General features: G+C 34.7%; 5 protein-coding genes and 1 long non-coding RNA gene across 7 annotated transcripts in view; all 6 read right to left on the bottom strand.

Moving 5' to 3' along the window:
• Window positions 1–4,456: 4,456 nt before the first annotated feature.
• On the bottom strand, window positions 4,457–9,966 carry LOC128203522 (uncharacterized). 2 transcript variants are annotated; one of them, XM_052904968.1, is made up of 5 exons: window positions 9,535–9,966; window positions 8,466–8,710; window positions 6,520–6,659; window positions 5,964–6,127; window positions 4,457–4,705 (listed from the first exon to the last, which is right to left on the bottom strand). In XM_052904968.1, the coding sequence occupies exons 2-5, from the start codon at window positions 8,702–8,704 to the stop codon at window positions 4,565–4,567; spliced, it is 684 nt and encodes a 227-aa protein (XP_052760928.1). In that variant the 5' UTR covers window positions 8,705–8,710; window positions 9,535–9,966; the 3' UTR covers window positions 4,457–4,564. The 2 variants fall into 2 exon arrangements, with proteins under 2 accessions (XP_052760928.1, XP_052760929.1); XM_052904969.1 differs by having other exon boundaries at window positions 9,765–9,966.
• A 9,837-nt stretch (window positions 9,967–19,803) lies between these two features.
• LOC128202755 (uncharacterized) lies at window positions 19,804–24,199 on the bottom strand. The gene is made up of 5 exons (XM_052903879.1): window positions 24,050–24,199; window positions 23,279–23,524; window positions 21,343–21,503; window positions 20,478–20,644; window positions 19,804–20,042 (listed from the first exon to the last, which is right to left on the bottom strand). Exons 1-5 carry the CDS (start codon window positions 24,157–24,159, stop codon window positions 19,902–19,904), a joined length of 825 nt encoding a protein of 274 aa, XP_052759839.1. The 5' UTR covers window positions 24,160–24,199; the 3' UTR covers window positions 19,804–19,901.
• A 12,782-nt stretch (window positions 24,200–36,981) lies between these two features.
• Window positions 36,982–39,414, bottom strand: LOC128245443 (uncharacterized). The gene is made up of 2 exons (XM_052963591.1): window positions 39,255–39,414; window positions 36,982–37,699 (listed from the first exon to the last, which is right to left on the bottom strand). The coding sequence occupies exons 1-2, from the start codon at window positions 39,336–39,338 to the stop codon at window positions 37,412–37,414; spliced, it is 372 nt and encodes a 123-aa protein (XP_052819551.1). The 5' UTR covers window positions 39,339–39,414; the 3' UTR covers window positions 36,982–37,411.
• Window positions 39,415–48,979: 9,565 nt separating this feature from the next.
• On the bottom strand, window positions 48,980–53,872 carry LOC128203113 (uncharacterized). Its single transcript, XM_052904393.1, has 5 exons — window positions 53,323–53,872; window positions 52,689–52,930; window positions 51,198–51,340; window positions 50,231–50,391; window positions 48,980–49,224 (listed from the first exon to the last, which is right to left on the bottom strand). Exons 2-5 carry the CDS (start codon window positions 52,922–52,924, stop codon window positions 49,084–49,086), a joined length of 681 nt encoding a protein of 226 aa, XP_052760353.1. The 5' UTR covers window positions 52,925–52,930; window positions 53,323–53,872; the 3' UTR covers window positions 48,980–49,083.
• Window positions 53,873–67,097: 13,225 nt separating this feature from the next.
• Window positions 67,098–69,133, bottom strand: LOC128245948 (neuroblast differentiation-associated protein AHNAK-like). Its single transcript, XM_052964166.1, has 2 exons — window positions 69,123–69,133; window positions 67,098–68,628 (listed from the first exon to the last, which is right to left on the bottom strand). Exons 1-2 carry the CDS (start codon window positions 69,131–69,133, stop codon window positions 67,098–67,100), a joined length of 1,542 nt encoding a protein of 513 aa, XP_052820126.1.
• A 2,069-nt stretch (window positions 69,134–71,202) lies between these two features.
• Window positions 71,203–72,089, bottom strand: part of LOC128203185 (uncharacterized) — a 4,312-nt gene continuing 3,425 nt past the window's right edge. Inside the window, exon 4 of the long non-coding RNA XR_008255887.1 lies at window positions 71,203–71,288. This is a non-coding gene — a long non-coding RNA (uncharacterized LOC128203185). The remainder of the gene's footprint in view (window positions 71,289–72,089) is intronic.

The raw sequence follows: 72,089 nt of genomic DNA, 5'->3' as shown, positions 1-72,089 counted from the left end.
AATGCCTGTCGGAATCTAAGAATAGGTTATGAAAATTGATGCAATTTTTTAATATAATAAGCTAGCTTCATAACAGTAGCCGGTAAGTTTCTATATATGTGTGTATACTAGAATAAATGACCATTTTTGTCATCACACAATTTTATTCCTTGTGTAAAGTCAATTGAATAAAATGAAATGTAAACCGACATTATATTGACAGAGGTCTTTTCAAGTTTTAGTAGCAGAAAAGTAAGTTTAATCATTTTAATCAACAGATTTTCATTTGAAATCATAATTTATATGCCTCAGTTCATCAGCAAGATTTATTTCAGGTTCTTCGGCTTGCTTTCAAATTCATATTTACGTTGCAATCTTATGAACGTATCTAAAAAATGTGGTATGTAATTCGCACTGTTTTGAGCTACATAACAGCATATGTCCCATCTCGTAACCCCGATGCATTGTTTTTACCATTTTATGTTAAACATAGAGGTGACGATACCTTATCTCGATTTTCGGTTCTACAGCCTAAAATGTTTTGCAATCTTACATGTTCCGGGAAAGGCATCGAAGACAACATTCCCTAAATCCCATTCTATAACCTCCTATACAAAATTACAAAATTAAAACCATTTCAAAAGTTATAAAATAGTTAATATGCACACAACTACAAATACTAAGAATTTGCTTCAATCATTTAATTTTCAAGGAATATTTATGAATAAGCGCATCATATTTTAGAATTTGTGTGAGCACTTCACCTTGCTTTATTGACACGAAATCATTCACAGGTTGCTATTTCCTGATTCTTTCACCGTACTAGTCAGCTGTCAGATAGTTATTTGTGCTCCTCTTGGCTGTGGGCAGAGGCAATCTTCAGTCCAAGTGGCCCAAGCTCAGCCAGTGATTATCGTCGACGTTCCGTTGAGCTGTTGTGTTGACAGAGGCAAATAATTCGATATATTACAGAGGTTGTGAAACAATACTTGAACGTGTATATGAACGTGTGTACTTCTTGTGTGTGTATAACGTAATCCTGTGAGGTGAACTTTGTACAAGATTGAAGAGAAAATGAGCAAAGACCTTTAAATTCAACTGCGACTTTCACCTGTACGTGTATTTACACGTACAAAATCACTTAAACTTCGTGATTAAAAACATCTTCTTTCTCTCAAAACACAGACAAACCTTTAAAGGCTTGATTAAGCAAGCACATTATTCTTGGAATGTTTAATGAATATCATTCAAGATTTATACGGGTATTATTCTTATTGTTTGCAAATTAACTTTGAGTTTCTATATACTGAAGCGTTTGCCTCGACTTCCTCAAAAACGAACGCGTAAAAATAACAAATTCGTAAAGCATTTATATTGATATCACATATCAACGTAGCAGACAGAAGCCATAAGCGATTTGCGCATACCTCACATTTAACGTGGAATAATTAAGTATCAGAGAACTGGGCTCATAAACTTAATAACGTGCACAAAAAACGGCGCAGACGTGACAATAAAAGTAACAACAGTATCTAACTGTTATTGTAAAACATGATGTGTTCAATGGCTTCTTCTGATTGATATATTGACCTGTTTCTCGCCTATATCAATGACGTGCCTGTGGAGCACAGTGTTGTTCCGTTCTTTCCATCCAGCAAGGTGCTGAACAAAAGGAATTTCGCAACGTCTGGGAATCTGATACAGGCTTGGCATATGTAATTCCACCAAAATTAGGCTTCCCTTTAACACCAATAATAACGTCGCATTTTATATAACCAACACAATCATCGTGGCCTCACCTACAGACCATGCCAATCGATTCACATTGAATACAGATATGAGGTCGAAAAATCATTCTAATAAAACGATAGAACCTAGGGTTCTTTCGCGGTAAAATTTCAAGTGGAATTTTAAGTCAAATCAAAACGTCCCTAATAAATCAAATCATTTTACCAATCCATTTTTATATAGGATAGGTTCCACATTGGCAAAAGTCAAATAGCCCTCTTTCGTTATTGCAATAAATAGGGTTACACATATATTGAATATTTATATGTTTCGGTGAAGGAGACACATATCTAGGCAGAATGTCGACGCATCTATACAATAACTTGCGTTTTTCATAAACTCATTTTTTATTAAAACAAAAGCAGGGGAACGACTTTTATAAACTTGTGTAATTGAGCTCTTACGTGTTATCAAAATCTTTTTGCTACAAAATAATTGTTTAAATGTTCTATTTTTCATTCTGAACAAATTATCGATAATATATCATATCATGCTGGACTGTGCCCTTAATGGTGTTCTTGTTATTATTTTTTTTTTTTGTTAAGGTTCAATAAAGCAATTTCAGAACAAAGCTATCGTTTTTTCGCGAGTTTTTTTATCAGGTATTAGCGAAGGAAATATTTCATCAATGCTATGAATGGAGGCGGAAACATACTGTTATAGCGCATAAGAATAACCACACGTCTGTCTTTCTGCCTGTCTGTCAGTTCGTCCGTCCCTCCCACCGTCCGTCAGTCTGTCTCCTGTATGTCACAATTGTATGTCTGTTCCCTAGCTCCTAGTCCCCTTGAAGAGGTGAAGTGGTTCTCGGGTCAAATGTTCAGCGCATCGAGATGACAAGCATTTGAGCACCGGCTCAAGGTCAAAGTCACAGATCAATGCCAAAGGTTCGAGTCATAGATTTTGTGTCAGTTCCGCATCTTCTAAACCCACTGAACGTTTTTCAAGGCACTCGAGCCAAATGGTCATTTTTCAATACGACTTACAAAACCCAAATGCCAAGCGCAATGGCTCATGATCAAGGTCATAACTTAAGACCAAAGGCTCAAACCAGATATTACGTGTTTGCTCCATGTCTTCTCGGGTAAAAAATATACTACATGTTAATAGCGTCCTGAGTCCGTAATATGATTGTGTCGCTTCAAGGTCAAAATAACAATTTAAGTTCCAAGGTTCGAGTCATAAATTTCATGTCGCTACATATTTCCTTAACCCCTTTATTTAAGTTCATAAAACTTGCCAATGGTTTAAAATGTTAACAACATTTACACGATAGGCGTAATAATTAATCCAGGCACGCCGTGTCAAGATCATTCAGCTCCATATTTCCTAAATCACTATAATGATTTTCATGGACGTAGGATTAATTGTTAATTTCATTGGCACAGCGCTCATATCCCATCTCTTTTTATCTGGCCTTTTCAAAAGTATAATTCAACCTCCTTTATATTTCGGTAATCGTTAGTTTATACAAATTTGCTTTCCATAACAGAGTTTGCTGTTTTAAACTACCAAATGGAATTCGTTTACCTGAACGCGTACGTCCTGACCTGAATTCGTCCCCACTTGGTGAAAACGTTGAACGGGACACACATTTGGTTGAAGTTCAAGTCTTAGGGTACGTATGCATCTATTACGTTTTTCAATATGATGTGTCTACTAACAGTATTTATAATTATTTCAAATTATTAATACTAAATTACTTGACTTGGGAATTTCTGACGACATGTAACTACCACTCCACGATACCACTTTAAAATACTACAAGTAATAATGTTATCCATTATCTTACATTTTAAAGATATGACTTTCGTAATTGATGTTATCATGTGTCAGTATGGCTTGATCTAGGTAACGTATTTGATAAGCAATACCAAATAGTATTTTGGTATCATCTGGAAGGGTTTTATAAGAGAAATAGCTTAACTACTTAATTTATACAAATCTATTATGACAAGTGTTTTTGGTCTCGTAAGATTAGAAATTTTTCCTATCCGATTTCAATTAAAGCGCAAATTTACAAATTGTATCTCTATGTGTAATGTTGGGTCATTTATTTTATGTTAAAGTCAACACAAAGCCATTACCTTATTCATTGATACATGAGTCATCAAATGGTATCATTGTTTTAAGGAGTTGGTAAAAAACTTATTGTACGTCATGATGACACCTAAACACTACAGGCAAAGTTCCCATCCAGCAGTATCTGTACATTAAGATATATCCTGATGTTTAAAAAGAATATCGACAAGCATACAAAACATGAGTCTCTGTGTAAGCTGTCTAGTCAATCATTTTACATACTCATACCAAGTTGAGGAACTGGTTTAAACTTCCATTAAACCCGTGTTGTAGTAAACTCAATAAACTCGTGCTCAATTTACTTTAGTAAACTCGTGTTCCAGGAAATTCAGTAAACTTATGTTTCAGTAAACTCGTGTTCAACTAAATTCAGTAAACACGTGGTTCGACCATCATCATTTATTATTTTATGTAATTTAAGTTAATTAAAATCATATTTGGTCTGTTTTTGGTTTTTGTGTCTCTACTTCTATGTATTTTAGGCTCTTACCTTGTGCTTCAAAACGAGGCAAACTATATTAGAGTTTCTATCCAAAAGACTTGTCCCGGGAGTTCTCATTTTAATCTTAGTAAATACCAGCAAAGGCTCAATATATGACAACATATCAACAGCTTCGTGTTTTATATTGCTTTATGAGAATGTAATCATTTATCTACAAAAAGTGCATGTATTCGATAGACAATCCAGTTTTCTGATCTCTTTTCCTCTATCGTTTCAATTGTGAAACGCAGCCTTGAGAAGTTGGCGTAGCCTGTCTGTTCCCGCTTGCGCATCGACTTTCCGTTGCAGGCCTAATTGGGCTTTTCTAGCCTGTTCTTGCAAAGTGGACAATTCTCCACGGTCTTCTTCCAGTGCCTGGAATATTTACAATCGTTATCTATCTTTTATTAAATTTTGTCCGGAGTAGAATATAAGTATATTTTGTATGTCGGCGTTGCGGGTGGACAAATTTGACTCAAGGGAAGTCGTTCGACACGTTCGGAAGCCACATGAGATTTGCTGAGTTATCGGCAACGAAGCGTGCCCGAAGGTCGGATTTTATTCATCCGCCCCGCATATATGTGAAATGTGAACGATACTTTTTTCTTGCATACCGAAAATTTAAATTCAAGGTAATGTTGACGTGTTAGTGTTGTTTGTGAATAATCCACCAAATTACGCGTGCAAAGTTGCTTATTGACGACAACGTCATGATGTTCGGTGATTTAAAGTGAACGTCAAATCTTTCCCGACTGACGTAGCCGTTTTGAAGAATTCACTTAATTTTGTATTTATTTTTAAGTGATTTACACTTGCTCTAACTCTGCTCTTCTGGGTCGTTCTATCTTATATTGTATCTAATTTCTCCTAAAACAATATTCTAAAATGAAGGGTAGATGTACGTAAGACAAAAAAATTCAGACCCATTAAAAACTTAGAAACGCCTATCTGTAATGCAAAAAAATCATACAATGTTTAAAGTTTTGAACATAGACGGATGATAATTTGAAGTTTATTATAGCGCATGGGTAATTTGTTACAATATCATTTTAATAGAAAACTGGATCATTTCTCCAAAACTATTCAAAGCAATTGGGTGCAGCTATCGCTGTTAACTTTCTTAAATGAAATTTTGGTCTAAAGGGATCATACATTTTATTCAAAAAACAACATATTACCGGTGTATTCTTAAAACTTTCCAAGTAGTATGATATGAATGTTCACAACGATTCGTTAACAACGTTGTTAACTTAAATACTGTTTTGAACAATCGGCCTATTGTATTTTAATGTGCCTCATGGAAAATAAAATGAAATAAGGGTTTGGGTTTGCTCGTTGCTAAATTGTCTTTAAATTACCGCATTATTTACGGTAAGCAAAGTTGGTAGTGCGTCACTATTCACCAATGCCAAACTAGTTCAATTCCGGGTCAGGGCTTACGTGAATTTGGTTTGCCGGATAAATTCTTTGGGCATTTTGGTTTTCCCATAACCACACTCTCGAACAACATCGTACAGAAGAGATTTACTAAACATTAGTTAATATGATAACAAGCATTGGTTAATATGATGTTATCCACCTTTGTTAAAAAACATAATAACGTTTAAACTGAATACTGCAAAAAAGGCCTTACTGAATTGAACTTCTTTGCGAACGACTCCTTCAGCGTACGCTTCTTACTGACATTTTCGCACGAGAAATCATCAGTTAGAAAGGACATGTATGACGCAACTTCGGCCGCGGCCATCTCTGGGTTTGAGGAATCAATGTAACGGTTGAAAGCGCACGACCATGAAGCTGATGGAAAAACAACAACATACATGTAGTATTTGAACTAAACAAATTATATATAACCTTTACATCACACTTCAAGTTGCAACAGTAAATTATATCCAAATATGTACATGCTATTTTGAAACGGATTGAAACGAAAAAAAGAGGTTTTAATGTACCTCTTCGAATAATTTTACCAACGCTAATAAGCGGTAGAAAGAACACTTTAGATTAACAAATATATAAGAATAAGAACTGCATATGTTACCAACTCAGAGGCGTTCGCCCAGGCGTGCTTGCGGATGACCTACAAATCCCTGGCAGCCGCCTGATACCGTCACCTATATTTATAGCACTTATGACGGGAAAATACCTGCGTTAGACCGTCGTCAAAAGAACATGCATACAATACGTACTGAGAACTTTTCCGTGTCCACCAGGCCTCACGTTTGGTGCAAAGTCTGCCATAATGAGGTAGGTTCCATTACCAAAACTGACACCGCACAATCCATCGTTACTGCTGGCTTGAAGCAATGGGTTCGAGAAGATATTTCCCCTGAGATACACAAAGAAAACACAATAATGTTTATATCATAACATTTACAATGAATACTAATTAATAAAATAATTAGACATTGTTGTAAATAGTGATACCATTATATTATATTATAACCTCTTATTTAATAGTAAATGAATACCGCGTATCAAAAATGGAGGTTTTAGATTCTACTAATTCGGGAAGTGAGGCGCAATCCGAACAAAGTTTTCTATTGCCTGTAGAAGTGCTTCAAGAACGTAAACAAAAGCTATATTCATAGCTTTGATCCTTTCGGTATTTACTGATATAACGTCATTATATATTTTTGATAAATTATATCTCTGTAAAACAGTTTGACGTAATGTTATAAATGTATAAAAAGTATGTGCGTAATATGGAGACGTTTTATATATCTAGCACTTATAAAGCATCTAATGAATAGAATATCACATTTTTGGTCATTCAAAACAGTATTATTTACAGGAGTTCCTTAAATTGATAAAAAACATTTTTAAACATATTGTTGACAAAAGTCTTACACACCAATCAGTCCCAAATTTCTTGAAAATACTTAAGTAATTGTTCAATAATTTACTCAACTCTTTTCATCACCTTACAGCTAAATTTACTGTGTTTTCACCATATTCTATCAGTATCATGTTTATCGGGATTTAAGAGAATGTTATTTAGAACAGAACAGATTGGCTTATAACAAAAAGAAATCATTGTTCCCAAGCGGTTGTTTTGCATATTGATTATTTAATAAACCTTAAAGATAAAGTTGATGCACAACATATAGTGAACATATAAAGAAATAAATACATATTCTACATTTGAAATAATCAGAATATGTTTCTGTTTAAAGTTGCAATATACAAAGGCTTCAAATAGATTATTCAGTTGAGTAAGTACATTAAAATTTTCCAAGAAAACGGGAGTAGAGGTTCTTTGCAATATCAACCAAGTGCAGTTATAATTTTGTAAATGTCCAAATATTTGATCTTAAATTTGTAAGAGGGTTGGAGAAAATTATACTTAATATGTTGTAAAATCTACAATACATGCTATATTTTTAATACTCAGAATAACATGTTGGTCGACACACGCCCTGAGTCTACAGTAAGTTAACAACAAAATACTTATGTTTCTACTCTTTCTACTGATTGTCTGTTATTTGAACAGTAACGGTCCACTATTTAAATATTAGCCAGTCCATTCTTCAAGATATGGACCGTATCATAATCTGCAAGCGAGACACAAAAGTACTGTTTTACGCAGAATAAAACTATCTGCTTCTACTGTCAAAGTATGAAACATGCCTGTAAACACTCATTCTAGGCATTACACAACCTTTTATGTAGTCATAAATGTGATAAATATGCAGAAAAGTTTATGAATTCAAAGATTTTCAGGACAAAATTTATGAAATATATAGTCTTTTGGACATTTTGATATCAGTTTTAAACAACTCAAACTAAGGTAAATCTCAACTAGATGGAAGTACGAAACGCAGTCCAATAACCTATATTGAGTGGAAAGAGAACAACAATGAATGACGTCACCAACATGTTTTAAGAACTATGCTTTAATGTTGTTTACTCCAATATTGATGTTATAAAGGTACGTTTAGACAAATTGATAGTGGTCCCTCACCTAACCCACATTAAAATCCGCTAGAGACATAAATGTTTATTTTTACGGCATTTTATTTGAAAGAAGTAAAGCACCCCTTTACATTTTATTCGTTTATTGCATTAACCATACCAACGTTGGACACAGTTAATTGTTTTTAATCCAAGTGTAAAATGCAAAAAGTTCACTTACTTGAAATCCGTCAGAACTTCTATATCATAATCAAACAAGGGCATATTCCAAGGCCCTGGCTGCATGCTATCATCATAGAAAGGCTCAGAAACATCCACTACTTTAAGAAGGGCCGCGTAGTCCGACCTGCAATAGATTTCCGCGGGCGTTCGTGGAAGGCAAGAACATCCTTCAGCCCGGGGAGTCATTAGCAGCAGCGCCAGGGTCAACGCTATGGCGACAATCATCAGCCGAATCATTGTTTCCTAAAGGAAAGTTTTCTGAACTATTTCGTAACATTTTTATGTATTTAATACGAGACTTGTTAGTAGCTTTACGATGCAGCTTCATACTATGTGTCGATCGAAATATAAACAATGATTTACGGGCCCCAATTTCTCGAAACTTCTTAAGCTTTACAGGCTTAAGTCGCTTATTTCAATTAGCCAAAATACATACTAATAATAAATTTTGCTAAATGAAAAATGGTTTCTTCTAATCAGCATACAGATTTTTCTTATATAATTTCAAAAAACTCTTAAAGAAGTAAATATAACGCATATTATAGAACAACAAAAATAGTGAGTTTAGCTTAATCCTGTTATAAAGGACTTAAGAAGTTTCGAGAAATTGTGGCCGGATGTCATCGCAAAATAAATTTTGTGCCACGTTTGAAAGTGTTTTCGTTCTTTCTGTCTGTACATTACCTCGCATATTAGAGCAGTAGCACGCAGACTGGGCTTAACCTTGCAATTACTTTCGTGTGCACAATTATAACACTATTCACTTTAATATACGCATTTTAACTATCCACTCCTACCCATAGGTCTCTGTATGGTTATCAAGAATTGCTCTCCCGGAGCGATTGTTATGAAGATGATATAAATGCTACCGCACCTTCAACCCGAGTTATTGAATTAAAAAGTTATATTCAGCAGCAATATTAAACAAGTTTTTATATGGTTATATGCTTAATACAAAATACTATATTAAGAATACATGTTTACAACTTCATAAATAGCATTGAAAACGATGTGCATGTCGTATTATTAATAAAATAAATGTCTTAAAAATAAATTAAACGACTTACCTTATAAAGTTTGTAACGGCCGTATGACACAAAAACTCAAGTTAATACAATATAAAGGTCCTTCCCGTGAAATATTTTAAATTGACATCGTTTAAAGCATAAATTATCTTCCAACTTAATAAAATGATGGCAAATTGCTGCTATTTTTCCAGCCATTATGATTTACTCATATTTTCCCACCAACTCCCCGTTGCTCATTGGCGATACCATTTTTTATTTGCATAACTTACTTGAAAATTTGGTTTTAAGGACTGGCCATATTTATCTTCTAGTACGTCGTCAAATTATTACCATATGCTAGATGAACATAAACCTAGTGACCTTTACAACCACCTATTATACAGTGTGTGGCGCCCGCGTACGAGAGAAATGCAAGCACTTCATATTAGCTTAAAATATCATAACTTGAAAGGTTTATATATTAAAGGGACTAGACACAAGATGATACAATTGCAAGAAAAAGAAATTGTCAAAAACTTTCATGAAATTTATATTTTTGTGTAATTTGCATTGAATCTCACTTACTGGTTATCGTATCGCCTACGACACATGTATCTTTTGCAGCGTTTGCCCATTTTTCCAATTCGAAATTTACTTGGGTTGTCTACCACGTAAAAACCAGAAAACTTAAAAATAGTGTCAATTTTTTTATCTGTAATGATCACGTGACTTTCACATGCTAAATATAGAAACTTCATGTCTTCCCGGAAGAAGAAACATGATGCGGAAAACGGCTGGAATTAACTTAGACACAGATCTGTCATCAACTTCGGTGATGAAATTTATCAAAGGAAAGTTTTGAAACTTGTTTATTCTGCTGAAAATGACAGAGAGTTGCTAAAACGCATATTGGCAGTTTAGTGTGTGAAACGATCACATGACTTGCATGCTTTCGGAAAAAAAGTTTTACGCGTTTTTAAACTGGAAAACCATTTTGTGCTATTTTTAAACAGGGCGAATCACCTTATACAGGGACATGATTATTGCTTTTATTCTTTTAAGCATGTGAAATAATGTATACCGCCCTCATACAAGGTGGCATTGATAATGCTTGGCTTGTTTTGAGGAAATACTGTATTTGCCGATTTTGGGAGCATCTGATGTCTAGTCCCCTTAAGTAGTAATCAATCTTATAGATTTTTACAACTTGATTGTCCCTTTTGCATTTTCATTTGTTCTATAAGAACAATGAACCACATCGTGTATGTTGCTAGAATATAGATACACGAGTGTTTTCCGTTAACCAAACAAAAACCGTCAATGATATAGCATCTATATAATGATTGGAATGCTATGGACTTTGTGAACATCTGAATGAAAAAAAACGACAAAATACTTTTTTTATTTTATTACTGTACTGTTTATTTGCAAATTTAACATAAAAGAATTAAATAATCATACAATGAATGTATGCAGGAATATTGAAAAACATTTACAATCAAACAGAGTGGAAACTGAAGCATTAAACTGAATGTATTGATAAAACGTGATAACTACGTGTAATACTAGCGACAACATAATGTTTTACTTTTACAAGATAAAAGATACAAGCATTTTTATTAAAATCCGGGTGTATGTTAACAAGAAACAGTACCTCAATGAGCCATTTTCCGACATGAATATCAAACATACATAACATATTAAAACATAACAAAGAGCTGGCGACCTGAAAATAAAAGCATATAGTTTTTAACAGGTACAACATTCCTGCGTACATTCATTGTATAATTATTTAACACTATTATGTCAAAATTGCAAAAAAGTACAGTAATAAAATATTTTGTATTTTGTCGTTTTTGTTGGGCGAACCCACGCCAGTAAAGTCAACTAAAAAATAACAAAATCGACGTTTAAACCACAAGGCTACTTGGACTAAAACATAACATGAAATCACATTACATTTATTCAGCATTAAACGTTTAAGGCAATTATAGTCAACATTGTATCACATTGTCGTAAAAAGCATTGAGAGATTTGGCATAATTGCATGCATAATTTTAAAAATGGTTTTAATTAACATTATCTTGTTACGTCCGTGATCGTTATACAGTTGCATAATAAATACATTTTCAAATTATGACGAAACAGAAACTTTGAAAATGGCGTTATTATCTCAAGGACGACCTTATGGCAGTCTCATGTTTTAGAATAAATAAATAAACAGATGTTAATGAGTATGGCCATTCGGGCACAATGTTTTCCTTTAAGTTTGGAACTGTTCAAACAGTCTTGGTTATGAATAAATAAAATATATATTTGAATTCGATCAAATTTCATTGTCTTCAAGTTTTGATGATTTGTATAAACTTAATCAAAGCAAAGTTAATTCCAAGGGTCAGGATTAGAAAAAGAAGAAGCTTCATATCGTATGTATAGAAAAGGGCCGTAACTTATGTTTGAAAATAAACTCGTGGCCCCATCCCCTTGCATGTGTGATTTTATTATGCTTGTATCAAATATTGAGTTTAACTTTGCATTGATGTTGTCATCATTGTAATTTATGTGTTCTACAATAACATATTCTTAGATTAAAACAAAGCAATATCGACCACTCATGTATTGTGTCATAGATATGAGCTCATCTAGTGTGTCTAAGCCATGTCTAAACTTATTTTTATGGATCCAAGGCAAACGACGTCAAAATATATCTTACAAATAACAAACCTTATGGTCCTTTGTTATTTTAATAAGACAAGTGTTCCCGTCTATAAACCTCTCTTTATAAATAAATTAAGATAACTCCATTATGCATATAATGCAAATTATGGCCCTTTTATCAACTAAGAATTTCTGATTTAAGGTTTAACATGTCAGCACACGTAGGTAAATATATCAGCAACTACGTGACCTCCTCACCCCTCATCCCCCCAAAGGTATTCAGTTACCAAACCAACTTAATGAATCACGCCCGATGTCTGTATTTGGCATACAATGCATCCTACGAATCTTTTTGATTGAGTTAGAAATTCTGGTTAAGGTTCGCTGTAATAGTATTAGTAATATAAGGTATTAAAGCTGTGAAAAAGTCGAGCGTGCTGTATCTGTGACATGCTCTTTTATTTTCACTCGATACCGCATTGCTGAAAATGATTTAGCGTAGGTCAATATCGATCAAATCAGTATATCAATGATTAAATCAATCGACTATATATTTAGACTCAATAATTGAGTTTTTGGTTGTTTGTATTTTCCGTTAATTATACTCCAAATACGAAGCGTTTATTTTGCATACACTTGAACGCAATGTTAGCGTCCGAGTCTTAACAAGGAGTACAGTGGTTGTCGATGATCAACTCAGTTTAAAACTGAAGGAATGTTGAAAAAGATTTATAATATGGCATTACTATTAAAATAGTGATTTAACACTCTTTTTTACCGTCTTCACCTTCACAGTGTTACAATGCTGAGGTCCAAAACTTAATAACCGCATCCTGGGCATCCTGTACATAAACAATCAATAACAAAAGTTTGGGGACCTGTGCGTAAATGCATATCAGCGGGGATCCCATATAACTGATACAATAATTTCGCGATTTATTTGACTTCTGTTTCATACAGCAGAAACCCAGAAAAGTACGTCAGTCCATTTCCGTGAAATTCAGTGTCATAAATATTCTCCAACCATACCATAGAGGACGGGTTCAATTCCACAACCCATGTGTAAGAACCAACCCTATAATCGCCTGTAGCAACCCTTGTGTCAACGTAGCCTACGCCATATGTTTGTCCGTCCTGAAAAAATGAACATACACTATCAAGCAGGCATTTTGCATGTTAAGGCTTAAGTGCTCATGTACGCTAAGCCGTATATATCAATCAGGCCTTTTGCATGTTAAAACTTATGTGCACATGTACGCTAGGCCGTAAGTATTAATCAGGCCTTCTGCCTGTTAAGGCTTAAGTGCACATGTACGGTAAGCCGTATATATCAATCAGGCCTTCTGCCTGTTAAGGCTTAAGTGCACATGTACGCAAGGCCGTATGTATCAACCAGGCCTTTTGCATGTTAAGGCTTAAGTTTACATGTACGCTAAGCCGTATATATCAGCCAGGCCTTCTGCCTGTTAAGGCTTAAGTGCACATTTACGCTAAGCCGTATGTATCGATCAGGCCTTTTGCATGTTAAGGCTTAACTGTACATGTACGCTAAGCCGTATATATCAGCCAGGCCTTCTGCCTGTTAAGGCTTAAGTGCACATTCACGCTAAGCCGTATGTATCGATCAGGCCTTTTGCATGTTAAGTCTTAAGTGCACATTTACGCTAAGCCGTACGTATCGATCAGGCCTTTTGCCTGTTAAGGCTTAAGTGTACATTTACGCTAAGCCGTATGTATCGAACAGGCCTTTTGCCTATTAAGGCTTAAGTGCACATTTACGCTAAGCCGTACGTATCGATCAGGCCTTTTGCATGCTAAGGCTTAAGTGTACATTTACGCTAAGCCGTATGTATCGATCAGGCCTTTTGCATGTTAAGGCTTAACTGCACATTTACGCTAAGCCGTATGTATCAACCAGGCCTTCTGCCTATTAAGGCTTAACTGCACATTTACGCTAAGCCGTATGTATCGATCAGGTCTTTTGCATGTTAAGGCTGAAGTGCACATTTACGCTAAGCCGTATGTATCGATCAGGCCTTTTGCCTGTTAAGGCTTAAGTGTACATCTACGCTAAGCCATATATATAAGCCAGGCCTTTTGCCTGTAAAGGCTTATGGGCATATGTACGGTAAGCCGTATGTCTGTCCAGTGCGAGGAAATAAATGTACACGAATCAAGTAGGTTACTGTTATAGCTTTTGCGTCCAATTATCTTGTCCCATTTGTATTGCTATTCTCGTTCCATAATTGCAAAGCTTGAGCACTATTTAATAACTTAAATACCTTAGACATGGACCCCGTTGGAAATAAGCACTTGTACTTGAGCAAATGCTTTACGGGTAAGCCTGTGCAAATGTAATCTCATTCGTTAAAATATTTAAATGTGTTACAAGATCATAACGCTTTATCATAAATATCTGAAGTTATATATATTCTAGTAGTATGATTTAATTCATGTTAACTTTCTGTGATATTTAATAACTATGAGTCTTAGTATCACGCACGTGCAATCGGTGATAGTTGTTGCATTGACGTGACATGTACTGTTGTATTTATCAAAAATTGACATTGCACGAACTTCGACTACTATCATAAAAGTGTGAGCTCGTTACTTCTGAACACATACATTTTTTCTTACGCTTGACAATCCTGACATATTTAGGTGGCACATGATTCAAACATTTCATATAATTATCATAGTTCTGAGAATTGCGTCTGCTTAACGCTGCGTCATATGTATGGTCATTTCTATATGCGGTCTATCTCCGGGCTCCATTTTCTTAATATTACATAATTTAACACTTATATATGCACAGTGTGTAAGAAACACTATCAAACTCACCACTTTGAGATGGAGAAATATTTCCTTGGTAAAAATCACGACACTGACGGTGAAAACATACAGACCTCAAATGGAATAAAACATATTTTACCTTGCAGATATTGAACTGTGTAGACACTTAAATAAGCTGGTTAATGCATACAGGGTGTTTTGTAACCTTCATATTTCAAATGAACAAGCTATAAATAGAATTACATTTTATGGCTAACTAAGAGATACAGAAATCAAATATATACTTCAACTTGCAAACTCATATCAATTTAATGTATACGTTTAATCTAACTATTCGTTTCGAAACATTTGAAATCACATCCATCCAAAAAAGAATTCTAAACAAGGTCGCAAACTTTTTTTACCACTACATTATGTTGACGCAAATTCGTCTGGAAGAGAGACATGATGCTTGTCATGTAATCGTTTTGTAAAATATAATACAAGAATGTCTTACCCTTTACTGGGGCTATGAAGTGTCCACTGGCATGATATGCGCTGCCAAGATTTGTAGTGATCTTTTTAAAGGCGAGAACCTGATTTGCATTCAAGTGATGAGTCATGCAAGGTAGTGCTCGAACAACAAAACGTTTGAAAGTTGAACAGTGCTGGACCTTTGCAGTATTCCCTACTGTATATGTTGGTCCTTGGCAGAACATTAGAATAGAGAGTGTACTGTATGATTGATTATGAAATAAAATGAGGTGGAATATGTTAATTGCGCCTGCAAATGTGTATCAAAAAATGTAGAGAACACTGTGTTTTGAGCAATTTATCAACATGGTAGTATTAATAATATACTTCCCATAAATAATAATGCCCTGTCGGCTCTATTGCCTTTAGGCTTCTAAATACCCTAGTTACTCTTAAAACTGCATTATTCTTCCATAATGATACTAATAACCTTGACGTCTGCTGACTGTAATCTTTGGTCCAGATTTTCCCTCCACGTCTTTGGTCTACAAAAAATGTATTGTAATGCATTATTTTGAAACGCGTCTAATACCTTTACAGCATAAAATCCGGCCTAGATGATATAATTATATAGTAAAATACTGTAAGAATACACAGAACTATCTGATTCTTAAATGATACCATACTAGCTTTGACAACAATAACTATTATTATAATCAACAATCACAGGCGCAGTGATACGCGTAAAGTTAGTATGCGTGCTTTCAAGTGGGATCTTTGTGTCTGATTTCGAAAACCCTTTTGTTCTATATCCTACAATTATAAACAAAAACTCGACAGAAACTTAAATCAGTTGAGTCGAAAGAGTGTCATCCTTTAAAGGAAATGTATTAATATTACTACTAACCCGGTCAAAATATGGCCCAAAAATTGTGTGTGTTTACATTTTTGCCATCATCTTTGAAATCAGACTCAAAAACTTTATTTAAACCGACGCATACTTATTTCACGGGTGCCCACATGAACGGGTCTATCATCATACATTACATAAATACGTTCGGTTTGTGGTGATAGAACCCATCATTATCTACTGTTTTGTAAACTTTTTTTATGATCGCATTCCCTGTAGAAATAAACATTAATAGTTTGTTGTTTTTTTATGGCCGATTGTTCAAAATTTTCATTTAATTAATAACGTTATAACTTTGATAGTTGTTTATTTTGAAATCTATACTTGACGGGAAGTTGATTGGATTCACTGTGTGGTATGAGGTAATTCCCTTGAATTGGCACTGGCATTGAGTAGCGTACAAAACAGATGAACATACGCGCTATACCGATGCATTATGCAGATGTTGTAGTTTGACTATCAGAATTCACTATTTAACGTTGTCAAACATGCAGTCGACACATACAAATATATAATCTTAAATATAAGCCGTAGTTGTCAAAAAGTTCACTCCAAAGTCCAGTGTTGCTTAGAGACAGGTCAGATAGAGCGCGCGAATATGAGTGGCCATTTTTGCAAAACATTTACAATAAGAACACTTTTCCCACATAGAGATATCCGGCAGTAATTGTACATCCACAATGTTTCAACAAAGCGCATTGACAGGGGAAAGCCTCACAAGAAAACATACTGCCGAGTGGGATTCGCAAAGAGGCAATAGTCTGCATACGTCGTATAAAAAACTAGAGCTGGGTTCTTATCACATAATATAAGTAGCCGATCAATGGTCCAGAGAATGGACACTTGATCGTCAACCCAATGGCTGTGAAAGCCTTACTTGGCACACGTAAGATTGAAAACGATTAACGACTGCGGCTTACAAACATAAGTACCGAAAATCGAAATCCGGTATGGACACGATCTACGATTGTGAATTACAATGCCACATTTTGTAAGGACGTTCATAAAATTGCAACGTTAATGTTATATTAAAAGCAATAATAACATGAAAGATACAGGGACAAGCACAGTAGTCGAAAATTCAAAAATAATCCTGTTTAGGGAAACAAGGCAAAGACCCAAACGACAATATACTATAAACACAAACATATAAACAGCATATACGTAAAATAAATACCAAAAACAAACTTACGCCACAAAAATCACAAACAAGTCAAAGAATCTTAACTATATCTTACGGGGAACAGATAATTATTGATAATTACGCAGAACCATAAGAACTTAATTAAAACGTTTTGCATTACTTTACCAATTACAAATACTCAAAACGTTCTCGGTCAATAGCGAGTTTCATTTAATTAACTTTTCACTAGCAATTAACTTGTGTAATGAAAAAACAATGTTCATATATCCTAAAACACGTTTGTCGCGCCTTCTGCCTTTAATTTCTGAAAGATATGTGCTATGGAAGTCTTGTCCAGACATATACAACTATTAAGCTTGCTTTTATGGTTGGATTTCTTGTTGTGTGTTTTTATTCCAAGCGGAAAAAAGCGCCTGAGCGCGTCCTATATTATCAGCAATAACTAGGAATCATGTCCCCGAACCGCTTGTAAACCGTGCCTAAATATACATTCTGTTCTCGTCAAACAACGCATTTAGATCACATATCCGAAACATAACATTTACCCTGGAAACTTTTTCAAGTTGCAGCTGGAACTGGTCAACTTTGGCTTCAAGAGCAGCTATTCGGTCATCGCGAGCTCCAGCATTGCCCACTAACAGACTCGAAAACTTTGAGAAAGCAGTGTTGACCGTCCGTTCCTTATCGGCAATGAATACTAAACGGCTCAGTGACATATTTAGCATATTCACTCGGGAGTGTTAGACTGAAGTAAAAAAGGTATATGAAAAACATACAAATAATTAAGTGCATCAGTTCCATTATATTCAATGAAATGACTTTATTAGAAAAATTAATACGAAATTGGACTTTTTTCGTTTTGTTGCTGTTGTATTTTAGTTTTGTCTCTCTGAAAAAGACAAAGCGAGCCAATACAGACATTGGACATTTATTACAACACACGTGTCGACAGATCGCATGTTTGATTTAGTTTTTTTCATTAATTTACCATCATTTGATATTTTGTCGTACGTTCGTTCACAAATGTAAGGTGGCCTTCATACGCTTGTTACAGGTCATGTGGCATCCTACACATTAATTTGGTTCAAAACATTATATATTCCCACCCAAAAGGCCAATATTTCATTGTTATATCAGATGTGTGCATAAAAGTCATCTTCCTGGACAAAAACGATGATAGTGAACGCATTACCTTTAGTTCATTTGGACACAATTACAAACGCTAAGAATAGACTTAGATAGTTTAATTGACAGTAGGTATTCATTAATAAGTGCACTATATTTAATTTGCCCGTACACAATACTGCACTGTGGAGACTTCCCCATGCTTTATTAGTACAAAAGAATCTTGGCTTGTTATTTCTGTATGATCATGATGAAGTGGAAAATTTGTTTCTGTACCAAATAAGACCATTTGTTTGATATAGAAGTAAAAGATTAACCAATTAATTGATACCTGAGCCATCAATAGCTATCATTATTTTGATAGAATTCATGGTGAACTATTCGTTAGTCGGAGTCCTTAATACGTTTCACGTTATATAACGAATGCATCTAAACACCAAAGGCAAAGTGTCTATGATCCATCTATCAGTAGCTGTACATCAAGTTATATCCTGATGTTAAAAAGAATATCGACACGTATAAAAAGCATGAGCCTCTTTGTAAGCTGAACAAGTCAATCATTTTACATATTCACGTGTAAGAACTGGTTTAAACTTTCAATTAACTCGTGTTCTAACAAACTCAGTAAACTTGTGCTCCAGTAAACTCGTGTTTTACTGACCATTCCAAGGCGATAATCGCATCATTTATTGATAAAGTTAATTAGATGCATATTTGGTCTTATTCGGAACTCCTCGGCCATTTTATCGAAAACAACCTCGGATGTATGCCGGTACATCAGTTGAAGTAGTTCGTAATTATTTGAATAATATCATTCATTAAATGTAGTGTTTAAGAGTTGTATTTATTGACCTCAGTTTAAATTGATTGCCAGTGAAGTGTTTTATTGCAAACATAATTAAGATTCCCAAGAGTTAAGTCATAAAGTTTAACTGCTAAATAAGATTACTACGCGATCTATTGGCAGCGGACTTAAACGTACAACTTTTTGAGTATGTAAACCGTCCAAATACATCCGAGGTTGTTTTTGAAAAAAATGGCCGAGGAGCTCCGAATGATTTGGTCTGTTTGTGTTTTTGTACGTTTGTGTCTCTTGTTCGGTGCAAGTTTGGCCCTTACCTTGTGCCTCTAAAAGGGGCAAACTATATCAGAGTTTTAAACCACAAGGCTTGTACCGGGAGTTTTCATTTTAATCTTATTAATTACCACCAGAGGCTCAATATATGGCAACATATCAACAGCTACGTTCTTGAATATTGCTTTATGTACATATTTATTTACAAAACAAACAATGCATGTGTTTGATAAACAGTCCAGTTTTCCGATCTATTTTCTTCCACCGTTTTACTTCTGAAACGCAGCCTTGAGAAGTTTGCGCAGCCTGTCTGTTCCCGCCTGCGCATCGACATTCCGTTGCAGGTCTGTTGGGGTATTCCTAGCCTGTTCTTGCAAAGCCGACAAATCCCCAAGATCTTTTTCCAGTGTCTGTAATATTTACAATCGTTAACATGGTTTTCTCTTTTTTATTCATATAGTGTCACTTCATATACATAGGGGCACACTGTATTTTAAATTATTTTTATTATTTTTCATGATCTCAAATTTTGTCTGTAGCAGAATATAAGTATTTGTCACATGTACGCTGAGCGGATGGAACAATCCGACCAAGGACTCGTTCAGAAGGCGGTAACGGGGTTTATCGAGTAACCGGACACATAGCGTCCCCGATTGTCGGATATTTTTAATCCGCCCCGAATACATGTGTACGATACATTTTCTTGCAGAACTTCATTTAAATTCAAGTGCAATGTTGACGGTTTAAGTGGGGGGTTTTAACAAATTTACTTAGCGTAAGTTAAATAAATTTTATCCACAATCGTCAAACACTTAATAAAGTTTAAACTAAACTAAAGGCCTTACTGAATGTGACCTCTGTGCGAAGAACTTGGCGAGCGTACGTTTTTCAGCGACATTTTCACACGTGGAATTGCTTCTTACTGGAAAGGTCAATATTGACCCAACCTCGGCCGTGGCCGCCTGTCGATTTGAGACGTCGATGTAACGGTTGAAAGCGCACGACCAAGAAGCTGAGGGAAAACAACAACAATATACATGTAGTATCTAAATAAAAAAAATAAAAATAACAGATTATGATATATCACAATTAGATTGCAACCGTTAATTACATCCTGTTGTATGCATGATATATTGAAACGGATTAAAACGAAAGAAGATGTTATAATGTGTCTCATCGAAATATTTTACTTAAACTTATAAGCTGTAGAATGAGCACTGTAAAGTATCAAGTATGTATAAAAATGTACTGCATGTGTTAACATTTCCGGGGCGTTTGCCCAGGCGATGTGCTTGAAGATGATTGGCACACGATATCGAACGGCAGCTATAGAGCTTGTTTTGAAAGTTACTGGCATATTATCAATCAAAGCGCTTAAAGCGTTGAAATGCTTTCGGCCCGTTTTGTAAGCAGCCTCAAACCGATGATACGAACCACACAATCGGATTACAACGATGTTTTACATATTAATTAACAGAACAAAAGCTACTAGCGGATCTAGGTGGGCGCTGCCGACACATTAATCCAAATGAATTTCGGTTCTGAGAGAGGGGTGCAAGATTAAAGCTTACGCCCCTAAGTTACGTCCGCACTAACGTTAACTCATGGATTCGCCTATGAAAAGTGCCTAATCCCGTCACCTATAGAATAAATGACGGGGAAAATGCCTGCGTTAGACCGTCGCCAAAACGTGACGCATACTCTACGTACTGAGAACTAGTCCATCTTCCCAAGGCTTCATGTTTTCTGCAAAGTCGGCCATGATGAGATAAACTTTATCAGGTAAAAAAGTGACACCGCACAACCCCGAGTTACTCCGGGCTTGAAGCAAAGGTTTCGAGGAAAGCAAAGGATTCGAGTCGATTGTACCCCTTAAAAAGACAAAAAAATACAATCATGTTCACATCATATCATTTACTCTTAAAAATAAATATAATCATGAAACATATTTTTATAATAAATATAATAATGTAATATTATTTATACACTATTATTTAAAAGTAAACGAAAACCGCGTACCATAAAAGAAGGTGCAATATAGTTTAACGTGATGTGCTAAATGTGTTGGAAATATGCGCGCTGTATGTAGACGTTATATATGTCTAGCAATTTATAAAGCATCAAATGAATGGAATTGCTCATTAGTGATCAATCAAAATTAGATTAACGTGAGTATTTTCTTAAATTGATAAAACTAGCTCTTGTTTTTATATTTAAAACTAATACTTTCATTATTCATAAACGTAATACACAATAATCAGACACCAATTTCTCGAAAATACTTAAGTAATTGCCGTAAAAACTTCTTAACTCATTTCACCGCTTTAAGGCCTAGCGTCGTTCACTTTTAATGAAGTAGGTTAACTACTTTATAACCTTATTCTATCACATATCCTAGTGATATACATGTCTGGTCAGAAAAAGTTAATGGAAAGTTCGTTTAGAGCAATAATTGATTAATGAAACAAAAACATTCAGTGTTCACAACTGTTTCTTGCATATTGATTATTAAATAAACTTAAGGATGCAGTTGATGCGACAGAAAAGAAAGTTTAATATAATGTTATTAATTAGGTGATTTCATATTGGCCTAGTTATTTGTCCGAGGTTAGCTGTAGATGCCTGAGCCCGAAAGGGCGAAGGGCAAATACAGCTGACCGAGGACAAATAACTGGGCAAATATGAAATCACCTAATTAATAAGTATTTTATTAATTACCTACTACCGTTTTGGTTAAAAACAGTCTTTTACTTACCTTTAGTTCACCTTGAAGCCGTATTTATCCCTTATTCATTCATGGTGTCTGCTTTTCTAGACTTGACTTTGCTGATTTTGACATACATCCTTATAGTGACATTGCACATACTTATGAATAAAGCACTGTACATTGTAAGGAAGCATGTCTTTTCGTCTTAATTTTGTAAATCGTTTGCCAAAACGTCAAATATTTCACCTTCGTCGTCCATTTTGTCGGCGTACAATATCATATTAGTCGTAAAATCCACCAACGGGTTTAATACAACTGTCATATCAAACCGTACAAAGTGGTGCAATCATTCAATAGGTTCAAGTATTCCAAATAAAGTTATACGAAGCACAAAAATTTCAAAACAGTCGGGAAACGGAAAACAAAAAGGCTACATTTAAAAATAATTTCGCGTATATTTTTCATATAAGGCGAGTTTCGACAGCCAATAAAAATGGCCCATTTCTCAAATCCTATATTAGGCGAGTTTTGTAGCCAATCAAAACGCAGGAAACTCATATTAGGCGAGTTTTGTTGATATTGGCCGTGTTTGGTAGATATTGAGCGAATTCTGGCATATATTGTCTTCAATTGTCTGGTATTGATATCGCAATTGTCTCTGTATCTCGTCAAATACGTAATAGTTGATTAATAATCTTAAATTTCAGTTTTCATTGGTTTATGAACATGTTTAATGATCTTGACTTTACGCATGGACAATTTCCAAGTGTTCGCTCCCCTAACCATCCTCTCAATCCGCTAGTGGCGTTGACGTTTGTTTGTATGACTAACCCTTATCTGTAGGAAGAAGGTTACCCATTCTCTGTATTACATTTACCATGCATGCGTTGGTAACAATTAGTTTTTGAATCCAACTGTGAAATGCAAAAGTGCACTTACTTGAAATCAAACATAACATCGATGTTATAATCATACACTGGATTTCGCCGAGGACCTTGTTCCATGATATCCTCATAGAAAGGTTCAGATACATTCCGGACTTGAATAAGGGCCGCGTAGTCCGAGTTGCAAAAGAAATCCACGGGCTCCCGTTGTGTGCAGGAACAGCCCTCCGCACATGGAGTCGTTATAAGCAGCGCTAGGGCCACCGCTAGGGCGACAATCATCAGTCGAATCATTTTTTCCCTACATAAAAATGTCTGTGCTATTTGGTTATCTTATTGAGGGATTAAATCTTGATGGAACAACGTACATTTGTTTTTTAATAAGAAACTTGTTCGGAGCTTTACGATGTGTCGGTCTAAAACATGGATAGTGATAAAACGTGCGCATTGAAAAAATAATTTCATATCGTGTTTTCGATCTTTAATTCTGTACAACAGATTGCATATTTGAGCAGTAAACGCAGTTGGAATTTAACCGTGAAATTACTATCATAAGAATACTTAAAACAGTATTAACTTAAAAATACGCTATTTAGCTACAAAAAGGATGATATAAATGTTACAAGAACAACCCAATTGTTTAAATAAAAAAAAGAATTTTTCATCAGCAAAACTAAACATGATTTTAAATGGTACTGATTATTACAAGCTTAATAAAAATACTTAATGCAAAAAAACACGTTTAGAATTGTAATACAAAATACAAAACGATGTATGTCGTATTATAAATAAAATATATATTTAGAAATAAAGTGAAACCTCTTACCTTACGAAGATTGTAACGACCGTATCACACAGAGAGTCATAAGAATACAATATATAGGTCTTTCGCATAAAATGGTTGAAATTGGCAACGTTTTTAGCAAAAATAATCATCCAGTGAACTTCACAAAATGACGTCCAATGGCTGTAATAATTCCAGTTATTATCAATTACACGTAATTTCCCGCCTTGTTACAAAGTGAAATTACCAAATACATCCATGCGTTCTACACTGATGCTTGTTAACAATTGCAATGGCCGTATAACAAAACGAGACAACAATTTACAATTATGTATGTTTTCGCATAAAATGTTTCAAAATGTCATAGTTTTTCGGCCAAAATAATTATCCGGAGAACTTCATAAAATGCTACCAAATTGCTGTAATTGTTGCAGCCCTTATCAATACCTCGTAATTTCTCCAGTTTACCAAATAAATTCCCATGATCCAGACTGATGGCATTAAGATATAAGGTGCATAACTCTGAGTACTCAGTAATCACAGTAATCATAGATATTAATTACGTTGTTATCAAACCTATAAATACAACGTTTAAATATGATCTTATATTTCGAACATATTATTCATATTTATTTTTAAACATTGCAATGGAGAATATTTTGGTTAAATTAAAGGCATGTAAAATAAAAACAAAACTCACTAAGAGTGTTATTTTGAATTGTTGCACATATCACGCCAATTCATATATTTTGGATTTCATTTCCTTGGTAGTATAGAACTTTTATTTAAAGAAATATAACACGCAATATATATTATAGGATTCAGCTTTAAAGAAGTACTTTTCTGTCATAAAAATACAAAATGTATCTATAGTATTTGATAAACATATCACATATGACACATGTATGAGCTCTGCACGATATGCATGCTCGTAATAACTTAAACACACTATTCCACATTTCGTTTATTGTTTTAAAAACTTATGCTACCAGCCAACGCATTTTTGAGTGAATATCAGTTCGCAAGTGTATCCTCAGTACAGTGGTGCACCTTAATTGTTAAACTGTTGTGAATTTTAACTGATGTAAAATTGTAAAGCACAAAATAGAAATGTGACTCTATAATAAGAGGTGCGTCTAAATATTGTAGGTGTAATTCGAACATGTTTTATTTTTATTCTCTCCAATAAAGAGATGCACCTGAATATGGTGACCTGCACCTTAGAATATAGAGTTGCACCTCTACTTTTGGGAATAGGATTAGGGGTATACTTTTCTAGGTAAATGTTCTCTAACAATATCATATACATAGAGTACATTTATCTGTTTTGTAAATTAATTAACAAGACTAATCAATTTGAACAACTTGGTGGTCCCTTTTAAGCAAATACTACGCAGCGGAATGTATTATAAACTCTATTACATTATTCTCAAATCTAGCTACATCACTGTATTCTATCAATACAGTCAAATACAATTTTATTCAAATGCTTATTTCTTGCAAATGCAATGATTATAAACGCAACTCAAATTCACGATATTAACTTCAAGAAATCACGTTTTAGGAACTCCAAGAGTTCATAATTTCACCACAAACATATCATGATTTGGTGAAGTTGAAATCGTGGAATCTTTAAATATTATTGAACTTGAAATGTAACCACCGTTCTTCCGTGGTATTGCCGTGCCATACGAAGTCTCATACCGGCTAATCTAATCATTTGCAAATTTACGAGCTGGGTTCAGATGTCAATAACGGACACCATGGTCTCGTATTTTAAGCATACGAGGAGTGTCCGGAAAGTTTCGGGAAAAAGGCTATTTCTAGACATTTTCATATGAATTATTCAGTATTTATACCTTCCCGTGTCATCTATTCATTCAAATTATGCATACACATATTCTTTGATTACGAGTTTGTTTTACATTAATGGTCCTAATTAGCTCTGCAAATTGAAGATAACTAATGTTGACGTTATTCCGGGAAACTACTGGACGTCCATGACGTTAATTCCGGTCTGCTCGGTAAACAAGTTGAGGCATTTAGTGACTTTATTAAGAATGAAACCAGATCAACGATATTCCGCCAAAGCTTGCGTCATGATAAGTAAACGCAGACAAGATACATTATTTATGATCCACAATACGTATGGTGCTACGGCTATGTCGAGGACTCTGGTCTAAGAGTGGTACAACACTTTCAAGAAAGACCCTACGCGTGATGCAGTAGATAATCCAAGGGCTGGACATCCCAACTCAGCGTCAGGAAAAGCAGATGAGATTGGGACGTTACTGATAGCTGACAGGAGAACTGTTCGGGATATCATATCGAAAGTTGGACTTGGGACTGCTTCTGTTCATAAAATAATGGTTTGTGCTTGCTGGATTCCACGTGTTCTCATTGTCCAGGAGAAACAACAACGAGTTGCTGATAGTAACACTTTTCTGTAGAAATACAGAAGACATGACATAACAGATTGCTAGAATCCATCTGATGAAACGTTGGTTATTTTTTATTATTGATCCCGAAACTAAACAAGACAGTTCTGTGTGGAATACTTAGAATACTTCTCGAGCTTTGGTGAGGACGTTTGTGAAAAAAATGATGGCCATCGTATTCTTCGACATGAAGGGCGTCATCCTAAGCCATGCAGTACCCTCTCATCTACTATTCAAAGGTAATAATTTTATATGCTACACTTTATATTTATCGTAGTAAGATACTAAATGTAAAACTAGCATTAATAATTAGCTCAGGAAAAGAACACATGCAAAATTGCCGCTTTTAGGTGCTGCGGCGTGACTTGATAAGAGCAGTAACGAAGCAGAGACCAGAGCTTTTCGTCGAGTTCTATCTTTTACCATGACAACGCAAAACCCATACGTTTGTCGTATGATTAGATATTAAACTATAGAACATCCCCCGTACTCTCCGAATCTAGCACCAAGTGTGTGAAGTATTCTGTGGACTATTTTGAGACAATCTGACTCTAGTATTGTGTCTAATATTACGACATAAATATTCTGCAATTATTTTACAATCAGTTTACATAACGTTGCTATGGTGATAATAACTAGCGTCTAACATTTAATTTATAATTTTGATTCTGAAAATGAATAGAATATGTATAAAGCTATATATGTTTAAAGAATTGTGTACAAATACTTAAAAATAAGAATGCAACGGCGTTTGTCCCGAAACTTTCCGAACACCCCTCGTAGAACATGGGTTTTGAACACCCCTCGTAGAACATGGGTTTTGAACACCCCTCGTAGAACATGGGTTTTGAACACCCCTCGTAGAACATGGGTTTTGAACACCCCTCGTAGAACATGGGTTTTGAACACCCCTCGTAGAACATGGGTTTTGAATATTGTCTCAATAATATTCAAGTTTACTCCAAGTTACATGGAAATTCTTTAAGTTGTAGAACATATGGAACGGAAATGCAACTTCAATGATCAAACCAGAGTAGTAAAGGAGCAGAGGCCAGGGCAAGTTCTATCTTTTACCATGACAACGCAACACCCCATTGAAGTTGGTTGAACGTTGTGCAACTAAGGGCCCGAACATTAAAATAACTTTGGATTATAGTTTGATTCCGTCATATCCTCTATATTTGATATCCAACGCTAGACTAACGCGCGTCTAATTCATTTCAAACTAACATGACATTTTTTTAATATTTCAACAGTTAAAAATCAATTTGCTTTCATTTATAATCAATTTGAAATTCAAATATCTTAAATCATTAAGTATTTTAGTTTTATACTCTCAAGCTGCTTGGATTAGTGTAATAAAATTATCGTATATTAAGTTATATATTAAGTTAAGAGATGTTTACATATGTTGTATATGTCTTTCGACGGAACAAACAAAATAATATGAAAACGTTGACGTCGTTTCTGAGCCAAATTCAACGCTGTTATAACGTCGGCCCTCTATTGGTAGCACGCCGGATACGCTTTTCCGGCAATTGATTCTTTCTTGTATACCGGACGTGTGTTTCCGATCATGTGACCAGTGCTGGAAAAACCCATCTTACATACCCCATGTAAGATGAGTCACGCGCAACTACGGGCCACTTCTTATTTCATATATTGTATGATTTTATGAAAAATATATTAAATGTATTAATATGCCATTTTTATAAAGCGCAATCAAATATATAAATTTGCAAGACTTTCAATTAAATTTGAAAATAAATAATCGTAAAAACCGCTATTTTTAGTTATTTAAAATACTGCGCTCTAAAACGTCAGAAAACAACGTCGCACGCGCTTTTTGGTGTAATTTCCACAAATTGATAATTTAGATATGCAAGAAAAAATATCAAATATGTTTTTCCGTCAGGATCGAAAAATCCGAAAATCCTCGTTACCGGTTTACGCACGTGCCCTCGGGTAGGATTTTTCTATCCGTATCGGAAACACATGATATATACTTATAATCTGGTACCTCCCATGCTAGATGAGTCACGCACTTAATCGCAAAACTTTTATTTATTTTTATTCACTTTCTGTAAGCATAATTATGATATTTCAATAGATGATTTTCATTAACACTAAATTACAAAAATACAGCTCTAAAACAACAAAATATAACCTTAAAGTACGTTATATTGTAGGAAGTTCTGGATGTTTGGAATGAATAAAATGACTGCGCGTCATGTAAACATTATATCACGCGCTTTTTTGTGAAATGTACAAACATGTGGTTTTCTATGTCGGTAAACAACGTCGCACGCGTTTTTTTTGTGTAATTGTACAAAAGTTCTTTTTCACCGTCATTTTTTCCACAAATTGATAAATTTAGATATGCAAGAAAAAATATCAATCATGTTTTACCGGTCCGGATCGAAAAATCCGACCCTCGGACACGCTGCGTAGCGGATACTCGACAAACCTTGTTACCTGGCAACGTAGGTGCCCTCGGGTCAGATTTTCCATCTGGAACGGAAACACATAAAATATCGTATTAGTCCGTACAACGTCGATGCTCCAACGTTAAACTGAAGTTGATCAAAGTCCAAAGTCGTCTCAATGTCGGGGTGTTTGCTATGAACCTGCAGCCGAGTGTACAAACTTTGGCTAAGTTATACATAGGTTTTCTTATGGCTAAACTGGATTTATTTTCTCGATTATACTGATTATTGGGTAACTATTACGAAATCAAAGAACAAACCAATTTTATACAATTGGCTTTTGTCCCTAAATGGTGACATTGACCTTAACCAATGCGCCTTGAACAATGTGTCTGCATCTAAGTTTGAAGGGTTTGGTACTTGTTTGGTACCGAAACACAATGAGTGTAACCGTGTTTTTAACTTGCTTATTTTACCATAATTGTGAAAGAAGCTATTACAACATATCAATAATCGCTCTCGTTGTCACGATTTTGTGCGAGAGTTAGGTCTTATGTTGTCGGGGAAACCTGAGTGCCCGGAGAAAACCCACTTGTCAGGCTTGGTTACAGCGATTTGGCAAACCACTGCGCTCACCAGTCAACCTTAATCCTGTTTACTTGAACGGTGAACATGACATCAAGTCAGCGTGGCTAAAAAAAGGAATAGGCGTGTTGCTCGGATGATAATATTATCCGGAAGGGGATCACAATCTGGTTATCAGCCTAGAAGTAAACACAAACGGCCTAACCGCTACACGTTACAAAAAGAATGTCCACAAATGAATTGTGACTTTCAGTTGAGCCATGGTCCTGGGTCTTGCACGGCAAACATTATCTTTATGTGATTAAATATTGCTGTAAGTTGTTTTTATTGGTCAGTGCATCATGAAGTAATTGAACGAACATAAAATGCGACGGACAGACGGGACGAATACAGTAATCCTACAGTCACAAAAGCAAATATGTTACGGGAAATGATCGTATATGCATTGCGAAATTCTTGATATGCGTCAAACAGATGTTAAAGGATAGCATGTTTATGACCCATATGGCCATGACCATTGACAAAATGAACCGTTAAACTAAAATTGAACTTTTGCGCATATGACGTATCAGTGGCGAAATATTATATTAATGAGTGCTAAAGGATTTTACATTTTTCCTCCCGTGATGTTTTAGCATCCTAACGTATTCGTATGAACAATGTTTTACATATATTTTTATCCTCCTTTGTTGGACATGTGACGTATACGTTTGTGCTTCGATGAAGTAAGACGTAGACAACTGCATTTTGACATACACTGTGTTGTGTATATGTGCTTCCGGTAGCACAATCGGGCTTCACTACTTCCGGTACATGTTGTGAATGTGGCAGTGATGTGAATTAACAGGTTGTTGGCCTAAATGGACAGTTTAAATGGCAATTTAGCAGCAGGTTCAAATTTCTAAACATACGTGAATTTAAGTACAATAGGTGGTAGCTGGTCGCTTACTTCATCATTTGAGACAGTCCAAACGAAATTTACCGAGACTCCTGTAATAATAACAATACTTTGTACAAAAGTATTCCATTGAATACAGATGGTGAAGCTGAGCTGGGTAATTATATACTTTGTATATGATATAGTGTGCAACATTGGCTATTCTGGAGAAATCAGTGACAAAATTGAAATCTTATTATTAATTATACTGTTGGCAGATCTTGATGCACATAATTAACTTTCAATGAAACCAATCTTTGCAATACATGTCTACAACAATGGACCGATTTTTAAAGCTTTGATTTAAAGGCTGTTTAGGGATGAATTCCCTGATTGGCAGGACATAGTCTATCACTCTTACGGCCATCGAGGCCCGTTTATACCACGCATGGAACCCCGCTTTGTTCCCGATCCTAATTGGACATAGAGAATATGTCGGGTCACGACTGACAAGTCAACCGTCCGTTTTTACATTCGCTAATGCGGTGAATAGGACTGCTAAAACGTTATCGCAGCCAGCCCATATACAGGTCAGAATGCAGGCACCCCAAAATCGTGTATAAGGAATTCAGGTGCCAGTCTACAGCAGAGCGATATTGACGAAAGTGTTTTTACCTCCCGCATCAGCTGATATTGTAAACATTCCTATGTCACAGGGTAGGTCGAAGACTAGGACGAAACTTACAGCAAACCAAAAAAAGCCTCGCTATATAAGTGCACGCGCGCCTAAGAAGCCCGCGAAGAGTCAGTCAATCAACACACAGCCCTGCAGCGAGCAGTGTTTTGATTGACAATAAATATAGGCTCATAGCAGTGAATGTGCAACTTTTTACAACTTCCTTCATATTTGCACTTCTAAACATTCAAGGCTTCATAAAAAAGTTAAAGTACACTTTTGTCGTCTGAAATTATATCTTTGTTTCAAACGAACTGCATTGTATGTTAAACTGAAATTTGGGGGTCTGACGAGTTTTGTTACGATGTTGAGAATTTTCGATGTTTCGATGCAATTATTCTGCACATTTATTGATTTTTACAAAAGCATTTGCCTATGTTGTGAGGAAAAAACATGCTTTAAGATATTTAGACTTGGTATTCGTGCTCGATAGTTTAATGTTTAAAAAGTTAAAGTATAGCCATGTCTATGCAAGAGCTTTTCATGTCAAAGAATGTTAATATAGTTAAAAACCTCGCTAAATTTGTAAGAAGTAAACAGTTGACTCTCTAGCTTAGGCATGTTTATAGATGGTAATTTATTGTGTGCATGCCTCGTGAAAACTTTATAACTATTGGCATATCAAGGTCTAATTAACATTTCTTTTCTTTACAATCAAATTAATTAATTCATTACACTATACCATATTTAGTTCTTAAAGATGCACTCTCACAGATTGAACGTTTTGACAACATTTTTATTTTTTGTCTTGAAACGAGCCAATTTTTGCGAAAATCCATGGAAACCAGTTATAAAAGACTGCTGAAAAAATAGATCGCAGATTTTAATATTTAAGTTCAGAAAATGCTATTTTATGCATTTCTCTTAAACCGTTAGTTACGGTTTAAGCCATAAAACATTAATTTTCGGAAATTTGAAAATCTACGATCTGATTTTTTGTCAGCAATCCTAAATCATTGGTTTCCAAGACAAAAAAAACTGTAAGAATGGTATATCTGTGAGAGTGCAGCTAAAAATACTAAATATTTCTTCGTTAAATGAAATGACTACGAGTCAGTTTGATCTATTTCATTGTATGTTATAATGTTGAATGTTCGAACTGAAATAAATGGATGTTTTGTTTATATATTTTGTAAATAATTCACAACGTCCAGTATAAAGATTAATCGGTTATACTAACCACCATTTGGTAATAGCAGATATTTGTTCATGTGGCATCGATACTTATCAACACATAATTCAGTGTTTAATCTAAATTTACAGTTAACTTATTGCTTTAACGACTTATTTTAGGTGTAAATTTCTGATGTATACAATAACCAAAAAATATATTCTTCACATATGTTTGGTCATTTTTTAGCATGTTCACAAACATGTGTTCATATCATTCTATTAATTTATAAAGAATAAACATTATCTGCATACATAATTAACTAATGATAAGTGTGTACCTTCAATTCCTAAGCATAAGCGTTCATTTAATTTTTAAAGCACTATCGGAAAGTTAACAAAGCTTCGGCGTAGGAAGACCTTGATACTCTACACACAAGTATTCTTCAATCCAACCCGTATATGCAATACATGTCCATAACAATGGACCGATATTTACTGGCAAGTATCTCAAATATTTTATTTAGCCGTTGTCAAAGAATTTGATGTCTACAGCCATTGCAAAAATAATGGTCATATGTGAGCTTAGTAGATATTATCCAAGGTAAATTTTGTGGTAAATTTACCAAAGCGTAATTATACCGGATAATTTACCATTGTAATTTTCACCAAACTCCCATAGAGTCGGTGAGAGGTAACTCTCGCGCTCATCTGTCAACGACATCAACAATAATGTCCGCGGAAAAGTATTATTTATAAAAAAAATTCAAACATATAAACTTCTCATATAAGAGAGTTTTACAATAGCATTGAAACATCCCATATTATTTGTGCTTTAAAGGCACTTAAGATGAATTTCCTGCATACATTTGTTCAATATGATGAATGCTTACTTATATTTAATATGTTTGATTTTTTTTAATGAATTGATCTATTTTAAAATAGTGTGCTAAACTGTCCATAAAAAGAAATTAACAAAACAAAAAATATAGAGAAACCACCAGAACTGTGTGCATAATGACATACTCATTCAGATAATCAATTTTGTGATAAATGGTTCATTACATCGCCCCGACATTAAATGGTTCATAAATCGCCCCGACATTAAATGGCAGTCAACTCCTTTGATAGAAAATGACAAGAAAAATTGACAAAAGGCAATAAATTGTAAAAGGTAAAAATAGAGTAATGGCTCTTGTTTACTGCACTTTATGTGATTGTGTTTAACTATGTATGAAGTTTAATAAAATTCCATCTAGTATTCTTTAAATTATGCTCCGGACAAGGCAATAGTAACAAAGTGCAATTGCACTGTAATAAGATAACATAGATTCAGGATTCTTGTATATTGCACATTGCACGTCCTCTTACTGTGACTAACTGTGGTTTGTAGATTCAATAAATTCCTTCAATTAGTTTAAAAGTTGTTGTCTGGACAAGATTTAATTAATGAAAAAATAAACAAGGGTAATTACTATGTAATAAGATCAATTATATTTATGGTTCTTGAATATTGCACTTATTGTGGTTTACTGTGGTTTGAAGATTCAATAAATTCCTTAAAATACGTTGAAAGTTGTTGTCTGGACAAGGTTTCAAAATGACAGAATAAACTAAGGGCAATGACTCTAAAAATAGCTAAGTTACGGTTTTTGCACACTGCCTTCCCTCTCATGGTAGTTTAACAATGCGACTGACAAGCTGGCTCCAATATACCTCCTCCAAACTTTGTTTGTCGGGCGTATACTTACATTGCATAATTACAAACAATCAAAACGTAACAAACTCAGAAGTATAGAGATGTTTAACATCTGCTTTCAAGTGTCAAAATAATTAATTCATGCATGGGTCAATGTGTTTACTGAATGTGCTTGTTATCATAACTATATCTTTAACGTTAACAGAATGTAATTTTAAATAGAAGTCAGATTTGGCTTGAATGAATATGTTTGATTGGAGACTTCACATGAATTTCTATAACACAAAGCTAATACAGATCTATAATTTACCCGCATTTTATAAAGTCAAACACATTTGTGCTTATTGGATATCTCAATAGCTAATCGCATTTGCTTTTTCATAGCATTTGTTATCATCATTCAGTTTCAAAAAGGTATCAATTAACAAAATTTAATAAAGAATCAATCTTCTTTGCTGTATCTGTTTCTAAATTCTGACCCAAGATGACCAATCATATCATGAAGACGAACATCATTACAAAGTTTCATGATAACACACTTTCATTATTTTAAACAGGAAAACCGTGTACTTTGTTTTCACATCATAAATAGTAAATAGTTTTTACCTATTTTTAGTTTTGTCTAAGGTCTCAGGCTGGAAAATTCGAATTTCATCACAAGTTGATAAAAAAGCATAATCGACGACTTTTGGAAACCAGGTAAAAACAGTATGTGTCCCTTTGGTGTTTATACATAATTAAGCGTTCATCAGCTTGCATCAATTCACGCTTCTTGCTTAGCAAAAGTCCACTGCTCATGTTGATATGTCACAACTGCAAAACTGGATAAGCTTACTTAATGCTCGCTAGAACAGTATTTTTGAAAACACTGATTGAAAATATCTAAACAGGATTGCTTATGCATTCATTTTTATATAAATACCTTTCTATATGAGCGCCATTCCATTATTGCATGTTTTCATCTACCCTCCACATGCAAGAGAATGGAGTATTCTTGCATACCGGACGTGTGTTTCCGGTCATATGACCAGTGCTGGAAAAACCCATCTTACATACCCCATGTAAGATGAGTTACGCGCAACAACACGCCACTTCTTATTTCATTTATTGTATGGTTTATGACCAATATATTATGCCATTTCAATAAAGCGCAATCAAATATATATGTTTGCAACACTTTTAATTAAAATTGAACATAAATAATTGTTAAAAAACGCTATTTTAGTTATTTAAAATTACTGCGCTCTATGACGTCGGTAAACAACGTCGCACGCGTTTTTTGTGTAATTGTACAAAAGTTCGTTTTCACCGTCATTTTTTCCACAAATTGATAAATTTAGATATGCAAGAAAAAATATCAATCATGTTTTACCGGTCCGGATCGAAAAATCCGACCCTCGGGCACGCTGCGTGGCCGGTAACACGGCAAGCCTCGTTACCTGCTTATGCATATGCCCTCGGGTCGGATTTTTCTATCCGTACCGGAAGCACATGATATGTACTTATATACTCGTACACATGCAGTTTTACCTGTTTCAGGTTTTTAAAAACACAATCGTTTCATGTTTTGTTTATATTATGTAGCAATATCTTTTAAAGAGACATGATCAATTGGTCAGTATTAAAAGTCCGACATATAGACTAACCTTAATAACCTTAGCCGTCATATTGAGATTAATGTGAACTCATGTATCTTACCGTATTTGGCTTACCTTACTATAAAAATATCAAGTTAAGACTAACCTTCATTTTGAGATGAAATCTTTATAAAGGCTCGCTTGTATTTCAAATAAAAAACAGGAAGATAAATTAGCATTTAATAACAATGAGGTGTTATGAGTGTGTTTGTTTGTTTGTTTACGACAACACCACACCAATATAATTAAGGAAGTTATTTAGAATGTATCAAGATTTAATCAAGACAATGATGAAGGCATTTGTGATATCATCGTGTTTATCATGTTTCACTTCATGTATTCAATGTTTTACACTGCTTTGATATTACGACAGGGAAGGAGGTGTATTGGAAAAAAAAACACATTTTTAGGTTACTTTATTTTAATTTCAATGAAGTTATTTTGCAAAGAGCAGAGATGGAAGATTATTATACATATGATGTTATCATCTAACTTACGTACGTTAACAAACAAATACTGAGACAATAATGCAATTATCATGAGCAATGCTTTGTCCTTTACCATTATTAAACATAATATACAATTAAATATTTCGATGTTAAAACATTAACGTCTGAGATTTAAAAGTATTTATTGCTATGCGAAACCATAAGGGCCTTCCACAGTGCAAAACCGTTTGAAAGATCAAAACTAAAAGCAACATTTTTTTCTTATATAATTTCGAGGTTTAATATTTAGCAAGGACAATTCATATATCCGTTGCAACACGTGTCTCTGTATTTAGTAGATAAGCAACTTTTACGAAAGCATATTTTATAAGATTTCTAAACAAAAAGCATTGACAGTTTTCCCGGAAATGTCTTAGTACAAAATGAATATATAAGATTGTCAGTTTAACCGAATCAACAATCTATTGCGGCTTTGTGGTGATGGCAGCAATTTAAAGAAAGATGTTTGCATTTTTGAAACAAGTACATGAACTTAATCCACTATTTTTATTATTATTGAATATATTTCTTATCTGTAAATGTATCATCAAGAACCAAAAAGACACTGTTGATATGGAAGTCCGGGTATTTTCACAAAAAAAGGTAAGTTAAAATGTTGACAAACTCAGTCTCCGGAAGAGATGTGAATGCTTTTTAATCCAAAATCTGATAAAATATTTTTTCGTAAAACTTGGTCAACTACCACAAAACAAGTCACTAGGAATGTATATTCTACTCCCCAAAATGGTCGTTCCTCAAAACTAAATAGATCATGAACAAATCGAACGTTTTAATTTTGGGCCTTCCCCACCATCTTTTGCACTGTGGAAGGCAATTGAGAATTATTATGATAAAAGTTAAAGCTGTATACAATGGCCACATATATATTTGTACAAACAGTAGGATGCTAAGTAAAGCATTGGTTAGCGTAATATATGTCATTTTTGTTCAGGTAATCATTCGTAACAACAACGTAACAATGGTAAATAATTTTAATATTACCAACAAGTATGAAACGAACCGCAAACAAACAGGATTGGGTCTATCAGTAAAATTTTAAATTATCTGGATTTTTTATTTACATCTCCTTAACTTTTGAAATATATCAATTTACAATCACGAAATGTAGATTACCTGGAGGGAACCCAGTTAATACATATCACGCCATGTAAACCATAGCTCTATTGTCTTACGTCATTTTTTCTATACGACCCATTTCTACTTGTGGCGGTTTAAATAGACTTAAGTAATGTATTTTATTCCCAAAATTTATATATACAGAACATACACGTTTGTCTCCTCTTTATGTGGTAAGCAAATGTAACGAACGAATAAGATTGTCCGAGAAATTCGCTGCTTGTTCTTTGCAATTAGGTTTATGTTTTTCAAATCGAAGCTCCGCGACAGCTTAATGTGGCTTGCAGAGTATGTACTTGTGGTTATGGTCGTAGAAGTAGGACCATACGCGCCTCATACTATTTGCTTTGCTGGTAAGATCACACGTCTTTGCGTATATGTTGAATTTCCAGTCGATATCGTTCAAACCAGGGACATACCAGGTCGACCAACCTCCGTTGAACCATTGGATCTGGTAGGCGACAATTCTCCCCTTTTCTATGACAAGGTCAGCCATGTCAAGTCCAGCAACCCACCTACAGTCGCTTCTTCGTGACCGGGTGACCATTTCACATGTGGGCTAACAAAAAAACAAATGAAGGTATATTTCAAAATGTAAAAGATGAACACTGTGTCAATGTTAATAAGGACTTGGCAATTCGATTCCAAGTTTAGCACAAGGTTTAAATGACATAAGCAACTATTCGACATAAAACTCAAATCAAATGCAATAGCCGATCTTACCAATGAAAAGCATATATAAAACACCAAATACATTTGCAGGATTGTTCATCTATGTACAGTTATACTTGGAACTTTGACATATGTATGTTACATTTCATGACTCCGAGCAATGTCATTTTTATTATTACACTCTAGGACATCACATTTCTTTGATTAATTAAAAATTTCGAGTTTTTATTTTCATCCAGAAGGCTTTGCATACCTACTGGCCTGTTGACGTGTAACACAATTCCTAATGCTATATCTGCTTTAAGTAGAAAACAGTGTTGTTGATGGGGTTTTGATTATAGATTATGATTGAACTTGTCTTATAGTTGAATAAACTGATGTTCATTATATTTCACACAAAGGTGTAGCAAAAATACTATTTAAATATACTGTCTTGCTGGTACCTTTTGCTTTCCAGTTCTGTAACTACAAATAAAAAATAGGTTATCTTTTTTATTTGGAAATGGGAAACAACAGTTTCGTTCATCCATGGATCTTCGTGGTCTAATGTATCTTTTTTAAGCTGTTGGCCGCAGGGCTACATACTTTAGTTACGCAAATCGAAATCAGGTATCGTCAGATCTAAGTTTTGATATTTCATGTAATTTAAAAATGATTAAAGTACCAGGGTTACAAAATGGGACGATTGGCGTTATACGGTTTAACAGAGTTAAAAGACAAGTTTATTTAAATATGTTCATACGATTGCAACGTTAATGTGAATTTAAAAGCTGCCAAAGAATCTAAAATAAATGAAAGGTAGGAACCGTGAATAATATATATTTAATATTCAGATAATAACGCATGATTTGGAAATGTGTTCACTAAACACCTTGCTTTGCATTGCCCATCACCGATAATTCAAAAAGTCCTCAGTCAATATCAGATTTCATCAAAATTAACTTGATCCAAGCAAATACATTTGCGAGATAAAAGCAATGATCATATATCCTTGTTCATATAGGGTTATTAGTTACATTACATATTCGTTGGTAATGACATGCACTTACGTTTTAAATCTAGGGCCACTCAAATTATTTTTTTGTATTCGATTTTTATTGCCTGTGAACAGACTTCTAAAAAGAAGTAAAATCACGCTTGTCGTGCCTACAGCTTTTCAACGCTTTCAGCGCATTCATATAAGGTAATGTTGCATGTTTTTACTATCAAAATAGAAGTCGCATCATAATAAATCCGGTTAGTAATAATACTGATTTCACATCAAAACATGCACATCAGATCGGTTAGAAAAGGTATGCACGACATTGGTTTAGTATAATATATAATATATAAAAATATTGAAATAAGGAATTAGCATTGAGGCAAAATATCATTAGTTCACAACTGAGTAACACAGACCTAATTATATACCTAAATATAACATAATAATAATAAACGTAAACCTGTGAACTGAGATCGTAAATCATAGCGTCGCTTATCGCCTTAACCACTCCTAAAACGGATAAAAGCAACACGGCACACTTCATGGCTGACGTTTAGACCTTTTTGCGCACAGCCAGTGTATTTAAAAGCTAGGTTTTATCACGTGGATCTTTCGTACCTGAAGTTAAAAGTCATACGACGTTTTAAATATTTAAAAGTATTATCTTCCGCGATTTTTTTCATCAATATCTTTTAACATGTTGTATGGCCAGAGGATCCTATTGAAAAGTATATCAATATAACTTTGCCACCTCATAAATGATGAACAACAGTCAATGCACTCTTTATGATTAGCTTTAAAGCTTTGAAAGTATTTTTGAATATGGTTTAATCGTAAATGCCATTGCCTATTGATAATGCATACAGTATACATCTCTTTATGCTCTCAGCTATGAGCTCGGAATGTTTCAAATGTTTTCTGTATGCAAAATAAGTGCATATTTACAACATGTAAATTAAGGATTTTATCGCATTGTCCTGTTAATTAAGTACAATGGATTTAAATTCTACAAACAAATAATCAGATTTTCTATAGTAAAAATGAATACTCTGACTTGGAACTACTGGCAAAGATTAGTTAAACAAATCGAACATGATGTATCTGCATTCCCTAATAAACATTATATGAGAATAATGTTTATTTTCATACAATAATAAATGAGAAAATAATGTTTAAGTATTCAGGCAATTTGTCTCTATTGTTTGTTTAGCTTTGTCAGTATTCTGGAGTGTCTGTTTTTTAAACTCTGATTACCTTGCCTTTTAATTAGCTCATAGTCTATAGCCTTACTGCCTATGTCTCACTGTTGTTTCAATTGTAATATTCATTAATCTTATTTGAATTGTCAATAGTAACATATTGGTTCAAACATATTTTTAAAGTTTTTAAGGTCAAGGTATCCAAGGTAGTCGTGCTTTGAGTATTGTTAATTCGATGTAAACAATCTGTTGACAGTGGTTTGCCTTCGATGTTTTTCTATATATTGCATGACTTGCTGATGAAAAAGCTCGATAACAAAACATTGTCATCCTTTACATGCATGTATCCTATTATTCAGTTTCTTTGTTTGTCTGATATATACGGTAGTCATGTTTGTTAAACTTCTGTTTTGGGCGTTTGGATGACAGTGTTTTGTTTGATTGGTTCATGCTTATTTGTCAAATAAAATCCTGTACTTGGCTTAAGTTTGTTTCATACGGTGTGGGTTTTTTTTTTTTGCTTTCAGTGTACTTGCCCGACTTTAAAAGGAAATATGCTTTATCTTCCTGATATAACAATGTATAGCCTTGAATCTTTGTTCATCTATATTGATAGGCTGAAGTCGCATTGCTTATTGCATTGAAAGTAGTAGAAATTTGGCGTGGAGTTAAGATTTCTTTGTGGTTGAGCTTTTTGCATCGCGTCAGGATACCGCAAGAATAATGCAGTATTGGAATAGCTTCTAAACATGCCCGTTTAATCAAATTGTTTTATTATTTTTGGAGACGTTGCTTATGTGATTGAGCTTAACGATAGTATCATTGTTTTATTCAAGTTTAGAATTCCAATTGAAGCATCGTTTTTGTTGATTGAATTTAAATATGAAGTAGATTTGAGTTTTATTTTATAAAGCTGGGTACCAATGTCTCCTTTAAGCATGTTATTCGGCTTTCATGTTTCGAAAATCCTATCGCTATCCGAGTTTAATGCATTTACAAAACTTTTTTTATATCAAGGAAATAATTATGCGTGCCTACACAAGGAGGTTTCGGTTTAAATACTTATTTTTAAGTTGGTATATCGAAATATAGTTTAAAAAAGCGGAACAAAAAAGAATTTCATAATAAACAAATGATATATCGATAAACGGAAGTCAATTTTTTTAATTCGTCATTTAAAAAAGTACTTATGAAAGCGGATATTACGCTTTTAACATTGCGAGTGGTTTAACTAAATTTCTGAGTCTGCTTTTCAAAACTTTCAATTGATAGTTTAGGAGATGTGTGTTCATTGTAATAAAAATATGTGAATGTACTTTTGGGAAGCAGGTCATAAAGCTTCTTAGCAATGAAAGAAGTAACGCACTTGGAGACGGTTCCTCGCAATCGAACGAAATAGAATGGATCGATTTCGAATCCTGGAATTAGCTCCTGGACACCCACTTTTCTATAATAGTATAATACCTATCGTTTATGACACATAACATTGCATTTCCATCACGCGACCATCCTCGGAACAAAGTGTAGCATTACATTTATGAAAAAGATGATGAATTCCTTTGAATTGTCAGGATATTAAGTTAGTTACTGGTCCACAGTAGGCTTTCATTGTAACCTCATGATGATATTTGCTCAAATGTCGTATTTGAAGACTATAATTTTCATAAGCTTTAACAATTAAGTATTTAAACTGTAGCAATCATTTGCTGTTGTGATATTTTTTTCGTTTTTGCAATAAACGTTATTGTTGTTGTTGTAAACAATGCTTATAATCACCTACATACAGTTTTGTTGTTGCGAGATAAGTTGATTGACATTATTACGTAATGTTATCAATGAACTGTTTACGGATGACATTACATACTATATAAAGACTTTATTTTCTTGACTTTTTGTATGATACAGCCGTTACACTTTTTTTAAGGTAAGGTAAGGTTTCAATTTAGTTTTATAGATATATTCTATTAACAATACGACATGCCCATCGCTTTGTATTACAATTGTAAACAAGTATTTTGCATTCAAGTATTTTTTTAAGCTTTAAATAATCATTACCACATAAAACACGTTTAATTTGCTGATGAGAGAAACATTTTAATTTCAAAACCGCTAATTGTAGGGAAAGTGACAGTCATTCCTTCTTTAAATTGCATATTTTTTAGCAAAGAGTGTATTAAGAATGCACACGATAGTAATTGCACGGTAAAGCTCCGCCTGTGTGCTACTGTTCCAATATGGAAGCTCAAGTATACAAGTAAAAAACAAAACCCTTTAAGGCATGCTACAAAACTTATTTTGCGATGAGAAGAGAATATCATTGTTCTTGTTATAGATCGACTCATGGTATGAGACTGCATCGTGGGACAATTTTGATGAAACTTCATAGAAATGATCCTTAGTTGGTACTTTGTAAAAATTATTCAAAGAAATGAATTCCATGCAGAACTCTGGTTGCCATGGCGACCTTAAGAAAAAGCGTCAACAATTGGTTATAGTCATCATCTTCTCCTAAAACCCTTGGACAATTTTAATAAAACTTCAAAGGAATGATCCTTGGTTGGTGCTTTTTCAGAATTGTTCAAAGAAATAAATGCAGAATTCTGGTTACCTTGGCAACCTAAAGGAAAAGCGTCAACAATTGGATATAATCATCATCTTCTCATAAACCCCTTGGACATTTTTTTATGAAACTGCATATGAATGATCCTTGGTTGATGTTTTTTTAACTGTTCAAAGAAATGAATTCTTTGCAGAACTCTGGTTGCTATGGCAACCTAAAGGAAAAATACAAAGACAATTTGGCAAATACTATAAGGCCTAGTGCTTAGATATTTGATGTGTAACATTGTGTATTGGTCATGTTTATTCAAATTATGCCACTGGAGAAAAATTGTCCTCACCCCATGGGTTACAAGTTCATTATTAATACATTTTGTTAAAATCTGATTGTTATGTAAATTTTACTTTTGAAGCAAGGGCAGTAAGTCTTGCTATATGGTCTCCCTTTTTGTTGGAGATTCCACTATTTTTAGCAACAAGGGAATAGGTTTTAAATTTTATTAAGTCTTCAACATAGTCACTTCTAAGGTAATTATTGTTCTTTTTTAGGTTCATAGATTCAAATAGTTATTATACACTTTATTCTTTAGAAGAAATTTCATTTTTACTTAATGATAAATTTAATAATCAGACTTCTCCATTAAACTTCATGTAGATTATTGTAAACTTCATGTAGTTAATTCTAAGCTACAATCTTATCTTCTGTGTGGATAGTGCCTTACATTTTTTAAATTTTTATTTTTAACATTTGAAGGAATGTGATGTTGTCCTAGATGGAAGAAGCGATAATATTAGTTGAAGGTGCTGAATGTGTTCTGATATTTGATTTTTAGAGCTTGTTAAAAATATGAATTTTTAGGCAGTTTATTGATTTTATTGGATGGTACACTTTTTTGTTGTTTGTGTATCTATACTAAATGTTTTTTCAGTGTGCAAGCAATTAAACATAGTTTTGTCAGTGTGCAGGAATGAAATCCTGTCAGTGTGCAGGCAAATGAACAAAGACCTGTCAGTGTACAGGCAACTGCAAAAAGTCCTGTCAGTGTGCAGGTATGAGAATCAAATTCTGTCAGTGTGCAGTCATTTATCAAGTCCTGTCAGTGTGCAGGCAATCACCAAGTCCTGTCAGTGTGCAGGAAACTGTGACAAGTCCTGTCAGTGTGTAGGCAACTGTGACAAGTCCTGTCAGTGACTATCCAGGCAACATGTTTGACCAGTATGTTTTTCAATATTCTTTGAGAACAAATATCAAGCTATATTGATAACAAAGGTTTAACTCTTTTACTCAGGTGTGCGATTTAGGGCCACCATAGCCCTCTAGATTTTCGTTCAAATCGCTTTATGATGGCAGACAGCGACCCCGAACTCAGAATATTTGATTACCCTGGTGATCGGTCGTCCAGGTGCTGAAAAAGTGCAAAATCGTCTAGCGAAATGGTTAGGGTCATTCAAGTCCAGATTCTTATGAAACTATGCTTTATCGACCTTAGATGTGCTCAAATACTGAAATGAACATCAAAATCAGTCCATGTAAAAACAAGAAATATTTGAAGAATGGAAATATTCCCCGTCTAATTCCGAAAATACGTGAGAAAAGGTTGCCTATTTTAATTTCCAATTACTCGTTATTTTTAATGGTTACTGGTTGTTATGTCTCATTTTTTCAATTTAATTTTCAAAACCGGTTCAAGTCATTGACAAATGACAATAGGACATGGTTGACCATCAGTTGATAATTATCAACTTAAAGAAATGGTCAACCATGTATCGTTTTATAAATAACTTATGTAAGCCTCACCATAAACTGTTCCCTTACTTCATAAACTTTAGAATATATATTTTTGATTAGTTTTAGAATTATTCAATGTGACAGAAATAATACCTGTTTTCCGAATGAAGCATTAGAAATGAAATATACATGAAAACTAAGGTCCTTATTGATAATTATATACATCAGAAAATGGTGTTTTGTGAAACTGTCGAATTACAGCCGATTAATCGGATAATCGATCGATCAGGTTCAGTTGTCCATCACAACTGAGGACGTTTTGCGTATTTGATGCAGGAAAGTAAGTTAATAGGTTTAAGTCAACAGATTTCTATTTTCTGTATAATTTTCAATTATTATCTATTTCCCTCGGTCCATCACCAAGATTTATTGTAGACTCTTCGGCTTGCTTTAAAATTCATATTAACGTTGCAATCTTATGAACGTATCTAAATAAAGTGGTATTGTTATTTGAACTATTTTAAACTGCATAACGCCATACGTCCCATTTTGGCGCATTAATATTTGTAACATTTCATGTCAAATTGTTTATATGGCGATACCTGATCACGATTTTCAGTATTACAGCTTTTTTTAATCCTGCATGTGCCGTGAAAGGTATCGATGACAACATTCCCTAAATCCCATTTTAAAACATCTTATATAAAAATACTATACTTTAAAATCAATTATTATTCTAAATGTTATCAAATAGTTTATTTGTACACAATTGCAAACACTAGCAGTTTCTTACAACATTTAATTTACAGTGAATATTAATAGATAAGCGCACTAAATTTCAGAACTTGTGCGAACTCATAATGCACAGTGGAAACTTCCCCTTGCTATACACAAAAGAATTAATGGATTGCTATTCCTGTTTTGTCATGATGACTAGGGCTATTGGCAACTGTAACAAATAAGAGCAGAATTCAGTCATCGAATTAGAGCAGGGACGTGGAGATATTGAATTGTTGGGGTGTACATTTCTACTCCAATGTGCCTTTCGAGTGGCAAGTTGTACCATAAAACTGCCCTTTTCTAATCAAAAACATGAAAGTAATAACATTTTCTATCGTTCCTCAGGTTTTCATACCCGTCTTAGGGACTTCATAGCGATCAATGTTCACAGGCTACGTCGGTGCCCAGAAAGTGACGTGGATTGGGTCACCGTTGGCCCTGACTCAAATTAAAAAGGTTTCGTCCCCGAACTGGGCGGCTAACATATAATTATTTGTGCTCCTCATGTCTGTGCACAGAGGCCAATTTTAGTCCAAGTAAGCCCAAGCTCAACCCAATGGTTCTCGTTGACGTTCTTGTTGCACTGTTGTGGTTGAGATAAAGGAGCATAACTCGACATATTACAGAGTTTGCGAAAAACTACTTGTACGGGTACATGTAAATGTACGTGTACCTCTTTTTGTGCATAACGTCATCATAATATGTGTACTTTGTACAATTCTTAACTAGCTTGTACGATCGTACGAGGAAAGATGTTAATGAGGTAACAGCAATTCTACAGTTACAAGAGTGAAGAGAAAATAAGCAAATAACTTTTAATATAACTGCGACTTTTGCCTGTATATGTAACTTCACTTAGACTTCGTGCTTCAAAACCTCTCTTTTCTCTTCCAATCACTCGGACAAACTTGAAAAATCATCAAAAGGCACTTTTTATAAGTTTGGATGTTAAATTAATACCATTCAAGATGTACGCGATTAATGTACTTATTGTTTGCAAATGAACTTAGCGTTTCTAGATGTTGAAGGATAAACCTTGACCTACACTAATTTAAGCGTTAAGTTCAACTTTAGTAAAATATCACTGCTTGAATTATAATGACTCAAAGTATTTTGATAACTGTGTTCAATGATTTCAATTTATTTATCTGTTTCTCGTCTATCTCAAAGGCGTTTCTGTGGGTCTTGTTTCTTCCGAATTGAATTCGAAACAGGATTGACATATATTATTCCTCGAAGAGAAACTAGTCTACCCTTTAACATCAACCATCGCGTTGATTTTTTCATGCCACATGCAGTTATCATGGCCATACCATGGCCACACCATGCAGACAGACTACGCAGATCAATTTACATTGAATAAGGATCGGAGGCCAAACAACCATGTTAACAATACGATAGAACCCACGGCAGACTTGAAATGTTTTAAGTGCTTTTTAAATTCAAAAGAATACCAATCTTTTTCTATATAAGACAGGTTCGGACTTGAATATCGACGCTTTTTCAATAGGGTTTAAAAGTCAAAAAGCCCTCTAAAGGGGATGCAATAAGGAGTGTTACAAGCATCGCACGATTTATATGTTTCGGTCAAAGAGAGATAAGTTTGTACTTGGTGTCGTCGAATCTATGCTATCAATTGATTTTTTTTCTTTTACTGTTATAAAACACATCAATATAATTGTTTCATTGTTTTATGTTACTTACTGAACAAAATATTTATAATATGATATGATGCTGGACTGCAATGCACTGTGAACTTAATGGAGTTCTTGTTATGATTACTATTGTTTATGTTTACATTAAGCAATTTCAGATTAAAGGTATTATAAGGTTTTAGCCGAATTATTTATCCATCCATGCTATGAATGCAGGCGGATACATACTGTTTTTAGCACATATGTCATTCCCAGTCCTTCCGTATGTCCGTGTGCCTTTCTGTATGGCACACGTTTATGTCCGTTCCTTAGCTCCTAATCCCCTTAAAGACTTTCATGAAACTTGTGTCGAATGTTCAGCACCTCGAAATTACGTGGAGAACAAGCATTCTAGGCGCAGTACAGTTCAAAGTCAAACGTTCGAGCCATATATTGTGTGTCAGATCCACATCTTTTATACCCATTAAACGTTTTTCATGGCACTCGTGTCAAATGGTCACTTTTTTCAATTCGACTGACATACCCAAATGCCAAGCACATCGCTTCACAGTCAAGGTCAAAGTTTAAGGTGAAAGTCTCAAGCCAGATATTTCGTGTTCGGTTCTTAATTTCTTAACTACGAAAAGGATGTTCATGTAACTCAGGTCAAAACTTAACTATATAGAGATGACGTCCAGAGGCCATATTATTTTTTCCCCGATTTAATGTCAATGTAACAGTTTAAGTTCAAAGGTACGAAAAATAAACGTCATGTCGCTTCATATCACCTAACCCCCTTGAATAATTTTCATTAAACTTGCGAATGATTTAAAATGTGCCTACTTACAGTTCTTATACATAGCCATGTTTCAATTTTTTAATACTGAATTACTTTATTTTGGAATTCCTGATGGCGTGTAGCTACCACTCCACGAAATCACTTAAACATTCCACAAGCAATAATATTGTCCATTATCTGACATTTTAAAATAATTATTGATTTTCAATTATTTGTCATCATGACTTGACCTATTTAACGTTTTCGATACACAAATAGCCTGAGGACCCCTTAGTATTTTGTTATCATCTGAAAGGGTTTTATATAAGATAATGGTTAAATACTAGACTTATATTAAAATATTTTTAACAACTTGTTTTTGGTCTCGTAAGATTCGAAATTTCACGTCCGATTTCAATTGAAACAAGAAGCAAACTTACAAAAAGTATCTTTATGTGTAATGTTGGGTCATTTGTTTGATATAAAAGTAAAAGGACCGTCATTAACATATTAATTTATACATTGGTCATCGATTGCTATCATTATTATGATAGAGTTGCTGGATAACTACTTGTAAGTCAAAGTCCGTAATACGTTTCAATGATAGCAACTAAACACTAAAGGCAAAGTGCCTATGATCCATTTATCAGTAGCTTTACATCACGTTATATATTGATGTTTTTAATTTATACATTGGTCATCGATTGCTATCATTATTTTGATAGAGTTGCTGGATAACTACTTGTAAGTCAAAGTCCGTAATACGTTTCAATGATAGCAACTAAATACTAAAGGCAAAGTGCCTATGATCCATTTATCAGTAGCTTTACATCAAGTTATATATTGATGTTTTTAATTATCATTCAGGTGTCGAACTGGTTTTAACGTTCAATAAACTCATGTTCCGGTAAACTCATGTTCCGGTAAACTCAGTAAACTCGTGCTCCAGTAAACTCAGTAATATCGTGTTCCAGTAAAGTCAGTAATATCGTGCTCCAGTAAACTCAGTAATATCGTGCTCCAGTAAACTCAGTAAACTCGTGTTCCAGTAAACTCAGTAATATCGTGCTCCAGTAAACTCAGTAAACTCGTGTTCCAGTAAACTCAGTAAACTCAATAAACTCGTGCTCCAGTAAACTCAGTAAACTCGTGTTCCGGTAAACTCAGTAAACTCATGTTCCGGTAAAATCAGTAAACTCGTGCTCCAGTAAACTCGTGTTCCAGTAAACTCAGTAAACTCGTGCTCCAGTAAGCCCGTGTTTCACTGACCATTCCGAGGCGGTAGTTCCATCCTTTATTTATTAAGTTAATTGAATTCATAATAGGTCTGGTTTTGGTGTTTGTACGTTTGTGACTCTAGTTCGGTGTAATTTAGGCCCTAACCTTGTGGCTCTAAAAGGGGTTCATATTGCAGTTTCTGCCCACTGGGCTTGTGACAGTAGTTTCATTTCAATCTTAGTAAATATCCACAGAGGCTTAATATAAAGCATCATATCAACAACTTCGTTCTTGAATATTGCTTTATGTACATCAAATAGCTTTTTTACAAAACACACAATGCATGTGTTCGATAAACAGTACAGTGTTCCAATCCATTTTCCTCAACCGTTTCAATTCTGAAACGCAGTCTGGAGAAGTTGGCGAAGCCTGTCTCTCCCCGCCTGCACATCGACTTTCCGTTGCAGGTCTATTGGGTTGTTCCTAGCCTGTTCTTGCAGAGCCGACAAATCCCCAAGATCTTTTTCCTGTGTCTGTAATATTAACAATCGTTAACATGGTTTCCCTTTTAATTTTCATACAATGTATCTTCATATACATACTGTTTAACGAATTGGAACAGACTGTATTTTATTATTTTTCTTGAACACAAATTTTGTTCAGAGAAGAAAATAAGTATTTTTCACATGTACGCAGAGCGGATGGAACAATCCGACTTAAGGGCTCGTTCAAAAGACGGTAACTATGTTTGCCGAGTAACCAAACACACAGCGTCATTCAATGTCGTTGTTGTTTTTTCATTCGCCCCGCGAACATGCGTACGATACAGTTTCTTGCATTCCTGCATTTAGATTCTGGTGCTATTTTGATGGCGTAAGTGTTTTATGAAGATCATCCAACAAATTGCGCGTGCAAAGTTGTTAATTAACTAAAACGTCATGAAGCGCAGTAATTTGAATTGAACGTCAACTGGTTATAAATTAACATCGCAGTTTTGAGGTTTTCATTCGATTTTGTATTCATATTTCAATTATCTTCTGTATTTTTATATTCTTTTGAGTCGCCTCTTCTAAATCGTTATATTTGTAATATTTATAGTATCATGAACCTGAAAAATATTATTAAAAAACTGTTGCGTAGATCAACGTGAGACGCCTCACCCGGGGAGGGTCACAAAGTAATTTCCAGACCTGGTAAAAACTCGGAAGCGCATGACTTTATTCAAGAAATCATAAACTGTTGGATTTTTTTATAACTTCTGACAAACACGACTGACAATGCGAAGTAAATTTGACACATTGGCAAATTGTTAAGAATACTATTTTAATAGCAAACTCCGTCTGGATCATATCTCCAAAACTATTTAAAACAAGTGGTTGCAACTGGCGACATAAGGCCGATTGTTCAGACCATTGTAAAAGTTAACAACGATAACTTCATCGTACCAAAGAGGATTTACTTAGCTTTAGTCAATATAATTTTATCGCAATCGTTAAAAACCTAATAAAGTTTAATCTAACAACCGCAAAAAAGCCTTACTGAATGTGACTTCTTCGACGTACGCTTCTCAGTGACATTTTCGCACGAATAATCGTCGCCCAACTTGTCAAATAGAAAGGGCAAGTATGAAAACATCTCGCCCAGGGCCTTATACTTATCTGACATGTCGAAGTAACGGTTGAAAGCGCACGACCATGAACCTGACGGGAGAAAACAACAATATACATGTAGTCTCTAATTTAAACGTATTATGATTAATAGATATGTTACAATGAGATTGCAACAAGAAATTATGTCTTTTTATATGATATATTTAAACGGATTAAAATGAAAGAAGAGTAATAATCCATCTCTCCGAAATATTTTACTAACACTGATAAGCGGTAGAATGAACCTTATATAATATTAAATATTAATGAATATGTACTGCATATGTTAATAATTTCGGGTCGTTCGCCCAGGCATGCTTGAAGATAATTGGCACACGATATAAATATATAAAGGCAGATTAATCGTTTATTTTAAAAGTAACTGGCATAATATCCATCGAAGCTCTTAAAGCGTTGAAAGTAAGTAAAACAATCATACGAATCACACAATCGGCTTACAACAATGTTCTACATATAAGTGAACAAACCAAAAGCTACTAGCGGATCAAACTTGGCGGGCGCATATGGCGCAGGCCTGCAATTAGATCGTTCAAGATAACTTTTTATTCAATATTGGAGAGAAAAGCATTAAAATACTCCCGATTGTATCGTTTTGGACTTGAAATTATTTTTTCCTGGGAGAGGTCCCCCCAATATCCGATGCCAATACTTTAAACCAAATGAATTTCGGTTCTATGGGAGGGGTTTCAGTCAAATGTTTACTAAGGTACGTCCGCTCTGTCATTAACTCATGGATTTATCCCTGAAAAGTGCCTGATCCCGTCACCTATAGAATTAGTAACGGGAAAAATACCTGCGTTTGACCATCGCCAAAAGGAGATGCATACTCTACTTACTGAGAACTAGTCCATCTTCCCCAGGCCTCATATTGTCTGCGAAGTTGGCAATGATGAGATAGGTTCCATTAGGTTGAAAATCGACACCACACAGCCCTGAGTTACTCTTGGCTTGAAGCAAAGGATTCGGGAAGATTGTATCCCTGAAGAAGACAAACAAACAAAAAGTAATGTTTACAAATCATTTACTCTTGAATAAAATGATGAAACACTTTATGATTAAAATGAGAATGTAATATTATTTATACTCTCTTATTTAATAGTGAATGAATACCGCGTACAATGAAATTGATAAAACCATCTCGTGTTTTTATAGTTTAAAAAAACGCCATATACAACAGTCACATGTTTACAAATCATTTACTCTTGAATAAAATGATGAAACACTTTATGATTAAAATGAGAATGTAATATTATTTATACTCTCTTATTTAATAGTGAATGAATACCGCGTACAATGAAATTGATAAAACCATCTCGTGTTTTTATAGTTTAAAAAAAAACGCCATATACAACAGTCAAACCTCAAATTCTCGAAAATACTTATTTATAAGTAATTGCCCGAAAACTTTCTTAACTCAGTTCAACACTTTAAAGCCTAGCGTCGTTCATTCTCGAGTAATACATAAAAAACATTCAGTTTTCACCAGTACTGTTTGTTGCATATTGATTATTTAATAATCTTAAAAGATGATGTTGATGCACATTTGATGGTTAGAATATCAAGAAACTAATAAACATAAGAAACAGAAATCAATATATGAAGAAATCAGAATGCACTTCTTTTCTATTTACAATAAACATACTTGTTATGATTCAAATAGTGTTCTCAGTTGAGTAAGAACTGAAGAATGTTTCAATAATATGGGGCCTGAGGCCCTACGCAATATCAATAGATGTGGCCGATGAGCAGGGCTGGTATTCATAGATTATTTTAAATCCTAACCTTACTTAAATCATGTTCTTGCTTAAGTCACTTTCTTAATTTAGTATCTCATTGGTCATATCATATAAAAACTAAAATAAAAAGTCATTGTAACTATTGAAATAACAAACAATGAATAATATGATGAAACACTTATTTTTATATGTTTTTAATTAACGATGAAAATTTTAAGAAATCGACTTAATGAAAAAAACGACGTAAAGTATTTGATAATTACCTGCCCATACGTTTATATTTGCCATGTTAAATGCGACAGACAAGAAATGTATGTTCATATATATCAGTTTTCATTGGTTTATGAACATTTTTATGATCTTCACTCCAATATTTATGTTAAAAGGTAAGCTTAGACAAGTCGAAAGTGGTCCCTCCCCTAACCATCCTCTCAATTCACTAGTGGTCTGTATGTTTGTTTGTACATGAACCCTTTTTTGTTGGAAGTAGGACAATTCTTCTCTTCTTCTTATGTTGTATTACATTTACCATGCACGCGTTGGAAACAGTTAGTTTTTGAATCCAAGTGTGAAATATATAAGTGCTCTTACTTGAAATCAAACCCAACCTCGATGCCATATTCATACACCATATTCCAAGGTCCTTGGTCCATGTCATTCTCATAGAAAGGTTCAGATATGTTCTTGAGTACAATAATGGCCGCGTAGTCCGAGTTGCAATACATATCCTCGGTATCCCGTGGTAAGCAGGAACAGCCCTCCGTTCGTGGAGTCGTTATGAGCAGCGCTAGGGCCACCGCTATGGCGACAATCATCAGTCGATTCATTTTTTCCTACATTAAAAAATTATTTCATATCATGTTTTCGATTTTTACTTCTATACATCAGCTTGCATATTTGAGCAGTAACACGCAGTTGGAATGTAACCGTGAAATTATTATCATTACAATACTTAAAACAGTTTTAACTTAAAAAGACGCTATTAAGCTATGCAGAGGATGATATGACTGTTAAAACAAGAACAATCCAACCGTTTAAATTTAAAAAACATATTTTTTTATTAGCAAAATTAAACATGATTTTAAATGGTACTGATAATTACAAGCTTAATAAAAATACTTAATGCGAAAAAAACACGTTTATTATTGTAATACAAAATACAAATCGATGTGCATGTCGTATTTTAAATAAAATGTATATTTAGAAATGAAGTGAAACCTCTTACCTAAGAAGATTGTAAAGGCAGTTTCACACAGAGAGTCATGAAAATACAATATATAGGTCTTTCTTCTAAAATGGTTGAAATTGGCATCGTTATTAGCCAAAAAATCATCTAGTGAACCTCACAAAAAGACGTCCAATGGCTGTAATAATTCCAGTTATTATCAATTACACGTAATTTCTAGCCTTGTTACAAAGTGAAATCACCAAATACATCCATGCGTTCTATACTGATGCTTGTTAACAATTGCAACGGCCGTATAACAAAACGAGTCAAAATAATGTATGTTCTTCGCATAAAATGTTTCAAGTTTATAATAATATTGTAGGGGGCTCGCCCTAGTTTCACGTTAGTGAATGTACTCGACGCAAATTTATATCACAACTTCGCTTCAACTTATTGTAGGCCGTGTGAACAAGCTCAGCTTGGCTCTCAAGTAACCAACTCAACTCTGATATTACGCAGACACTCTGTAGTTCGTATCAATTGTCAACCACGTATTGAAAACAGTTTATAAGTTTTAACAGTTTTATTGCATTAATAAAGGTGAAACATCACTCGAACTGGATACAAATGTTTATACAGAAATATTATGTATTTATATCATAGTATTCATTAAAAGTCACTAGTCTTCGCTGTTGCGCACATTCCGAAAAACCCGTAATGTAATATAATTTATTTGTTATATTATTCATTAATCTAGCGGTGTTATTTCTGTAGTTCAACGCGATTTCAATATTGTTTTGGTAATGCAATCTAAGCGAGATAACTCACAAAAGTCACCCTACTTGCTTATAAAAGTTGTCTGTGCGTTATATCTTCAATATGTATACTGCACTAGTAGGACTTTGTCAATGAACGTTAGTAAAACTACTTATAAATCATCAATTCACACAAAGTCACATAAGTTATACGTTTGCTGAGTGATTATTTTATCAAGTAGTTCTTTAATGTAACTATTGTAATTATTTCAGTTGAAACTCAGATTTATTACTTTAGCAAACGTAACGTGGTTCTGCACTGAACAAATGCTTGACTCAGACTGCCTGCCAACGAAAATCGTGGCGCTTTTATACTCGCACAGTTGGCATAACGCTACTACCAATAAGAATGACGGCAATGCCACCCAAAACGTTGGCAGTGCCAAGAAAAATTATGGCAGTGACAACGATTTGAATGGCAGTCATGTGACTGCCACAAAATAGAACGTTTAAGTAAATCAAAGGCAGCCATCTTGGAAAAATATGTAACTGATACAAAGAAAGGCTCCGGACATAGCCTTAAGTTTTGGAATGTAAACATAAACAAATCAAAAAGATGAGTCACCTTATACATGACTGCATTTGACCTTAAACGAGCGGAAGTTGCGCAGAAAAACAAAATGGGTGACATTGTGCGAGTACAGAAACTTTACGATAAATAATGCAAGAAATATGGATATAACGTCGCACCAGCGGTGAGGAAAACAAATGCATCTTAAAACCAACATATCGAGGAAAGCTATTGTTGAACGATTTAAATTTAAAAGCATGCATCTGTAGAAAACGTTCACTAAATGCTTACAATTACCGGGTGGGGTAAAGTTTATCTGAAATGCACTTTTGGCAAATGTAAATACAGAGTCAGTTCATGATACTTTTACCCCTCCGAATAACATCATGTTCTGAATAAAATCGGGTAAGTGTTAAATAAGATTACTTTAAATAGTATAGGTTACATTTATAATGTATTTATGTTAATAACAAGAACAAGTTTAACTTTAAATTAATGTCTTTTGTGTCCCAAAATCCGGGCACAACAATATAGGTTTTTCTAATAAACTGTTTCAAAATGTCATCGTTTTTGGCCAAAATAATTATCCGGTGAACTTCATAAAATGCTACCAAATTGCTGTAATTGTCTCAGCCATTATTAATACCTCGTTATTTTTCCCATTTACCAAATAAATTCCCATGATCCAGACTGATGGCATTAAGATATAAGGTGCGTAAATCTGAGTACTCAGTAATCACAGTAATCATAGATATTAATTACGTTGTTATCAAACCTATAAACACAACGTTTAGATATGATCTTATATTTCGAACAGATTGTTTTCCTATTCATTTGTAAACATTGCAATTGAGAATAGTTTGGTTAAATGAAAGGCACATAAAAAGAACACACCTCATTAAGAATGCTGTTATGTATTTAAATTCTTTTGATATAGCTGTTCTTTCATAAATGCAAAAACTTCATAAAACGACACTCTAGTTGGGCATATCAGACCTCATGAAAACCGTAATTACACGACATATTTTAAACATTTACTGCCCAATTATTTTTTCTTAGGTTACTTTCATTTTTTTTAGCATCATTTTATAATTCATTTTTGAATACTTTATTTCACTGCAATTAATTATTTTTATACATTTCTTTCCCATTGGTCGGTTTTCTTGTAGTTGGTGACGTAGCTCGCCGTATTTGTGCGCTTAAAGGTTGAGCACTTTTTATCACAGATGTAGTAGCTGATCGCTATCAGTTTGTCAACACAGTCGACTGACTAGCGTTGACTAGCTCAGAGCTTTTTCCTTGCTTGTTGAATCTCTACTAGGTCATTTTTTGTCAAATGCCATTCTCAAGCTTTATAGAAATCGAACGTTTTCCATAACTTTTACCACCTCATACACATATCTAAATGTCACCAATAAAGACTCAATGTAAAAGCCAAAAATTCACTGAACTACGGCCACAAACCGTACAAATAAAGACGTGCAAAAACCACTAACAGACCAAACTATCATCAAAATCTCATTATCATTAAATGAAAGGATTACTGCATTTAACGGTTTAAAAACCCCAAACAGGGGACTGTAATATTTTAATGAAGTATTTTGTAACCGTTTAAAGTTTAGTTAGCTTAATTTAGTATTACAATCCTCTCATCTCACTTTGTTGTTTGTTGTTTTTTGTACGATAAGTCTTGACATTTAACAGTTTTTATCGAGTTTTGATTATGTAATCGTCATCGCTTAAAATATCGCAAAATGCTAATGGCAAGATATACTTTATGGATATTTCCTTTGCAATAAGATTTTCTAGTCGACGAGAAAGCTACGTCAGTATTGCTTAGAGGTCATATTCTGGTTCGAGTTCATCTTTTTGTCAAGTTAAACGTTTTTTTAACCCATGCTTATACGAACATTTACAAGGATTTGTCCAATGCAGGTATGCAGGGACAACGGAAAGTGATTTTTTTGCGGAAATATACACATACAAGCAAGTTTCTTCAGAGTATCTAAAATAACATGACCTCTTTTTTCATAAGTAAGTATTTTTGACTAGTTAGATATAGTTTGAGAACATGATGTGTACTTTCAGTTTTTCTTTCTTGAACAATATGCATATAATGATAGGGCCTTAACTTAAATGCAATACTTTAACAAACAGAAATAACATATTCTTGTAAATAAATGGAGTTTGTAACGAATTCAGTATTTTCAGAAAATTACAGAACAAGGTCTCGTTTCGTTTGAAACAGTTCACACAAGATAAACACTGATATAAGTTAAAACTGACCCTTGATAATTGATCAATTGAATATTATATATATACATGGCGATCGGTCAAAGAGTATGGCTTATCAATATCAATGTGAAATGGACATAATCAAGGAAGACAAGTGTGTCAAATCCTATATTATTTGCCGATAAGGTCGCCGATAACTCAACAATAGACTTAGCAATTAAAAAAGTGAAGAACATTAAAACGATATTTTCATAATATTTCGAGCAAATAAATCAGAAAGTTTCCCTTCTTACCCTTTTTTGACAGCAAAATTATACTTTTTTTCTTGTGAACCCTCTCTTTCAAAGCATGATTTAATATATCTTGTATGGACACGTATTTTTAACAGTAAGCATTTTGTTCCAAATCAATATATTCAATTAAGTAAAACGGATATTTCACTACCCAAGAACATCGAATATAGTGAATATTAATCCTGCAGATCAAATCAAATGAACGATCATCAACACATTATATTAATAGTCGGATGGCCTATTTTACTTTTCATACTACGAAGAATTTTTTTTACGGATGTACATATAATTATGTAGAAATTACTTCCGAAAGAATGTTATCCGGATGTTTATCAAGATGTATGGCAATGCATGGAAACACACTCGAACGGCCACTTATATCCTTGACAGTCTGTTTATATATCTTTACTTATATACCTGAAACAATGCCGTGTGTTTTGCATTATTTTAGGTAGAAATACACAAACAACATTCTTTGGAGTATTCAGTTTGTGTACATGTTCTCATATAAAAACAAAGCATTACATATTAAGTTTCAAAGTACTCTCGTAAACGTACGCTTTCTGTGTAATTCATATATACACGTACAGCTATCTTCACGAAGTATTTCCTGATAATATTATAGTGTAGTCACACCGCGTAATTTGTGATGTCACATTTGGATATAGTCAAAAGAGCTATAGGCGGCTCGCTTCATTAAGTATCCAAATGTGACGTCACAAACAACGTGGTATGATCACACGGTGATAAGGTAACTCCTATATTAGAAGAGTCTTGTTTCATTTCACCAGAGTTGTTGAGTACGCTCACTTTCTTCTGGAACTGGCATAGTTAGTATCTAGGTTTTTTTTCCAATGTTGCTAACCAATTTGCGTTCAATATAAACCCCAACCAGTCTATGTTTATTCTAATGATGACTGACTCAGAGCCATTTAGCCAATATGCCAAATGTTGTTTTTTTTTATTAAAATATGTGTCCAATTCCAATATTGGCTTAAGTGAAATTCGCACATAAATTTAGCAAATAAACGATGGCACTTAGATTATTTCAATTTACGACTAAAATCGATCATTCCTGAAACTCACCCGAGACAATGTGATTTTACATTCAAATTGAGAATACTAGATTAGTGCCGTTGATGGAGGAATTAAATTACGCAGCCGAGCCAGATCAACATTAAAAGACTTGCAAACATATATATATTTGATTGCGCTTTATTGAAGCTTTTAAAAGTGGATCAGTCACCAAACATTATCTGATGATGTACCAATTATTCCGCAAGTCACAGACTGCAGTACACAGGTCATGGTTCAAGATCACGAGTGTTTATAAACAATCGCCACATGTTAAATAGATTTAATTCTTTGCTAGTGTTAGATGTCCAGAATTAGCTCACCGACAAAGAGATAATTCATTTATTGTGAGTGAGATTTTGTCATTCACCACAGAAATGGAATTAACTAGCGTTTAATGCTGTACTTTTTCAGTATTTGCGGGTGGGAAAGTAAACAGTATTAAATAATTGAGTAGAATTATGTTAGTCCTATGCTTTGTTTAAAAAATGCTCTTACTGATATAAATGATCGTTCGCATATTTTTGTCTTATACTTTTGTTTCGAAGGAAAAAAAATGTATATCCTGTAAAATGAACACAACCATTACACGACCACAATAAAAGCATTACACAATGCAACGGTAAACGGGAAGGTATGGGTGGCGCTTATCAAATCAGTCACACATTAATTCCTTTAAAGGCTATGGGTCCATATCATGTGAGTCTTCAGAAGTATTCTGAGTAAAAACTGTTCCGTACAGACGGACGGACGCACTGCCGTTGGCCCCTTCCGTATATCTCTTTAATTTTGATATGGTGGTATAATGATACTTCTGCGATTTAGGAGTGAAATAGGGATATATTCGGAACAGCCAACATGGTTCAGAATACAAAAAAGGCTCAATAATTCATATGATTGTTTTATTACTTTGCAGATTCAGTAAATGCAGTGTCCATATTTAGTTTAGCAAGTGTGGGCTCCACTTTGAATCCTGAAAAAGAACAAAGGGAAGCAAATATAAGATGATATAGCGTAGTCATATTTGTGTAATGCATTTATTTGTTTTCTTTCCAAATGAATGAAGGCCTATCTGGGGGCATACATCATATATGTTGGTGTCTAAAAATGTACTGTATGTGCAACTTGGGTCAGATCCGAAAAATGACGACATTTTTGTCAATTTTCCAGTTATAGATTTTAAATCATTTCTATTTCTATATTGAAAACTGTTTACTCCCGGCTGTATTATAGTACGTAGGAAGTACGGCTGTAATGAGCAGCTAAATATAAAAATAACAATGGCACCAGTACTCATTAAACGTTATAAAACGTTAACGACTATCTTACGCGTGGCATGCTGTGCCACAGAAGGGGGTCAGATACGCTGGTAGGTTGGAATGGCACAGAGATTCACACTGGGCTTCCGTTGCATCAGCTCCCAATAAACCACAAACTATATGTATTGCGTCGGGAACTGTAATTGTTAAGAATATTAATTATGTGCATTATTGTTGAATACTAACTACAGAAAATGAATCAACACATAATCAAGAACTTAACATACAGTGTGAGCTACATATCCTTCTTAAGGACAATGATAAATTCTTAACTCGGAAGCTCAGGAGCTTATTCATGAGGTGTGCATGCTAGTGACTCACACGTAAACCCTTTAGCTAGATGCAACGGGTTCTTTGAATGGTCTAGCTTATACTATATCTGGACTAATAAGCGAATTATGACCAACAAACTCTGACATATGTTGATTTGTCTGCACAATATATATCATCGCTTCATTGTTTTAAAGTGGAAAGTTGTCAGACTTTTGAAACGTCCGTCATAATTGATATAGACGTATGTGATCTAATTAAAATTCGATGAAAAACATTTTTTTCTCAAAATGTTGCGTATGCTCAAGCGCGCACTTCATTTAGCTATTACATAATTCTTACGAAAGAATCTCTTGTCGACTTCGACAGAGAATGCAATGGGCAGGAGCACCAGCAACAGCAACACAATCTTCATGGTGACCTGAAATAAAATACTATAATAATAGTTTACATTGACGACAATTTGATTTCTACGCTGTTTCAGGTACATTTGTAAATGTTTATGACAAGCGTAATCCTAAAACAACTTTACAATTCAACAATTGAAGTAAACACCCAACACATTCGTAAGGGTATGATAAGATAATTTACAAGCAATGTTTTGTTTTATCGTCCGACGCGAATACCATGAAGACTACAGAGATAATCCAAGTAGACAAACACTTATGTTTATAACCCTGTTTAGAGGCAAAAGTTAAGGGCCCATGCGACACTGAACGAGGGACACAAACGTACAACCATCACAAACAGGCCACCAACGCATAAACATAGCTTAGTCAATGAAATATCGCTTTACTGCCCTGTAACACGAGTTATCTTCGGAACTATACTATTAAATATGGGAAAACCTCACAATCGTCTCAAGATTTACCAGGAATGACCTAATTTACAGTATTTGCCTCATCGGAGCATTTGTCACATCGAAAACAATAAAGATGAAAGTGAAACTAACATATAAACTGATAAAGCATGTTCTAGTACTCAACGACCGGATACAAACATTACCTGTAATCGAAACTTTCAAGCTAGAGCAAATTTTTTATAGGTATGATTAAGATGATTTTGTAGTGAAGATAGTGGATATACACGCATAGGTGACAGTATCAGTCAGAAATGTTGAAACATTTGTATGTAATCCATGACTGATGCTTCCACCAGTTGGCCTAACCGATACTTAGCAACAGACACAGGACGTAAAAAACCAAAGAAGCTATTTAAAAACAGCAATCATCAAGTTAAATCAGTTCCATTATTTTGAGAAAGTAATGAGAAATACAGAAACAAGCCATTAGCTCACAACCTCTTGAGGGTGATTTTTTAAAAACAGTTAACAGACATCACAACAAATGACGAAAACAAAACGAACACGCTATACAGATTGCACAAATATTAATAGACAGCATGAATTACCGCATTGCAAACGTTAACGGCAAAGAAGGAATATATAGGTGTTAAAGCCTTGTTCGGGACTTCTGTTTTTATGTCTTATATTGTTTTGAATGGTGAAAAGGTCTACTAAATTATTTAAAATTCACGTGGGTATGGTATACTTATGATTCATTAACATTTCAATGACAATGGAAAATCAAGCACCACTATGGGCTTTTTGTCCGAAATTAAGAGTCAAAATAACTTTTGTTTGCGAAAATGTTTGTTTCCAATGACGGATTCCACAACTACAAACTCCGGATACGAGCCAAATTGACAACAATTTAACAAAGTCCTTGTTTAGAATTACAAGGTTAGGGTTAACCAAGCAATGGACGAGATACACACAACGTACAAACATTACAGACAGGCAATACATGCATTGCCATACTGTACTCATCACTTGAAAGCCATAACATATCTGGACTAATTGAAGGCTACATTCTAGCAAATGCATAACGGTAATTCAAATTGTGGAAATGTTGTACAATGGTTATGTTGTATTACAATGTTGTGGCAACGCTATGGTAATATAAGTGAATATTTTCTAGTTGTATTTTGTTACAGCTTAAATTGTAATTACGTCATATAAAGTAAAGGACTTGTGAATTATAGCATCCAAAAGAGTTGTCAATGAAAAAAATGATTGATTGTATGTGATTGTGCTAAAGTTGTGTGAACAACGCTGTCAATACTTCGTAAAAAGCATACATTTCAACGTTGTTACAACATTGTACACATCGTTTTGGTGATCTTGTCACCAGGTTATGGTTGTCACAGCGTTGTCACAACGTTATTGAATGTTTCCTTCATAACGTAGGCACTAAACAGCTTGGGACAGCGTTAAACATAGCGTTAATGCAACGTTTCTTTGCCATTACGTTATTGTGTTAGGCTAGCTTGTCCTAATTGTTTCATTGTTCATCGATTATTTAAACATTTGCAAACCAGTTAAACAAGTATTGGAATAGACATTGGTCAGCGGTGTTATATACAATGATTTGCATATTAGCTGTGAAATATGTTGTGATATGAAGCAAAACATCCTTATTGACCGAGGCGATAAATACGAAGATGTTAATGTAGAAAGAAAACGCAAAAGTTGTAAATGTTTTAACCTGAAGGAAGTTATAACTGATGTTATTTTATGATGTTGTCTACCTTATCTAGATTGAAGGCAAAACTTGTATATTATTGTATCATACCTTTTGGTTAAATAGTAAATATCAAGATACAAATATAACACTATTAGAAATGTTGCAAACTTATAATTATAAAACATCAAATGTTTTAGTCAACGAATGCAAATCAGTACTCAAACTTATTACAAACAATTTAAATAGAAATACAATAAAGCATTCAAACTTACGTTTGTGTGAGGTTTGAATAAACACTGACAAACTGTCGAGCAAAACTTGCGCTTTTATATCCTAAAGCAGAGGGCGCTTTATGAAATCGTGTCTTGTACGAATGAATGCGGCAGTGTATAGTTGATGACATGACCGTGCAGATTTTGGTCTCAGGTGTTATCTAACCACATCTCTGCCAAGAGGAATGGCGTGTTACCTTTGTACACACTTAACAATTTAGGTCAAACTAAATTGTTTTTCTGCCAAGAGGATTGTCATTTTGCCGAACAACTTTGCTAACTAGTCAGTTTTCAAATGATGGCAAAATCTCGGGCTCAGGCAAATACAGCTAACCTCTGACAAATAACTAGGCCAATATGAAATCACCTAATTAAAAACATTATATTATGATTCTCGACAAGTCTCATAGTGAATCTCATATAACATTTATCTAGAGACTGGCTTATTTATTACATAAAAAGCACCATTTTAACACATTTCATATTATATGTGTTGAATAATTCCTAACCTGATAATTATCTTTATGCAGACTGAATCATAGTATAGCAAGCGCTGCTTGTTTAAGCAAGTAAACATCATAATAATTATAATAACTATTATAAACAAGCATTAAATGCTGCCTGTATGGCCTAAACGCAATAGTTTGGTTTGTGGTCCTCCTGGTACCCTGGTTTCCCGCACATCACAAGACAACACTTTCGCCGAAAAATCCTTCCAACGAGAGTGATTAATATAATGCTGTAATAACGTGTTTCACAATCGTTTCAAATTATAAGTTAAAACCAATCGTGATAGTACGTTATAAGTCTATCTTAAAAATATGCAAGCTGCACTTAAAATGGAAAAAGTTAATACGTTTTCAGATTTGCATGGCACGGGGTTTTTCACTGGGCGTCCGTTGCATCATCACCCAAAAAAGACACACAATGTGCTACCTCGGTTTTTCGGTCATCAACTAATATATATTTATTTCGGTTCGGAATCAAACGTAAAAACTGTATTGTTACCCTGATGGTCAATGGGTTTTTTTCAAGTAAAAACAAATATAGTTATGGTCATTAGGTTTACATTACTAAGCCGCTAGCATAAAAGCCGCTTGTACACGTGTATTCGTCATTCGAGGTCGTATACCAGGCTATACAGCAGATAATTGAATTGCCCTCCCTCTAATATCTTATAGTTTTGTAAATGTTTGTAAATAAGTAAAGTCCTAAAGTATGCATATACGCATACAGAAAGGGATAAAGGGTGGGAGGGAGGGCAAACTAGTTCTCTACTGTAATGTTCTCCTGCAAGGTTCTGTATGAGACCATTTCTGCTTCATTCTACCCCGTTGTCCAGGTAGGACTACGATAGTTTTTCTAAACACAAATACAGGTTAGATTATCATAGTTTGTTTATGCACGAGCATGTCCAGGTTAGGCTACAATAGTTTGTTGATACAGGAGGGTGTCCAGGTTAGGCTTTCATAGTTTGTTAATAAACGATGATGTTCAGGTTACGCACGAATATGTCCAGGTTAGGCTATCATTATTTGTTTATACACGAGAGTGTCCAGATTAGGCTACCGCAGTTTGTTTATACACAAGGGTGTCCAGGTTAGGCTACCGCAGTTTGTTTATACACAGGTATGTCAAGGTTAGACTACTTTAGTTTGTTTATACACAAGAATGTCCCGGTTATACTACCATAGTTTGTTTGTGTACGAGGATGTCCAGGTTAGGTTACCTTAGTTGGTTTATACACAAGTATGTCCAGGTTAGACTACCACAAATTGTTTATACACACGGATGTCCAGGTAAGGCTACAATAGTTTGTTTGTACAGGAAGATGTCCAGGTAAGGCTACAATAGTTTGTTTGTACAGGAAGATGTCCAGGTAAGGCTACAATAGTTTGTTTGTACAGGAGGGTGTGCAGGTTAGGCTATCATAGTTTGTTTATACAAGATGATTTTCCGGTTAGGCTACAATGGTTTGTTTATACACGGGTATGCCTAGGTAAGACTACCATAGTTTGTTTATAAACGAGGATGTCCAGGTCAGGCTACGACGAATTGTTTATGCACGAGGGTGTCCAGGTTAGGCAATCATAGTTTGTTTATACACGAGTGTGTCCAGGTAAGACTACCATAGTGTGTTTATACACGATGATGTTAAGGTAAGGCTACGACAGATTGTTTATGCACGAAGATGTCCAGGTTAGGCTACAATGGTTTGTTTATACAGGATGATGTTCAGGTTAGGCTGTCATAGTTTGTTCATACTCGATGATGTTCATGTTAGGCTTCGACAGATTGATTATGCACGAGGATGTCCATGCTATCATAGTTTGTTTATACACGATTATATTCAGGGTTTTGTTTGTGAGCCAACATAAGGCTATCAGAGTTGTAGATTTTACCTTCTAGTCGGCAGACTATCAAATAGCTCGAAGCTATGAAGGCATCAAAATAAATTACTAATAACTGTACCTTTCCGGCAAAATGTCTTACGGAAAAAAACCTGAGCTTGACAAAATAACGAATGAATACATAATCTAAACGGTGGGAAATGTACGGACCCATTATTCTGTCTTGTTTGTGTCAAATAATTATTTTGTTTTATACTTTTACAATGTTTATTTTCCAAACATTAAATGTTTAATTTTACAGATTACCTTGTCCTTATAGTTCATTGAACCATCTGTATCACTTAGGTCAACGAACGCTTTTCCCTCCCAAAGGACACACAAAAACGTTTCTTAGAAATCCAAATCACAGTGTACTATTTGTAAATAATACAATGAAAACTACAAGGACAAGCCCGGAAGTAAACAATGCAATTATAAACTCTGTTAGAGTTTAAAGACTAAATGATAAAGCCCTAAAGTCACTGAACTACGGCCACAGACCGTACAAATAAAGACGTGCAAAGAGCACAGCAAACCACACATGCATACCATGGCTTTGTCATTGAATGAAAGGATTACTGCATTAAACGGTCTGAAAAACCCAAACACCGGACTGTATTATATGAATGAATTTTGTAACCGCATAAGGTTTAGTTAGCCTAATAGTATTACAACACTCTCATCTAACTTTGTTGTTAAACTTTTTTGTATGATAAGTCTTGACATTTAACACTATGTGTCGATTTAAAGGTTATGTAATCGTCAGTCGTTTTAAAACTCGCAAAATGCTAATGTCAATATATACTTTATGGATATTTACTTTGCAATTAGATTTTCCAGTCGACAGGAAAGCTAAGTAAGTATTGCCCATAGGTCATATTCCGGGACGCAGTGGTTCAAATGCATCTTTTTGTCTAGTCAAATGTTATTTTTTAACCCATGTTTATACGAGCATTTACAAGAATTTGTCCAATGCAGGAATGCAGGGACAACGGAAAGCGATTTTTATGTGTGGAAATATACACATACAATCAAGTGTCTTGAGGGTATCTAGAAAAACATGGCCTCTTTTTTCATCAGCAAGTATTTCTTACTATTTCAATACTTTTTGAGAACATGATATGTATTTTCAGTTTTTCTGAATATGGATTTGATGATAATGCCTTAACTTAAATGCAATACTTTAACAAACAGAAATAACATATACTTGTAAATAAATGAAGTTTACAGCTTGTTAGCGAATTCAGTTATGAACATGTGATTACAGAACAAGTTTTGTTTCGTTTGAAACAGTTCATACTGATATAAGTCAAAACTGACCCTTGATCATTGATAAGTTGAATATAATATTTATACATGGCGATCGGTCAAAGGGTATGGCTTATCAATACCAATGTGAAATGGACATAATCAAGCAAGACAAGTGTGTCAAATCCTAAATTATTTGCCTATGAAGTCGTTGATAACTCAACAATAGACTTAGCAATTGAAAAGGTGAAGAACAATTAAGCGATCTTGTTATGGTGAAGTACAGAAATATTTCACTCTCGAACGACCACGTTTATAATTGAAAGTCTTTTTACATATCTTTACTTTATACCTAATATGATGTCATGTTTTTCGCATTCGCATTTTTTCTCACGGTTTAGTGTACATGTGTACTTTAGGGAAAAATACACGGACAACATTCTTTGGGGTATGCAGTTCGTGTACATGTTCTCATTTAATTGAGTTATATTGAGTTTGAAAGAACTTTTGTAAACGTACGTTTTCTGTGTACTTTATCTTTAATTGTACAGCTATCTTCACGAAATAATTCCTGAGAATGATATAGTGAAGTCACACCACGTGGTTAGTGACGTCCAATTTAGAAAACGCCTAAAGTCAAAAGCAACTCGCTTCATACAGTATCCAGTCACGTCACAGACCGCGTTGTATGACCACACAGTGATAACTCTTATAGTGGCAGCGTCATTTTTACGTCACCAGTGTTGTTGAACAGGTTCACTTTCTTCTTGAACTGGCATAGTTAGTATTTAGTTATTTTCCAAAGCCACCAACCGAATTGCGTTCAATATAAATCCTAACCGGTATATGTTTATTGTAATGATGACTAACTCAGAGCCATTTAGCCAATATACCAAATGTCAATATTCGTCTCATTTCCATCGACATCGACACTGGTGCCATTGTGTAGATCAAGAGTCACCCGAGGTCCATCGAGATCGATACTGGTGCCATTGTGTAGATCATGAGTCACTCGATTTCCATCGACATCGATACTGGTGCCATTGTGTAGATCATGAGTCACCCGAGGTCCATCGACATCGACACTGGTGCCATTGTGTAGATCATGAGTCACCCGAGATCCATCGACATCGATACTAGTGCCATTATGTAGATCATGAGTCACCCGATATCCATCGACATCGACACTGGTGCCATTGTGTAGATCATGAGTCACCCGAGGTCCATCGACATCGACATTGGTGCCATTGTGTAGATCATGAGTCACCCGAGGTCCATCGACATCGACACTGGTGCCATTGTGTATTTTATGAGTCACCCGAGATCCATCGACATCGATACTGGTGCCATTGTGTAGATCAAGAGTCACCCGAGGTCCATCGACATCGAAACTGGTGCAATTGTGTGGATCATGAGTCACCCGAGGTCCATCGACATCGAAACTGGTGCCATTGTATAGATCAAGAGTCACCCGAGGTCCATCGACATCGAAACTGGTGCCATTGTGTAGATCAAGAGTCGACCGAGGTCCATCGACATCGAAACTGATGCCATTGTGTAGATCATGAGTCACCCGAGGTCCATCGATATCGACACTGGTGCCATTGTGTAGATCATGAGTCACCCGAGGTCCATCGACATCGACACTGGTGCCATTGTGTAGATCAAGAGTCACCCGAGGTCCATCGACATTGATACTGGTGCCATTGTGTAGATCATGAGTCACCCGAGGTCCATCGACATCGAAACTGGTGCCATTGTGTAGATCATGAGTCACCCGAGGTCCATCGACATCGAAACTGGTGCCATTGTGTAGATCATGAGTCACCCGAGGTCCATCGACATCGAAACTGGTGCCATTGTGTAGATCAAGAGTCGACCGAGGTCCATCGACATCGAAACTGATGTCATTGTGTAGATCATGAGTCACCCGAGGTCCATCGATATCGACACTGGTGCCATTGTGTAGATCATGAGTCACCCGAGGTCCATCGACATCGATACTGGGGCCATTGTGTAGATCATGAGTCACCCGAGGTCCATCGACATCGATACTGGTGCCATTGTGTAGATCATGAGTCACCCGAGGTCCATCGACATCGATACTGGTGCCATTGTGTAGATCATGAGTCACCCGAGGTCCATCGACATCGATACTGGTGCCATTGTGTAGATCATGAGTCACCCGAGGTCCATCGACATCGACACTGGTGCCATTGTGTAGATCATGAGTCACCCGAGGTCCATCGACATCGACACTGGTGCCATTGTGTAGATCATGAGTCACCCGAGGTCCATCGACATCGACACTGGTGCCATTGTGTAGATCATGAGTCACCCGAGGTCCATCGACATCGACACTGGTGCCATTGTGTAGATCAAGAGTCACCCGAGGTCCATCGACATCGACACTGGGGCCATTGTGTAGATCATGAGTCACCCGAGGTTGGTTTCAGTAAAGGATTTCCTTGGCAATTCAATAATAAATTTGTAAAAACGTCACAAACGTCAACAAGTTATTTTTTATTAAAATATGTGTCCATTTTCAAAATTGGCTTAAGCTAAATTCGCACATAAAATAAGCAAAATAACAAACAATGGAACTTAGATAATTTCAATATACGACTAAAATCGATTATTACTGAAACGGACCCCAGATATCGTGATTTTATATTCAAATAGAGAATACTAGGTTAGTGCCGTTGATGGAGGAAGTTAATCTAGCAAGGCCGAGGAATTAAATTACGTCGCCGAGCCAGATAAACTTTCTCCATCCACGGCACTTACCTAGTATTCTATTTATCATGTTATCCTGTTATTCAAACACTATAAATAACCTTAAAATTATGAAGTATCTTTAAAAATAAGAGGGACAACAGGTTTTTCCCTGTTGACGTCGGCATACTCGGTATTCATATTTATATTGCCCCTAAAATAGTTCTCAAAACTGTTCATTTTTTTCAATCCGCTTATGTTCAAAGTAATAGTATTTTAATATGTAAATATCAATTCAAAACATAAAAAGCTTTTAAAAGTAGATCAGTCACCAAACATTATCTGATGATGTAACAATTATTCTGCAAGTCACAGACTGCAGTACACAGGTCATGGTTCAAGATCACGAGTGTTTACAAACAATCGCCACATGTTGAATGAATTCCATTCATTGCTAGTGTTAGATATTCAGAACTGCACCGGCAAAGAGATAATTCATTTATTGTAAGTGAGATTTTGTCATTCACCACAGAAATGGAATAAACTAGCGTTGAATGTTGTACTTTTCAGCATTTGCGGGTGGGTAAGTGAACATGTAGATTATCTGGTCTTTTTTGCCAGTTCCATTACTATGCGTGAGTGATGGGACTTTATGGGCGAGTGATTGTTGAGGTCGGTTGTTGGCGCACTATTGATAAGATACTGAAACATTATTTGTGCTTTTCCTCTGAGATTTCAGAATAGAAAAAAAGTCTGCCTTTACAGTCACATGGCCAACTGACTTTAAATAAACATCAAGTGGACTACTATCCTAATAAACTAATATTTACACGACACCATATTATTGGACCTATTTGTATGCAAGTGACAGGATAAAACATTTGATAATATCAATAATTAAAGGGCTTTTTTAACATTTTCAATTTAAATATTTATTATTTATTTGATTGGGTTGTATTTGAATTAAGTCAAATCACACAGTGATGATTTATGTGTTATATTGAATCAAGAAAAAGGAATTTTGGCTAAAGTTATTGTTTCTTTATGATTGAAGGCTGAATGTGGTGCTAAGATCTTAGAACACATGCGGGACCCATAAATGCACTCCCATCATCAACCTATGGTTAATCCACACACATCCATTCAAAACATATATATATTAACAGAGCTGTAAAAATGACTATTGGGCCAATTGTTTTATTACAAATTTGCCAGCATAACACCAACGATGGTCCGTCGTTGCAATGCCTACCAATGTCATATGCCAGACCACATTTGTGTCACCATCAGGCCAACGTTGGCCCAATGTTACTCAGCCAATTTCAACACAGAACCAACCAAGAAATGGCATTGGCCCGACGTAAGCATAGTCTCTGAGTTACGACCTCAAAAATTTGCATTATTGTGGAACTAAAGTGGTCTACCTCATTGAAGCCTCAAAATATTTTCGCCTTTACAATGACCACATAACTAAAGAAGCATAACTCTGAACTACATAGTGGGCTACAATTATGCTTAAGATAAATAAAAACACACTCTACCATTCTATTTGACTTCAATACAAGTTCATATATGTTGAAGTGGGCGTACACAGGATCACCATTACAACCGCGAACTCGTATGACATTAGCAAGCATATGGTGCATAAAGCTAGACTTTACATATTTCAAAAATACTTTTCTCATTAAATAGTTGAGAAGAATTATGTTAGTCCTATGCTTTGTTTAAAAAATGCTTATACTGATATAAATGATCGTTCGCATATTTTTGTCTTATGCATTTGTTCCGAAGGAAAAATTTGGTATATCCTGTAAAATTTACACAACCATTACACGACCATAATAAAAGCATTGCACAATGCAACGGTAAGCGGGAAGGTATGGGTGGCGCTTATCAAATCGATCACACATAATTCCTTCGAATGCTATGGAGGTAGCTGATTCACAAGAGGTTCCTCCTTGAAGCGTCAAAAACCAGTATTAAATGTATGACAATATAAAGCGCTTGGGTGCTCTAATGTTCCCATATCAATGTGATTGAGAATATTACTTGCGCTACTATAACCAATCAAAACCCATATCATGTATGTCTTCAGAAGTATTCTGAGCAAAAACTGGTACGTACAGACGGACGGACGCACTGCCGTTGTCCCCTTCCGTATATCTTTTTAATTTGATATGGTGGTATAATGATATTTCTGCGATTTAGGAGTGAAATAGGGATATATTCGGAACAGCCAACAGGGTTCACAAATACAAAATAAGGCGCAATAATTCATATGATTGTTTTATTACTTTGCAGTTTCAGTAAATGCAGTGTCTGTATTTAGTCGCAAGAGTGGGCTCCACTTTGAATCCTGAAAAAGAACAAAGGAGAGCAAATTTAAGGTTGTGTATAGCCGAATTGGATCTAATTTTGCTTTGCTTATTAACATTTATATCTAAGCAATAATTCTCACCAAGTCATATCATGACCGATTTCAGTTAAAATAACAAAAAACTGCCATAACTTATGTAGTGTATTTTCGGACAATTACTTCATTATTAGAAATTAGTAGGCAACATTCTTTGAAATGATACCAAAATTGGTTGAAAAATATAAACAGCTCATTTCTACACCGGATGCATTATTTCTTTAAAAAAATTTAAACGGAGAATACTCGCAGAACGCTTTTCTGAATACGGTATCTATGCATGACTGCTTTTTTTATAATGCTTTTTTTTTGGTATTACAAATCATATGTTAAAGTGAAAATGGTTAAAATCGAACCTAAGAGGGAAATGTGGCTATAAAAATGTTAAAGTGACACTCTTATTCAAAATCAATACATACACATGTTAAACAAAAATAAATTTTGACTGATTTACCTTTAACTACTTACTAAAGTAATGTACTTATGCACAATATTAATTACTGATAACAAGATTGTAACCGTGTATGTAATAGCAGAATACGCAAAAATATTAAATGATTGGTGAATGCTAAAATATTTACTGTGGTCTGCTATAGTCTGTACGGTAGAGATACTGTGTTTTAGGCTCATTTCTATCAAATTAAACTCGGTATTCTTCATAAGAACCATTCTTTTCGACATTTATTCATCCTTTTGGAATATTAATACAATATTACAATTAATTAATTAATTGTTTTCTTTCCA

Source organism: Mya arenaria, chromosome 9 (genome assembly GCF_026914265.1).
Source record: "Mya arenaria isolate MELC-2E11 chromosome 9, ASM2691426v1".
Taxonomy (NCBI): Eukaryota; Metazoa; Mollusca; class Bivalvia; order Myida; family Myidae; genus Mya; species Mya arenaria.
The sequence above is the reverse complement of the archived record's forward strand: the minus strand, read 5'-3'. Positions and strand labels throughout refer to the sequence as shown.

What these genes read in the sequence shown, in the direction of transcription:
- LOC128203522 (XM_052904968.1), bottom strand. Translation starts at nt 8,704, where the DNA reads ATGATTCGGCTGATGATTGTCGCCATAGCGTTGACCCTGGCGCTGCTG. An exon ending in TGGACACGGAAAAGTTCTCA is followed by an intron (nt 6,128 to 6,519) that starts GTACGTATTGTA and finishes TTTTTCCATCAG; the next exon opens with CTTCATGGTCGTGCGCTTTC. An exon ending in TCGCAAAGAAGTTCAATTCA is followed by an intron (nt 4,706 to 5,963) that starts GTAAGGCCTTTT and finishes TAAATATTCCAG; the next exon opens with GCACTGGAAGAAGACCGTGG.
- LOC128202755 (XM_052903879.1), bottom strand. Translation starts at nt 24,159, where the DNA reads ATGATTATTTTTGCTAAAAACGTTGCCAATTTCAACCATTTTATGCGA. An exon ending in GTCGTTACAATCTTCGTAAG is followed by an intron (nt 23,525 to 24,049) that starts GTAAGAGGTTTC and finishes ATTTTTATGTAG; the next exon opens with GGAAAAAATGATTCGACTGA. An exon ending in GGAAGATGGACTAGTTCTCA is followed by an intron (nt 20,645 to 21,342) that starts GTACGTAGAGTA and finishes GTTTTCCCTCAG; the next exon opens with CTTCTTGGTCGTGCGCTTTC.
- LOC128245443 (XM_052963591.1), bottom strand. Translation starts at nt 39,338, where the DNA reads ATGAAGTGTGCCGTGTTGCTTTTATCCGTTTTAGGAGTGGTTAAGGCG. An exon ending in TTTACGATCTCAGTTCACAG is followed by an intron (nt 37,700 to 39,254) that starts GTTTACGTTTAT and finishes TTTTTTTGTTAG; the next exon opens with CCCACATGTGAAATGGTCAC.
- LOC128203113 (XM_052904393.1), bottom strand. Translation starts at nt 52,924, where the DNA reads ATGAATCGACTGATGATTGTCGCCATAGCGGTGGCCCTAGCGCTGCTC. An exon ending in GAGGTTGGGTTTGATTTCAA is followed by an intron (nt 51,341 to 52,688) that starts GTAAGAGCACTT and finishes TGTCTTCTTCAG; the next exon opens with GGATACAATCTTCCCGAATC. An exon ending in GGAAGATGGACTAGTTCTCA is followed by an intron (nt 50,392 to 51,197) that starts GTAAGTAGAGTA and finishes TTCTCCCGTCAG; the next exon opens with GTTCATGGTCGTGCGCTTTC.